The sequence below is a fragment of the Globicephala melas genome, chromosome 19 (genome assembly GCF_963455315.2).
Source record: "Globicephala melas chromosome 19, mGloMel1.2, whole genome shotgun sequence".
NCBI lineage: Eukaryota > Metazoa > Chordata > Mammalia > Artiodactyla > Delphinidae > Globicephala > Globicephala melas.
This window is the reverse complement of record NC_083332.1, coordinates 18,271,896-18,343,984: the sequence shown is the minus strand read 5'-3', so window position 1 is coordinate 18,343,984 and position 72,089 is coordinate 18,271,896. Positions and strand designations below refer to the sequence as shown.

General features: G+C 39.9%; 1 protein-coding gene across 3 annotated transcripts; it reads left to right on the top strand.

The window, feature by feature from the left end:
* The first annotated feature begins 20,213 nt into the window (after nucleotides 1–20,213).
* Nucleotides 20,214–68,185, top strand: ZNF507 (zinc finger protein 507). 3 transcript variants are annotated; one of them, XM_060289271.2, is made up of 8 exons: nucleotides 20,214–20,365; nucleotides 21,818–21,911; nucleotides 27,762–29,896; nucleotides 31,524–31,641; nucleotides 35,262–35,376; nucleotides 63,193–63,327; nucleotides 63,464–63,594; nucleotides 67,558–68,185. In XM_060289271.2, exons 3-8 carry the CDS (start codon nucleotides 27,764–27,766, stop codon nucleotides 67,680–67,682), a joined length of 2,757 nt encoding a protein of 918 aa, XP_060145254.1. In that variant the 5' UTR covers nucleotides 20,214–20,365; nucleotides 21,818–21,911; nucleotides 27,762–27,763; the 3' UTR covers nucleotides 67,683–68,185. The 3 variants fall into 3 exon arrangements, with proteins under 3 accessions (XP_060145254.1, XP_060145253.1, XP_030730361.1); XM_060289270.2 differs by having other exon boundaries at nucleotides 63,464–63,590; nucleotides 67,558–68,184; XM_030874501.2 differs by having other exon boundaries at nucleotides 63,464–67,701.
* Nucleotides 68,186–72,089: the final 3,904 nt, after the last annotated feature.

The window sequence follows — 72,089 nt, the reverse complement described above, 5'->3', positions numbered from 1 at the left end:
CAGTATGATACTGGCACAAAAACAGAGATATAGATCAATGGAACAGGATAGAAAGCCCAGAGATAAACCCACACACATATGGTCAGCTTATTTTTGGTAAAGGAGGCAAGAACATACAATGGAGAAAAGACAGCCTCTTCAATAAATGATGCTGGGAAAACTGGACAGCTACATATAAAAGAATGAAATTAGAACACTTCCTAACACCATACACAGAAATAAACTCAAAATGGATAGAAGACCTAAATCTAAGGCCAGACACTATCAAACTCTTAGAGGAAAACATAGGCAGAACACTCTATGACAAATCACAGCAAGATCCTTTTTGACCCACCTCTAGAGGAATAGAAATAAAAACAAAAATAAACAAATTGGACCTAATGAAACTTAAAACTTTTGCACAGCAAAGGAAACCATAAACCAGGCGAGAAGACAACCCTCAGAATGGGAGAAAATATTTGCAAATGAAGCAATTGACAAAGGATTAATCTCCAAAATATACAAGCAGCTCATGTAGCTCAATATCAAAAAAAACAAACAACCCAATCCAAAAATGGGCAGAAGACCTAAATAGACATTTCTCCAAAGAAGATATACAGATTGCCAACAAACACATGAAAGGATGCGCAACATCATTAATCATTAGAGAAATGCAAATCAAAACTACAATGAGATATCACCTCACACCAGTCAGAATGGCCATCATCAAAAAATCTACAAACAATAAATGCTGGAGAGGGTGTGGTGAAAAGGGTACCCTCTTGCACTGTTGGTGGGAAAGTGAATTGATACAGCCACTATGGAGAACAGTATGGAGGTTCCTTAAAAGACTAAAAATAGAACTACCGTATGACCCAGCAATCCCACTACTGGGCATATACACTGAGAAAACCATAATTCAAAAAGAGTCATGTACCCCAGTGTTCATTGCAGCTCTATTTACAATAGCCAGGACATGGAAACAACCTAAGTGTCCATCAACAGATGAATGGATAAAGATGATGTGGGAGATATGTACAATGGAATGTTACTCAGTCATAAAAAGAAATGAAATTGATTTATTTGTAGTGAGGTGGATGGATCTAGAGTCTGTCATACAGAGTGAAGTAAGTCAGAAAGAGAAAAACAAATACCGTATGCTGACACATATATATGGAATCTAAAAGAAAAATGGTTCTGATGAACCTAGGGGCAGGACAGGAATAAAGACACAGACGTAGAGAATAGACTTGAGGACATGGGGAGGGGGAAGAGTAAGCTGGGACGAAGTGAGAGAGTGGCATTGACATATATACACTACCAAATGTAAAACAGACAACTAGTGGGAAGCAGCTGCTTAGCACAGGGAGATCAGCTCTGTGCTTTGTGACCACCTAGAGGGGTGGGATAGGGCAGGTGGTAGGGAGATGTAAGAAAGAGGCAGGGGATATGTGGATATATGTAAGCACATAGCTGATTCACTTTGTTATACAGCAGAAACTAACACAACATTGTAAAACAATTATACTCCAATAAAGATGTTAAAAAAAAAAAGGTTTGGGTGGCAATAACATGGTTTTGACTCATGATGAGAATGAAAGGCTTTCTTAGCTTAGAGGAGAAGTCAGGAAAGAATGTGAGCACACACATATGGACATGTGTTTGTGAGTGTTATGTGCATAAGTGTACATGAGTGTGTGTGTCTGAGTATGTGTGTGGGTGCAAGAGACACTCCCTCAAAGTACCAGAAGCCAAACTGTCCGTTGATTTTCTTTTTTTTTTTAAATAAATTTATTTACTTTATGTATTTATTTTTGACTGTGTTGGGCCTTTGTTGCTGCACATGGGCTTGCTCTAGTTGTGGTGCGCAGGCTTCTCATAGCAGTGGCTTCTCTTGTTGTGGAGCTCGGGCTCTAGGCGCATGGGCTTCAGTAGTTGTGGCATGAGGGCTCAGTAGTTATGGCTCGCAGGCTCTAGAGCACAGGCCCAGCTGTTGTAGCACATGGGCTTAGTTGCTCTGCGGCACGTGGGATCTTCCCGGACCAGGGCTGGAACCCATGACCCCTGCATTGACAGGAGGATTCTTAACCACTGCGCCACCAGGGAAGCCCTCCATTGGTTTTCTGACAAGTTGTATGGTCCCTCTCAACTACCCAAAACAGAAAGATGACCGTAAGCAGACAAATACTGTCAGGAGGCTTGGGAAGTGTACACCAGGCCACCCTAAGCATCTGATTCAACGCACATTGGCAACCGATCACAGTGGAACTTCTGCTCCTGGCCCTGTGGCCCTGTAGGCCAAGGCCAGAAGTTGCAAGGCTCATTGGTTTTACACCAACATGGGCACATTGAAAGGTTGTGCCCTGGAGAGCCACGGATTGCTTTTACGTGTTTTGTGATCTAAACTTTGTGGTCTAATATTTCAAGCAAATACAGTCACTTTCCAAAAGAGGGTATTTCTCCTGTGCCTCTCTCAAAGAACCCAGTGTGAGAAAGCCACGTGGGACTTTTGTTTGGTGATGTGTTTGTGACATGCTTCCGTAACAAGTAAATAAGCTTTATCAAGGCAATATGTGGCTTTGTGGCAACTGACAGACAAAAGTTGCTCTAGAATCCAATACAGACAGAGGATTGGGTTATAGCCAAACTCTCAGCTCCAAGAGGGTGAAACACATATCAGCACACAAAGGAGCAGGCAGAAGGCAGGTCCATTCTGAACTATATAAAGACATGCAGTTATTAGTGCAATTCACAGAACTTGTCTTGTTAGACCATCTTACACAAACATTTTCCAACATATTCAATCAGCCCCCTCAAATTGACACTGTCACCAAAATTCAATCAATACTTCTTGTGAGAGAGGAATAGTATCTTATCTAATAATCAACTTATCTGAGATTCACAATGCTGGTTGCCATTACAAAAAGGCATTTCTCTATTATTTACATTTAACTATACATTACTTTGACCTTTGTATCAGTTGCATTGAGATAAAATGTGAGCTTCTAATTTAATTTTGTTTTGGATTTCCTTTGACATATCTATTTATGCCAATTGCCCAGGAGGAAAAGACCATCAGTAATAATAACAGTTATGGAAAATACTTATTAAGCACTTCTACCATGCAGACTCTGGGCTCGAGCCATCACCGAGATTGTCTACTTTAATCTTCGGGCAAATCTACAAGGGAGCCGTGATTGATATTTCCATTTTAGGGCTGATGAACCGAGGCTGAGACATTAAATGTCTTATTCCCAGGATTGACCCAGGCAGTCTGGCTTGAGAGGTCTGCTCCTAACCACTGCGTGACTCCACTTCTTAGTGGTATGAATCATCCCAAAAGGAGATGCCCAAGACTCCTTTACACTCTGAGTTAGCAAAGAATCAGAGGGCCATGCAGATGCCATGCAACTAATAGATGACCCAGGCTCTGAATAAGGTCCAAGTCACTTCTGTTTACTGTTCTCTGTGCTTCAGGTTCCTTCTGTCTAAGATGCTTGCCCCTCCCCTAGGATTATCATCCAAGAGATGGAGTAGCAGTCCATTACATTCTTCAGACAAAAGGCATTTTCTGAGTGAGATAAAAGGGAAGGAAAGGAACACGTGGATATGTATGGCATGTGGATGAAGAGTGCCTGTGTGAAAAATCCCAGCTCATCATCTATTAACTGATAAGTGTCCTGATAGGGGTCAATTCTCTGCACCTCTGTTTCTTCATCTGTAATACAGGGATGGTCATAATGCCTCTGCAACATGAGGTTAGGGAGAGGGTTATAAGAAACAGCTCATGGAAAGCACTCACCACACGCCTGGTACAGAGTATGTGTTCAGTTCTGTTATGTGAGCCATGATCACCTGCCATGACCCCCACCACTACACCCTACATGGCGCACGCTCTGAGGAGTTGTTTATACACCTTCCTTCTCCACTGCACTGTGAGTCCCTCGGGGCCTGAGTTGTGTTCATTCATCTTAGGATCTCCAACTGTCAACACAGTTCCCAGCCCATAGCTGGCACTCGTGGATGTCTGCTAAGTGAGTGAACCATTGCATATATGCACTTACTCCAAGGCCAGCTCACTGAACGGACAAAAGAACTGAAGCTCAGAGATGCCAAGCCACTAACTGAGACCACAGAACTTGATGGTGGCAGAGCTGGAAGGGGGATCCAAGCTTCTCGACTTCCAGTCCAATGTCTTCACATTACAGCAGAGTGCCTTAACTTTGCATTTTCTGAAAAACGTTTAATCAAGACCAAGGCCAAAATGATAACCAGAACATCATTAATATTATCAACCTAGGGACACGTTCAGAATCCATTTTTCCAACTTCCTATAACTTACATGTTAGCAATCCATCACATAAAATGCAAAAAAAAAGTTGCAAAAATATAGGCCTAAACATTTTTAGTGTCTTGCATCTTAAGTAATTACACAGCAATACTATGATAATCTAATAGCAATCGACAAGACAAAAATGCATAGTAATCATGTATTGTACCTGATATAAGCAATATTACATCACCTAATACCCTGCCTTTTACCACAACTATTTCATTACTTGGAAGCTCCCTGGTAATGAATATGCTATTAAGCAGGGTTTTTTTAATTTGCGTGTTTCTCTTAGAGATTCTTCGATAAATTTTTCAGACTTCCTTCATAAATAAGTTTCATTATTCCTCATTATTTTAAAAAAAAACACATTCTCCTTCCCTGAAAGGATACCAGATATTAGATGACCCTCCTATATAAAATCATAAATGGAAAAGGACCAGACAACCTTCAGGAAAATAAGTTATCAGACAATAGGACACTAAATGCAGTTGGCATATATAAGGCATTATGGTATAGTTAAAAGTCTGCAAAAAGAATATTTTACAATGTAAAGAATCAAAAGAGAATTTAGTTTTACTACAGCACAAGACAAATCCCAGCTTTTGTACAATTTATCACCAATTTCTTCATTTTGTTGTTTTAAACATGCTTTTAAGACATACTGGATAACTAGTAAAAATTGTATACAATGCAAATGACATTTCATATAAGTTTTATTGACTTAATGCTCTGATAATAAAATTATAACAATCAGTGTTATTCTGATTTATTGCAATTTTTACTTTCACTTTGTAATGGACTTGGTGCCTCACAGAATTGAATGTAATGTTGCTGCCACCTCAAGGTCACTCACTGAAAATGAGACGGTTCACTTCGGTCTAATGCACTAAAGCACGTAAGTAACTGAGGGCTTTATGAATGAAAATATCACATTGTGGTCACGTCACAGTAAATCTAAACTTTTATTTGCAATGAAACAATGGGTTTTATATTCAATTTGCAATGAAAACATACTCCAGTAATGCTAGGACGGCACAGTGAGTTACCAGGTCTGTGAGAAGAAAGGCTCTTATATCACAGTCCAGGGGAAGAAACGTCAATCCATCAAACTAAAGAGCCATCTGTGCATAACTGGCATATTGACAGGGCATAATCCAGATACAGTGGTTTCTTTAGAAAAAGAAACAGTCCCTGAGTTTATTTTTCTTTCATAAAGCTCACTTGGCTCTTTTCCTCTCCTTCTTAAATCTTTCCCAGTTGGTGACCTCTCTGAACCTGACTCTCTTCCAAATGGATTTATCGAAACTACCCTTAACACGAACGAACAGTTTACAGAGAAGGAAATGGCAAGGAGCCGACTCACTCAAAGAGTTACATGTTTTGCCTAACAGATTGTCAAAGATCAACTTTTGATCCCACTGGTTTGGCAAGGTGGTACTGTAAATTAGAAAAGAGGGAAATGTGGTGATATTTTTCAAATTTTAAAATGCATATACCCTCTGACCAGCAATCTCATATCTAAAGATTTGTTTTTCAGATATATACATACAAGTGCACCAAATGTCTGTACAGGGAAATTTATTACAGCCAAAGATTGGAAACAAACTAAATGTCCATCAACAGAAGACTTGTAAATTACAGTAAGTGCACAAAATGGAATACTGTGCAGCCTTTGAAATCAACAAGGCAGCTTTCTACGAACCAATATGGCACAATCTCCAAGATCATGTGGGGAAGTAGGGAAAAAAAAGCAATGTGCAAAACAGTGTATATAGTATGCTTTGTATGTATGTATTTGCATAGAATCTCTTTGCAAAAATTACAATAAACCATTAACAATGGTTCCTTTGTAGAAGAACTGGGGGACTAGCAATCTAGGTGGGGGAGACAGTTTTCCCTGTATACCCACTTTTGTCTTGAATTTTATACTGTATGTATGTGTTAACTACTTGAAATGTGTAAATAAAAATAAAGCATTAGACTGTAATTCAAGGGGAAAGCCAAAATTATGAAGAAGAGATTAATAAGTTCCTGAGGGGGGAAGGGAGGAGGGACAGAGGAGGAAGGGTAGTCAAGGGAAGGTGCTAGAGGCACACCTCCCCCTGGATGCTTCCTCTGCTCTGATCCAGCCTGAGCTTGTATTTCTTTTCTGGTCTCCACATTCCTTTCATTCTCCTCTGACTCCTTCCCTCGCTGTCAATTCTCATTTCAATTCCTCTGCAACTCCTTGTGTTCTGTCTCTCTCTCTAGGGACCCTCAATCCCCACAGTCCCCAGTGTGAGGAGGACGAGAGCCAGCCCTCCTGTTCCTGGTGCCAGCACGTGGCCAGGCTAGCCAGGGACACGCCGAGTGCACTCTGGACATACACAGCATGGCGGTGGACGGCCCCATCGGCCATCGGCCATCTGCCCTAGACTGGAACTCAAAGTTCAGCAGAGGTGGTGTGCATTTCGCTTCTTCTCTAAGCCTAGATACCACAAGGATGACCACTAGATCTGCCCACTGAACAGCACTAGCCAGGATGCAGAAAAACGCATTTGGAACAGAATCTAGAAACCTGGAGCTATTCGCAGTTTGGGAGAAGGCGATGGGTGAGCAGTCCTCCCACCATTTCTCAGAAATGGACCAGGGTCACCGGGCACTCATTGGCTGCCTGTGTGGACTACCTCAGTAGGGGTGGTGAGGGGCACCCAGCAGAGAGAAAAGGGAGGTGAAGAAAGGAAATGGATGCTTCCAGCTGCCCATCTTCATTGGTTTACTGGATTTCATTTGACTTTCCGTTTTCCCTTTTATTAAAACAAATCTCTTGCAATTTTTATAGCTCCTTTCAATGACACATCATTAACAGCGAAGCCAAAATTTTGTTTGACATTGCTTAATAGTTCAAATTCCATCAAACATCCACCAAAATACTAAGCCACGGATAGGCAGCATTTTAAAAGCACATGCATTTTGAAACTTTTGAAAACTGTAAAGCACTACAGAATTTAAAGAATCTTTCATTCAATAAAAAAATTTTAATAAAAAAAATTAAAAATGGGAAATAAAAGCACATGCATTTCCCACTGAACCCACACTTGGGCTGGTTAGTTTCCTCTTGGTTATTAATTTGAAATGTTACGGCTGAAAAGATTGAGTGTTCCTGCACTGACCCAGGGAATTTTACAAACTTTGTCCATTTGGAAAACAGACACCATCATTTTTATTATATTTGGAGGTCATGGAAAAAGTCAGAGGCAAAACAATAAACTGGGACTATTTAGTCTTAGAGGGATACCTTTGTAGATTTCTGACGTATGTAAACTCCTCTCCCTTTTTCTCATAGAAAGGCACCAAGGGAAGTTAACGTGCTAAGCCCTGCCTCACCATGTGAGGGGGACCCCCCAGAAAGGAGGGTGGTGCAGAAACTGGGCACACGGCAGGACTGCTGAGTCCCTGCCTCTGCTCTCCGGGCCCCTCGGTCGCACAACCTCACTGATCTTCCCATTCCCTAAGATCCTTCCAGCCTTAAAATCCTATGACATTCATTCTGAGATAAACAGTGAAGGAAGAGAAAGAAGGTAAAAATGGGGAGCAACGAAAATGGAGCTTGGAAAACTTAAATCAAGCCTTGCACCTAGCCAGAGTCAGGCAATAAGCTTCCATTGTCTTTCCTCCCCCCACCCAGGGTTTTACACAGATATAAGTTAAGATAGATTATATTACGGAGTACTTCTGCCCCCAGGTCCCTTCTTCTACCTTCTGTGTAATTACCTGCAATCATCCCAAACATATAAATAGACACATTTAAAAATACCCCCACCTCGTTAGGTGTTCCCAACTTGGTTTTGAAATGGCACCCTAGAAATCCAAGATCTCCTGAAACACTAGGCCTGCCACGAGTTGAGGAGGAAAAGGGCCAGATCGGGTCTCTGAGGTAGTGGCTGGAGCCTCAGAAATCCAAGCCCTTAACCAAACAAGCCAACAGGGTGGCTGCAGAATAATGGCCCACGGGAGAAGGGAAAGGCCCCTAAGGACAGAACTTGGGGCTGGGGGAAGGAATTCTCTAGAAGAGAGGCACTGAAGACAAGGACTCCATGGTGAGGTTCTGATCTCGTCAGCAGGGATGTTGAGGTGAGGCTCGCCGTGAATGATACCCGTGATCACAGATCTGATGGGTGGTCTCCCGCTAACTACATCCCAGCATTGTACAAAAGGGGGCTGGGCAGGATTAATTACTACAACTGTTGACGTTATAGAGTTTCAAAGATTTTTATTTTGCATTTAAAAGATTTACAGGAAATCCCCAAGCAGTTAAGGCAAGGGGCTGAGCTTGTCTCTCAGCTGGCTTGAAGCCAATCATTCGGAGGGTAACTTTAATTCCTGGGATAGGAGTCATACAGTCAGGAAGCAGCCCTGACCCCTGTAAGGTCAGTGTCGTGGCCAACTACCCCGGGCTCAATTTAGAGACATAACTATGGCAACAACTGTGCCCAATCGGTTATTAGAGGAGATTTATTGACGGATATGCTTGAATAGCAGAGCCATTAATTGCAATTACCAGACAAGACACTTTGTTCATCTCGGGGAACTAGATGCCAAAATGCCCTAACAACTTTAAAATCCCATTTGCTCTTGAGCTCCCGGCTGGCCTCACTGCACCTGCCTCAGCTTCCCAGTACTGGGAGGGAGAGGAGAAGGGGTTCAGCTTGACCTGGCACCAGCCGCAGAAAATGGCAAGTGCTGGGCTATGGGGCACAAGCTACAGGAACCTCACAGAGTCCCAACACCCTTCATAGCAGTGAGGGAGGAATAAGCAGCACTTCTCCTGCTGGTGCCCCTTCTCTGGGTCCCACCAACAGAATAGAGAAATGCCTTCCTCCTTCACTCCCCTGGTCCCTGCCCATCATTTTCTTCAAGACTCTCTGGGTCGCCTCTTGGCCTTCCTGTGCCTGGTGTAGCTCAGCCCAGGCTCTGTCCACCTTGTGGTCCCCCGAGCCTGAAACAATCAATTCCCAGATTTCATCCTTCTGGTCTACCTCCAGGCAGCCTCTCCTGAACACTCCATTTCTCTACAACAGCGACTGACTCTCACCTCCTCCTGTACTTTCTAACCTCTCATTTGCTCTTGTTTCTTCATAGATTGTAGTCATGCTATTTATTGGTCTGCCTGTTTACATGTTTATTTCTATCTTCCCTCACTAGATTCTAAGGTCCACGAGGGCAGAGATTTGGTCTGTTCTTTCCACCGCAGTATTCCTCGTGCCTAGAATAACACCTGGCATACAGTAGGTGCTCAAGAAATATTTGTTGACTGAATAAATGGATTCGGTACATTCTGCAATTGTGCTTAAAGGGCTCTTCTCTCTCCAACTAGGTCATAACTTTCCTGAAAGCAGGGATGCTCCCTATAGCATCTTATTTAGCACTGCACATACCTTAGGTGCTTTAAAACAAAGCAAGTGGATGAGAGAGGTTGCAAACCACAAATTCTATCCGTGCATTGAAACAGGCAAAAGCACACCTCCCTCCACTTCTCATGGAAGAATAATAGCTAAGGCTGAAATATGCTTTCTACAGGGGCATGCTCGAAGCACTCTCTAGAGTATTCAGTCATAAAACCCACATGATACGACCGACTGTGAGATCTGGAATGTTATTCTCTGCATGTTAAAGGCAAGGAATTAGGATACAATGAAGCAAAATGATGTGCCCAAGATTATACAGCTAGTGAGTGATAGAGCCAGGAAATAAACCCAGGCATGGCCCAGAATCTGTGCCCTTAACCTCTATGATTGCCATTTTTCTTGACTTAGAAATCTAGGATAAATACAAAAACAATTAGAAAATGCCCCAAGGAAAGCCTTTGGGCACTAACACTACGTCCCCTTGAGTTTACTCCTATTTTTTTTCAAAGTAGATTATAAGCAACAAATCTCTGCTCCAAATTAAGATGTTGCCTGATCATCTTTCCCTTATAAATAAAACATCAAGACTATATCTACCTGAGCTTAGTGAGGCAAAGGATTTTTAGAAAATTCTTTCTAAGAGAGAGTGGAATGTATTATAGTTCTTCCCTAGAGCTGTGAGAATGCAACTCCCATTCTTGGACTCTGCCTGGGTTTGGATCACAAGAATTCTCAGCTAACATAGATGAACTTCATCAATGCAAAACTGGCCACACCAGGTGCCTCTTTATTCTACAGCATCTCAGTGTTAATGAGCAGCAGGACCTTTGATCACTGAGGCTACTCAAGTAATTGGAATTTTCTGTACTCAACACTGAGACCCCATGAGGTGAAGTATTCATTTAAATCAAATTTTCCTCAGTGGGTCTTAGAACTCACAGAAATTTAACCCATATTGTCTATCATCTAGTTCTCTATTTTGCACAACCAAATGGAGTGCTATAGACTGAATATAATGTTCCCCCAACATTCATATGCTGAAACCTATCCCCAGTTTGATGGTATTTGGAGGTGGGATTCTTGGGAGGTATTTAGATTATGTGGGTGGAACCCTCGTGAATGGAATTAGTGCTCTTATAAAAGAGACCCCAGAGAGCTCCCTCGACCCTTCTGCAGTGTGAGGACACAGCAAGAAGATGGCTGTCTATGAACCAGGAAGTGGGTGCTCACTAGATACCGAATCTGTTGGCACCTTGATCTTTGACCTCCCAGCGTCTAGAACTGTGAGAAACCAATCTCTATTGTTTATAAGTCCCCAGTCTATGATTTTCTGTGGTAATAGCCTGGATGGACTAAATCAGAGTGATTTGATATTGGACTGATGAATCTGAAGCACTACAAGAATCTCAGTCACTCAAGATAAACTCCACCATATTTATCATTCATTCATTCATTCATTCATTCAACGTTTGTTTCTTCATCAGCATCTACTAGTGCCAGGCACTACACTAACACAACATGTTGGCTGACATCACAATATCCGCCGTTTATGAAGGGCGGTTGACATGGATGCAATAACCATACAGATAAACTACAGCGATGGCAAGAGCTGTGACCAAAGGGCACAAGGCTCTAAGAAAGCGTAAAGGGATTTAACCTGGTCGTGAAAGTCAGGGAAGGACTCCCTGAGAAGACAGTACTTTGCTGAGACCTAAGGAAGAGTAAGAGATAATCACGTGGAGAGGAGTGGGAAGAGGTAGGAGAACCCCAGGCTCGGTGCAGCTGGGAAACAAAAAAAAACACACCTAAAGGTGGGCGGTTGTGATGGGGTCGATGCTGGGGCAGTGGCCAGGGACATCAGGCCAGACATCGAAGGCTGGGTAAAGGTCTGGATCTTTATTAGAAGCGTTGGAGATTTTTAAGCACCACCAGAAAGGGAAAGATTTGAGGATTATTTGGAAGGTGAAACTGATGCATCAGTTCTGTACACTCAGCTTGCTATGGCAGAAAACTGGACAAAGGGAGAAAAGGAAAGGTCAACAGCAAGGGTTGGAACAAAAGGATTTCCAGGCCCATCTTAAGATAATCGAAAAGTTAAACGATCAGGGTGTGCATTCCCAGAGTGGTACACCTGGGCCAGGTCTCCCAACACTCAGCTCATTCTGTACAGTTCTGCAAACCAGAAACGAGCCTCACAGCTTGATAACGCTGAGGGTCAACTCAAACTCACCAATGGAGATGAGTCCTATTTTGCATTGCTCTCACTAGAACATAAAAAAAAAAAATTCTATAATTCTTGTGCTGCTACCGACATCATTATGCATCAGTATAACAGAGTACTAATTTTAATCTGCACAAAAATCAGAGAATTTTCATGCTGTGAGGAAACTTAAACATAATCTGAATATTTGTGAATTTTTTCAGTATGTTCATAGATGTTTTCATGTATAATTTATTTCCTATTAACATGTATGTTTGGTGTCCTCTAAATAAACTATGTTTTTCATGGACTTAACCCAGGTATATTGCCTTTGGGGCCCCTATCAATCCCACCTGAACCCCATGGGACACACACACACACACACACACACACACACACACACACACAATGCGCACATGCACATAGATAAGACTGTACCCAGAAGATGCTCAGTCACCACTGTTAGTTGACTATCTGACAACAGACCAAAAGCTCCCTCCAAGTCTGACAGTCAAAGCCGCAAAGTCAAGAGAATGGTCCATTTAAAAGAATCTGGTAAAATCATGGGGTAGAGAAGAGGTGAACAGTCAGACTCCCTCCACTGGCTCATCAAAGAATGGAAAAACCTGGAAGGAGCTAGAACCTTGGTCCCAGCCCTTCTCCATGCAGGGAAGACAGTTCTGTCACCCATAGGAAGAGTGGTTGAGGCTCAAACAGGAGAGCTGAGAAGGATGCCATATCGCTGGTTAAAAAGTCAGGGGGGAAACGAGTATATTCAGCAAACTGAGAAGTGCAGCAATTTTAGAAGGAAAGTCTCTTTCTTAGATGACAGCAGAAGTTACTTCCAGCTTTTTCCTTACTTTGATCCATCAGTGTTGCCCTGGCCACCGACCAAGTTCACATGGTCCAGACATTTTAAGTGGAATCAATGTGTTAGCACCCCTATTTTTCAAAACGTAGAGGACATATATCTAAGATTAAACCTGTACAAACCAACCCCTAGATGTCATTGTTGCTGCTAAAATATCAAATCTTGAGTCTTTGAAATTCTAAATCTGAAGAGATAGCAGTGTTAATCTGAATAAACCACTTAAATAATGCAAATTCAATTCACTTTCAATTTTTCAAAGCCAAGTCCAAAGTCTTCTGGACTTCTTAACCAAAATGTAACTAAATCTTAGGGTGTTAGCACGCATTCTGATGCCAAAAAAATCCACGTTTAGGAAAAATAGGCTGGAAACGCACATAGTCATATGTAACGTGACTAACTGGGCTCACATCAAATTCCACGACTGATGAGCTGATTGTAGCATAGCTGGGTGATCCTGGCCTCTTCTTTTCCGTGTGTCCTCTGACTTCTGTGCTTGCCTCTGCCATTGGTGTTGGAGCCCAGAGCTGTCTGTCCTTCCCACCCAGGGCACACTGAAATAACAGAGGTGCTCACTGGCTCTCCACTGCACACCCTAGTTCCAATCAGCCTCAAATGCTACTTGTTCTCTGATCACAGTCTCACCTCCATCTCTTCCTTCCATTTCATACCATTCCAGTCTGAACCTTTGCAATAATAATACTTGTTGTTTATCGAACGGGCATATCAGTGCTTCCTATACATTATGTCCTTTAAATTTTTCAGTAGCCCTGCAAGATAGGTATCACTATCCCCATTTTACAGATGAAGTAGCAGAGGTACAGAGAGGTTAAGTACCTTGCCCCAGATCACACAGCCAGTGAGTGCTAATAGGTTTTGAAGCTCAGGGTGAGACCCAGTCCACAGCCTGGATTCTTAGAGCCTCTCTGAAGTCAACTCCCAGGTCCCTAACCGGACACCGTCTTTATTCTCTCTCCCAAGCCCCAGCTCTCAGTCAAATTGCTGCGATTCCCCAAAATGGCTTTCAAGTAGCTCCTCAAATAAAGCCCAGATCTGGGAGCATGTCTGCTGAATGAAATCACTTCTTCATTCAGTCAACGAGTGTTTACTGAGTGTAACTGCATTCGGCGCCCTATTCTAGGCCAGGGGGAATATTGATGCACAAAACTGCCAAGCTCCCTGGGCTCTTGGAGCTCATTCTCTGCCAGGGTAGACAGTTGCTGAGGCAGGGATTACACACGTAATTAATGACTGCAGAGCCGAGTCCACAAAGATGTGTGAAACAAGATAAGCAGAGCCCCTAACACAGGGCCCTACACCACGAGGGCCCCCAGTAGATGCCTGCTGCCTGTCTCTGCTCGGCCAGCCTCAGACCCAGTGTGCCTTTCAGGGCAAAGCTCTCCCTACTCCCCACTCCAAGCCCTCCATGCCAGGCAGAAGTATCTTCACAATCCAGACAAATGCCTTGTGTTCACTCTCACCGCACACTTCCGTTCATGTTGGTCCATATTCTTCCACATACCAAGCTGATTTATTCAAGACCTTAGCTCAGGCTTCTCCCCTCCCATCAGCTGGGCACAGGGTTCTCCCTCCATGGGGCCCAGAGGTGTGCGCTGAGGGAGAGGCGCTAGTGTAAGAGGAGTAGAAGACATGGGAGCCTGGCCACCTGCTCATGAAGCTCACATGTGCCCTGCAGCAGCCCCACGCATGCCTGATTCTGGATATACCACTTCCATCTCACAACAGACCTCAGCTGGATCCTCCCAATCTTATGTCTTGCTGGAGCCAGTGAAGACTAGTTTCGGCCTCATGACCAGAAAAGGCATGACAATTACAGTACAGACCGTCTCTGGGTGTCATATGCATTTTCCCTTCCCTTTCTCACTCATGTCTCTTTCTCAATGAAAGAAACACCCCAGAAGATCAAACAATGTTCCTCATGCCTGGTCTTCCATAGTATATGAAGAGCTCAGACTGGAGGACCTTAGAAGGTAGTCTACTTACTGTCTGTGGTTATCCATTTACTGATGTCTTAAGGAAGCAAGAGGTGGAACTCCCAGCCGGCTGATGATGATGCTAGCAGCTTCTCCTAGTCTATCACCTCAAGAGGAGCTGTCAAAATAACAAACGACACATTTGGAGGTCACAGGATTACCCTTTAGCCAGGCCCTCTTGGTTTGATTAGCAGTTACTTTTCCTCTTAGTGTTTTTCTTCATCTTCTCCTCCTTTTTTCATTTTCTTCCTCTGCCCCTCTCATCAATAAAGGTCACTGCGTTAAGGAAACCGTTTCTGTGAGAAGAATTTAACGGTACCCTATTAGAATCACACTGTCTTGTTCAGAAGCAGGTGGTATTACCTGTCAACAGGATTTTGGACATAGCAAATAGCTGACACCCAACTCAGCTGAGGCTCCTGGATAGATAAAGTGGCCCAAGGAGACAGCCCTCTGGCGGCCTCAAAATCTCATTTTCATTGCCCTAGTAGAAAAGAGACTGACTTTATTGACAAAGACGACTGAAAATTGCTTGAGCGCTCCAATAACCCGTCTGTGTTGAAGCAGAGAGACAGTCTGGCGGAGACCAGCTCCCTGCTCCCCCGTGCAGCTCTGCCCAGCCCTGAGTCTGTGGCACATGCAGACCAGACTGAAGGGAGCCTGCTGACACCCTCACGGGCAGCCCCACTCCACCTCCACACCCAGCCTGCTGGTGCCTTTCCTGGACCCCAACCATAAATCAACATGAATTCAGGACAGCTCTGCCAGAAAGCAAACTCTTAGACTGATTCAGGGACCCAGGGGTCAGGCCTGAGTTAGCTGGAGAAGGCAAATGTCCTGCTTCCCACTGGAGTGTTCTGTGGCTTGACTGCACATCCCAGGTAGGCCACTAGATGTCACCACCATTGATTCTTGTCCTTACTCCCAGGTGCTGGTATAAGACAGAGTCCAGGGACCAAGGGAACTCTACAGAATTCCATCACCGCCAGGACTGCAGGGCTGCTTTAGGTCCTCTGACAGTCTGAGCTCCTCGAGGGCCTCTCCTAAACCAATTAGCAGCTCAGACCCAAAACAGCTGAGCTGAAAGTTAAGCAAACCTCAACTCTGAGAATAGACGCCCCTGCTCTTTCTCCAATTCTTCCTGGTCACTATCAGTTGTGTATCCTTCTAGTTTATTCTGGCCCTCAATAAGAAACAAATTAATATGTGTGCCTCGTAGTACCAGAGATTTTAGATGTCAATGTGCTGCTGAAATGATGTAGGTCTGTGGCTTTTAGCAGAGAATGAATGACAAATGGATAATTTATGATGATTCTTGAGGCCTGAACTATAATTATGAAGTATTTCTAGGTGTACATTCAGATGCAAAGTGTAAGGAACCTAGCGCTAATATTAATTTATTACTGACAGCAGTATATATAATAATATATCATGTCTTTTAATCTTACATTCCTTCTAACTTACATCAAGCAATCTTTTCATTCATTAATAAAATCAAGCCTTGCCATTATTCTTAATGATGAAGTCCCCTTTTGAACCCAGAGGACTCCTATAATTAAACTCTGTACTTCCATGTACCAGACATTTGAAGCTAAAAAAAGAGGATAAATTGAACTTCTTGTCTTACAGGCAGGATGAAAACGTCAGAAAGATGCAGCCTACCTGCCCACAGTCCCACAGGAGCTAAATAGAAAGTCAGGAAAAATTTTTGTGTTTATCTTCTCCACTCACACCACCACATCCTTTTCTTTTCCCCTTTTAGTCCCCTGCCTTCTCTGACCCTTCCACAATCTTTCCTTTCTTGTGTTTTTTTTTTAATTGAAGTATAGTTGATTTACAACGTCATGTTAGTCTCAGGTGTACAGCACAGTGATTCAGTTATACATATATACATACATATATTCTTTTTCAGATTCTTTTCCCTTATAAGTTATTACAAAATATTGAGTATAGTTTGCTGTGCTATACAGTAGGTCCTTGATGGTTATCTACTTTATATATAGTAGTGAGTATATGTTAATCCCATCCTCCTGATTTATCTCTCCCCTCCCCCCTTCTTCTTTGGGAACTATAAATTTGTTTTCTATGTCTGTGGGTGTATTAATCTTTCCTTTTTTGAGGCAGTATATCCAAAGAATATTTTTTAAAGGTCACGATAAAAATTACAACTAAAAGAAATGCAGGCTAACATGTCTCCTCCAATTCTCTGTGCTGTGCCAAAAACCTACATGATTAATCCCTTCAAAAGAAATCTAACCTAATCCTATTACACCAAAGACGAGGTGTCCTTCATGAGTATCATGTCCGGGAACAAGTTGGTCTTCTCCACAAGTTTCAACTGGTTAATGTCTCATTCAGTTTATAACCAGTCATTGCCTTGGCAACTTATTCACTGCACTGTACTGAATGTTCCCCAAATTTAAACAGTGTTATGGTTTAAGTTGTCAAGCACACACCATGGATTATCAGGCAACCTGGTCACTTTAGAAGATACAGACCCTTGACACTTGTAGAAGTGAAACCTTTAAGCTCATCAGCTAATTACTGATCCCAAAATAGAATAATGAGATGTGTGGAGATAAGCATTCAGTTATCTGGGTCATCTCTCATCTGGAGACAAAATCTGATTCCACTGAGTAGGTACTAGATAACTGAGTAAGCAAGTTTCCTATCTATAATGCTAAATCTTAATATGATTGGTTAATTAAATCATGACAAATGACATTCTGTGGCAAGTGGAAGGTGCTTGAAAGAGATTCGGTGAGATATCCACAAGTTCAGTGGAACTATACCTGAACGTCTTTGTATTCCCCTGACCTAAAAACGTTTACTGCAATTTTCTGGAGACCTTCTGTGTAGGAAAGAGAAATACTGAAGTTTTGCTCCACTGGCTTTTTGAAGTTGCCTAGGTTTTTCTATTGGATTCTGTGTCTTATACCTTCTCTGTCTTCAGGTTTTTGTATTGGATTCTGTGTCTTATACCTTCTCTGTCTTCAGGAATGAAGGTCTTAATTCTTTTATTAACATTCCTATCTGCCTGTAATGGTTTCTTCTTATTGATTCTGTCTCTTCCAGTTACTTCAGTGTAGGGAAGAGGAGTGTCAGTCAGCAGTGGTTATGTCGTGGTGAGTAACAAACAGCTCCAAAACCTCAGTGAGGTTTATATATATTCATTGTGGGTCAACTAGGGGCTCAGCTCATCACCACCACTCTATAATGTGGGCTGACAGGGTGGCCACCATTTCAAACACTGCTGGTTATCAAGCCAGCAGGGAAAGGGCACTCTGGAGGGCACTGCCCTGGCAAATAACCGTTCCAGGATGGAAGTGGCACCCCTCACTTCTTCACACAATTCATTAGCCAACACCAGTCAGAGGCCACACCTCTGAGCCAGGAAGAGTGCCAGGAAGTTCTGTCTAACCTTGTGCTGGAAGAGGTACATTGCAAAATAGCTGGTGAATATTAGAAAAGACAACCACAGGAAGTTCAAACAGAGATATACTTAACCTCTCACTTGTTTTAGAATTCCCTTATTTTCCCTAGATTATAGTTTCTCCACTTTGTTTTTGCACTGTGCTCTGGTAAAATAATTCTCTGATTCCTGTTCTGTCAACTTTCATATACATGGACATTACAGTTAAGACAGTACTAAAGAAAAGCCTCTCTTCAGGTTGCTTTAAACAAGGATTGTTTGTGTCAGTAGCTCAAGAAGAAAAAAGAAATTTGCACATTAATTGTTTGTTCTCACATTCTTCCTTTTATGTACTTCTGGTTTTCCTCACCTTTTTTCCTTCCACCCTTCCATGCTAGTCTCCTGCTCAGTCTTTTTTATTGAAAAAAATTATTCAACCCTTTATTTTTCCTTCTTCTTAGCTATTTGGTCCAATTGGCAAATAATTCTGTGGAATAGCAGAATTCTAAATTTGCTGGTTTCTCAACCCCCCAACTTCAGGTGAATTTGTATCCTGAGATATTTACTGTATCTCAGGAATTACTGACCTCTCTGAACAATGACAAGGTTTTGTTGGATCTTTCTCCCACTTGATAATTGAGAGTCCAGCCTGCTGCAAAGGTCTCTAAGTACACCTGGAAGTCCCCAAGAGATACAGACATAACTCATTTTATTGTGCTTCATTTTTCTTTTTAATGAACTTTGCAGATATTGCATTTTTTGCAAATTGAAGGTTTGTGACAACCCTGCATCAAGCCAGTCTATCAGTGCCATTTTTTTCAACAGCATTTGCTCATTTCATGTCTCTGCATCCCATTTTGGTAGTTCTCAAAATATTTCAAACCTTTTCATTATTATTATGTTTGTTATAGTGACCTATGACCTTTGATGCTATTATTGCAAAAAGATTATGAATGTGAAGGCTCAGATGATGGTTAGCATATTTTAGCAATGAAGTATTTTTTGATTAAGGCATGTATGCTGTTTTTTAGACATAATGGTATTACACACTTAATTACAGTAGGGTGTAAACAAAACTTTTATATGCACTGGGTAACCAATTGATGTCAAATTCATGTGACTCGCTTTATGGCAGTGGTCGAGAACCTAATCCACAATCTCTCCCAGGTATGCCCCTATCTCAATGAACAAGTCCATTACTATGACTGGAATCTTCAGTTTTACTCCCTTCCTACTGTTCACGGCCCACATGCTCAGTCCGGATCCAAGCACCCTGCTGTGTAGTTCTCAATACACCAAACCTGTCCAGCATTCCTGAAGTTGGGTGGAACGCTTAACTAACATTGCATTTTACTCTGTCAGCAGTGGGATGGAAACAGGACTGCTTATAAAGCTGGCAGGTATGTCATAAAACAGATCCAAATGACCAACACCATGGTGCCCTCAGAGGACTGAGCTTGTGCTACCAGGTGAAGCAAGCTATCAAGTCTGGTCCTACAACTCTCAGGATGAGTTCTTTCCCTCAAAATCCTCAATCTCTCCAGCAAACAGATTTCCCAGGGCCAGCTCTGCCCCTCACCAGGCACACTTGAAGTCCAGCCATGAACCTAGGTAGCACCTCTACATTTTAGCCAAGAACCCCACAAAAAAGTATAGCCCAACCAAAAGCTGTAACAAATTCAGAAGCATAGGGCTGTAAAGAATGTCAACGCCCACTGCTGAGAGCCAATGAGGGAAAGCAAACCTAGCCCACAGCAGGTTTGGGCGACGTGGGGAGACTCCAAAGTGAGCACTCACTGACTTCTAGACCCAACGACCACTCAGAAGGCCACGCTTGGGCCGTGGGAGCCCGACAACCCGCGCCTTAAGCTCACCCAGGAGCCAGGGATTGCAGTGAGCTGGCAGGGTATCCTCTTTGCGCCCGCCCAGCCGGCGTCCCGGGATGCCCATGGGCGGGGCCTGAGCATCGCCCCGCCCCCTCCGCCCGCCACTCGGGTCACCTGACCTGCCCGCGGCTCACGTGATCCGTCCCAAGCGCCGCCATTTTGGAGCTCCGGATGAGGAGGGAAAAGCTGGGGGAAAGAGGGAAAAGAGCAGGGAGAGAGGTGGGCGAGGACGAGGGTGAGGGCACGGCCGGGCTCCTGGCCGGCCAAAGGAGGCTCGCGGAAGCAGCAGCCGCCGCCCGACCGCAGGTACCGCGCCCCGGGGCCGCCCCTCCGCCCGCTGTTAGCGCCGCCGCCGACCATGTGCGTCCTCCCCTCAGGCCTCTACCGGCGCCGGCTTCCTCCTCAGCCGGCAGACACCCGCCCGATGCTGGCCACATGCCCCAGTTTCCTTGTCCCTTTTCAGTCCTCTGTGCCGCGCACGGCAAGGCCTGTGGAGACCCCGGGCTTGCCCTGCACCTTGGGGGTTGGGGGGGAACCTGCCGCTGCCCGCGTACTCTCACCAGCCTGGCCCGCAAGCAGGCCCGCCGGGTGTCGCTTCCCTCCCCTTTGCACGTGTGCAACAGCTTAGGCCTTTTGGGATGGAGCGAACGACGGTGTCCTCACCGCGTCTGTTGATTACTTTTCTCAACCCGCATCTCCCAAGCCACTGCTTGGTGTAGGAAAAGCTAGTACACAGACGCCGTTCTGGTGTTCTGCACCTATTTCGAACCTCCTCCCTGAAGTGGTCTCCCCAGAGATCACGGAGATCATTGGGAAAAGCTCCCACCGTGTAAGACCTGGGGGCATCCGTAGTGAATGGTTTGTGTGTGGAAGGCCTGGATGATTAATTAGGCAGAGGCCACCATCCCACCCCGTAGGCGATCTTTTTAGTACTGCAGTGGGCTGTAATTTGCTGCCAGTCTGCATCTCTCCTATCCGGCAATTACTGGATTTATCAGTAATTGAATTTGTTCTTTGAGTTTGTACTTTCTTCAGTACTCTGCTCTGATTCAGTGTATGGGTTGCATTACTGATTAAAAGAGAAAGCCTGGCCCTTCTTTACTTCACTAACTCGTTTAAAATTAATTTCAGGGGAAAGCCAAATACGTGCTTTCTGCCCTGGCAGTAAACTATTTACTTAACCATAATCGATAAAGTTGCATTCTAGGTGAAATGAATACCATTCTTTGATCTTTTAGATTCATTCTAGGTAGTATAAGAAACAGTAGGAAAGAAATGTAGGACCAGGGCAGGAAAGTGCCTTAGAAGATACATAGGTCAGTCCACTGTGTTTTATCTTTCATGATGCCGTTCAGTTGTAGAATTGCTGGAAGTTTGCAGTCACCCTTTAGATTGTAGTTCTGGTTAAGATTAAAATGGCAATATACAATTTATTGTTTCTTATTTATTAGAAAGTGTTATCAGAAAAACCAATAGTATTTTGAGTTAATTAGATAAATTCTGAGCTAAAACATAAAATGCACAATTATTGGAGAAGTTTCCAGAGCTATTTTTTCTAACTGGTGCAAAATCCTGAAATCTGCTTGTTAGGTAAATTATGTAAATTTGCGTCACGTAATGGGTTGCGTGGACATTCCTCTGAATTTCTTTTTGACATGCAATATTGGGCAATTTTTCACTGCCAGAAAAAAAATCATTACTTTGTTTCACCAAGAAAGAGAAATGTTTGATACTATGTACTTTCGTTCTTGGCCACAGCTGGATTTTGAAGATCGATCCAGGGGACTGTATTAATTTCGGGAATTGATTTGAAAGACACAGGCTCTGCCACTTAACAGCCATGTAACCTTGGGTAAGTCACTTAAACTGCACTGAGTGTTTCCTTATTTGTAGAGTTGTGTAACACCCACCTAGCCTGTCCCAAAGACTTAATGAAGCTCAAACATACATGTTTGATACTGCCTAGCTGTAAGAGGCTGTTGCTCTTTTCATTATTTATACTTTATACATTTTTTTGTTCACACTGAGAATTAAGAGGAAAATTGGTGTATTAAGAAAGGATGGATTTAGAATCAGATAGGCTTGGATTCCAGTTCTTAAACTAGCTATTACTTTGCATCTGTGAACCTCAGATTCCTTATCTGCAAATAAAGAGGCCAGTATTACCAGGAATTTCATGAGTAGTACACAGAATCTACACTGGCACGACTCTCTGGTCTGTGAGCACCTCAAGGGCAAGGGTTCCCTCTTACTTATTTTGGTAGTCTCCTGCACATTGCTGGGCACGTTATAGGTGCTCAGTAAATGTTAAATCTGAATATTGGTTAACATTAGTTAGACCTTGTGTCTTAATTGCAGCTGCGAAATTCAAATATTCTCTCAGGCTAGATGCCAGCTAAGAAATTTTATACTATGAAATTCATATACTTTGATATTTGCACTTGGTTTTTTCTTGGTGGGCAATTAATAATTAAGCTAAGGAGATTTTAATTCAAGTAAATTACAGCTGATGTTAGTAAGGTAAATCTATAAATAACGTGTAAGCAGTTTCAAGGTAACTTTTTATAGACAGTTTATAGGACAGGAACATGAAAGTTCATCCAGCACAACTCTTGTTTTACATCTGTAGAATGTAAAATGCTCAGAAACAGTGACTTGCCTAAGGTCACACAGCTGAGGTTCCTCTAGGAGAGGGACCCATGAGCTATGTCCCCTGCCTTCTTTTGGCTGGAGCAAAATGAACATTTTATATTTTACAATTACGATAATACGGAAGAACGAGGAATTGGCCGTTACTTCTATAACACAATTTTTTTCTAATTGGAAAGAACAAATTCTTAGTCTGAAAGAAAAGGTTCTTTATATAACATACTGAACTGTCTTTGTACGTTCACAGAAAATTACGGCCTTTCTCTAGTTCTACCCAAGCCCCCATGAATTGTTCAACTTGATTTTACATATGATAACCATACTGCTATAACTGAAAGGAACTAATTAGATGTACAAATAAACCAAATAGCAAATTGTAAGGAAATAAAGACAACTGAAATAATTTGGCTCTATTTTTGGGAAAGACATTAATTATAAGCTTTTGCCTATGGGAGTCCGTTGTTTAGGGAAGACTTGAGACTCAGTGGAGAAGGCTGTAGAACTTTTCTGGCTTGGGATACAACTTTTGTTGTTGTTGTTTTTGTTTATTTATTTATAACAATTTGATATATTTGGTCGAATGTTATGTCTAAAGATTCCAAACGAGAAAACCCGTGTTTTGCTGATGCCTGTAGTCTTTCCTCATCCTAGTAAACCTTATTGTTCAGCCATACTGATCTTCTCACTAATCCCTAGATAGCATGCTTATTCTCGCTTCTGAAAATCTGATGTTACAGCTGCTTTCTTGTCAGCAAATTCCAAGAAAGCAAAGTGGCACTCTCAGATGAGGATAATTCAGAGAGGATGTATTTACAAAGATACTTATAAAGGTGTAGGATTTGTATAGGCAAACCACGGGGATAATTCTGTCACCTGGAGCTAGCGGCACCAGGAGAAGGGAGAGTCCTGTAGAATAGCCTGCCTGGAGAGAATGGCCTTTTGTTGAGGAACACAGCCACTTCAAGGTGACCTAGAGGGAGGAAACCAGGGAAATGAATGTCTTGATCTCCCTTTGCTGCCTTCTTATCTCCTGTCATGGCTCCCCATTGGCATAACTCAACCAGAGGGCGTGGGAGCCTAATGATATAATCCCTCCTGGGATAGACAGCAGAGTGGAAAAGAGGAGACAGCCCAGAGGGGCAAACGGGTGACGTCCAGCATGCTCTTCTTTTGGAATACAGTGTGCATCTTACCTCTTCAAAAAGCCTTTTCTTCCCTCCCTAGACCAAAATGAGCTCTTCAGTCTCTGTTAGGATTTGGTCATTGGATGTTGCCTTCTGACTATTTCACCTTGTGTACAGCTGGGTTATTTTAAAGGTGTTAATTCTTTTTAACTTCTAAATATGTTAGTCTTATCCATTTAACTTAGTTTTAAACTCTGTGAGTATTATAAATTTAAAAATTTTTCAATTCTTCTTGGTACTTGGCTTGGTGCCTTGTACAAAATGTTTTTTTTAATAAATTTATTTGGGCTTCCCTGGTGGTGCAGTGGTTGAGAGTCCGCCTGCCGATGCAGGGGACACGGGTTCGTGCCCTAGTCCGGGAAGGTCCCACATGCCGCAGAGCGGCTGGGCCTGTGAGCCATGGCCGCTGAGCCTGCGCATCCGGAGCCTGTGCTCCGCAATGGGAGAGGCCACAACAGTGAAAGGATCGCATACCGCAAAAAAAATAATAATAATTAATAAATAAATAAATAAATTTATTTGTTTATTTTTGGCTGCGTTGGTTCTTCGTTGATGCACGGGGGCATTCTCTAGTTGCAGCGAGCGGGGGCTACTCTTCATTGCGGTGCACAGACTTCTCATCGCGGTGACTTCTCTTGTTGTGGAGCATGGGCTCTAGGCACACGAGCTTCAGTAGTTGTGGCATGCAGACTCAGCAGTTGTGGCTCGTGGGCTCTAGAGCACGGGCTCAGTAGCTGTGGCACACGGGCTTAGTTGCTCTGCAGCATGTGGGATCTTCCCGGACCAGGGATCAAACCCATGTCCCCTGCATTGGCAGGCAGATTCTTAACCACTGTGCCACAAGGGAAGTCCTTTAACTTTTTATTTTTAAAAATTTTAAACATTTACACAAGTAGAAAGAATAATATAATGAACTCCTAGATGCTCATGATTCCAGCTAGAAAATTTGCTGTTCTTATTTTATATCCTCAACCTGTTCACTCGCCCCCACTCCCCCTTGGTAATTTTTTTTTTTTTTTTTAGGTTTCATTCACCTTGATCTCTTCTTGGAGGTCATGGATAGTATGCAGATTATCATAATCCAGGTTGTCGGCAATCTTGAGCCACTAGGATTGAATCTGTACTCCTTATTTTTATCTCTTTTATTATTCAAATTTTACTTCACAACATGTAATCCCATATGTATTCAACACACACACACATACACGTACACGCACATTGGTGGCCTAAGTGAAATTTTGGTGAAAAATTTGAGTTGGCCAATATTCAACTTAACTTCCTCTCTGTGTATACTTTATTATGAGCTGTTTATCTAACCTTTTTTAACAAAGCCTTTTGTTTTAATGAGACTTGTGCATCGACTTTGCCATGTGGACCCCAAATGCTTTTTCAGGTGTTTCTTGATGTATTTTATGTTGTCATATCTGTTTTATAGGTGCCATTTCCGTACTTATCCTCAAATGTATGCAGCCTCTAAAATGAGATACTTACATAAATGTTCAGGGAAAATTGGAGCATCTGCTGCAGATTTCCATTAGCTCTTAATGCCTGAGCAGACACAGCTTTAAAATCTGAATGTTTTGTCAGATTCTTTTGTATTAGTCTTTTTCTTGAGATAAGATGAACTCCTCTTCTTCATTTTGCTTTCTTTTTAAGGTACACACTGAAATATCCACGGGGAGCAAATTTGCACTGCTCTGACTCCCTCCTATTATGTCATTAAATAGAAGAAGGATAATGAGTCACCTTTGTAACCCTGTGGGTGTGCAAAGTCTGTTGAGCAAATATTCACTGGTTAACCTCCAGATTATCAGTCAGCCTACGTGGATGTCACATTTCATGGGAAGGAGACCTTCCATCTATAGTAGTGCACCAAATCTTATGTAAGAAATTAAATGTTCAGGGATTCCTATTAGCTATTAAATATTTAAGAAATTTGCATTTAACAATTGAATTGAGAGAAATAAAACCTTAAGTGAATGACCCTAGAGGGAAATCAGTAATCACAAGAAGAGCCAAAGCTTCCCTTGGCCTAAAAATGTGGAATTCTTGGGCAGTAAGGTGACTTATGAAGTCACAAAGGGTTTTTCTAAAGAAACAAATTGTTTCCCCCACTGGTCCCTTCTTTAGTAACTTAAGGTTGAGTGTAGAGATTTAAAAACATTTCTGTTCTTCCTACTTGAGAAAGGTATAAAGGAGCTAGTCTTTTGAGGTAATGCCCTCAGGTTGTTTAGGGGAGACAGTGGCTAAAGGGCCACTGGCCTTGGGGAGCTGGCATAGCCGTCATTGTTGTAATGGCTGTGGAATGCATTCCCTGCTGGGAGTGCAGCTACTAGTGGAAGAGAAAAAAGCTGATCGCACAGAGCAGGGTATCAGGACAGAGGGAAGAAGTAGTACTAAAGAAGCTGAGAGTAAAATGTTTACCTTTTTGCATGACGTGGATCTGGGTATAGAAAAGTTAGTGTGCCACAAAGAGTAGAAAATAAGAGAGGAAAATCCATAACTGCTGTCAGTTGATGTGGGAGAACTGGGCCTGCAGCTGGTCAGAGCACTGGTGAGGTCTTGCAGGAGTTTAGGTATGATCTTGGCAGTGGCTAAAGGGCCCCTATATGTTGATTCAGCCGTTTGAGGGAAGAGGAGCCAGGATTCGCCTCCTGAAGAGAATTCAGAGCCTGTGACTGAGGTTTAAGAACAGTACGATCTTTGGTCTGTAGCTAGTGCCACTAGAAATTTAGCTGGCATTTATTGAATGTTGTGAGTAAGATTCCAGAATGCACCTAAAATGTGGAAAAACAAAACTTGTTGCTGGAAAAAAGTCTGAACTTAAAAATGTGATCCAGGTCAACAAATTAATCTCACTTTAAGCCAAAGGAAATGTTTGAAATGAAAGTAGTGCCAGGAAATAGAGTGTTCAAGATTTAGGCTGAAAGATAAGCATTTTATGTTAATGACTTCCTCGGCCATAACACATTACTACAACCTACAGATAACCTGTACGAAATGACTTTTTTAAGGCCTCTGTGCTTTTTTAGACCTATAACACGACTAGGATATCAATTTTTTCCTTCTCCGATACCCCTTTCCCTTTCAGAAAAAAAAAATGTATGTGTGTATGAGTAATAGTTGACCACTAATATGACCTCTAGAAAAAACCACAGCATAGTTTGTGGTTTATCTTCAGGAAAATAAATCAAAGGAAGTAAAAGAAGGAACTGGATCATTGCTTTTATTTAGTTTCATTTGCATAATACTTCTCAAAATACACTGTTCCCTTTACGATAGGTTACATGCCCATATTTTCACAATTCCAAAGATCTAGGGAGAAAAAACAAACAAACATGCTTTTAGTAATAAAACCACAATTATATTTGGTGCAAGAAGTTGGCTCCCAAGAATTGTATCAGTCATGTGTTGGCTTTACAGAATAGAATTTCATAATAACTTGAGGTGATTCCACATGCCCTGGGAATGGCTGTATTCCTTTGATAATGGAATAGCAGTCTTTTTTTTTTTTTTTTTTCCTGGCATTGTGCAAAAGAGAAGGAGTACTGATTAGGTCCAGCTAGATGTCTAGGGGAAAGAAAGTGGAGAAAAAAGGAGATGTAGATTGTTAAAAGTCATTTCCAAAGAAAGAAATGAAGGATGGAAACACCTCAATCATCAGTCTTGATAGGGGACAACATTCCAAAGAAAAATTGTAAGCAATTTAAGTCTCTGTTGAGGATAGCCAGGTGTATTGATATGGAACTCCCAGGTTAGAAAATACTTAGATTAGCTTAAATTTAAGAGTAGTTTAGATTTCCTGAATTATATGCCTGTAATGATACTGTAACCTGGTGATTCTTTCTGTCATATATTCTCCTTTTTAGATATGGAAGAAAGCAGCAGTGTCGCCATGTTGGTGCCAGGTATCGGGAAACAGGAAGCTATGTTGACTGCCAAAACTGTCATCAGTTCATCACTGGAAGTTGATGAAAAAAGAAAAGCTAAAACAGATCCATTAATCCATGTTATTCAGAAGTTAAGCAAGATAGTGGAACATGAAAAGTCACAAAAATGTCTTTTAATTGGCAAAAAACGGTCACGTTCAAGTGCTGCAACACACTCTCTTGAAAGTCAAGAATCTTGTGAGATTCCAGCTAAAGTAACCCAGTCACCTGCTGCTGATAATAGAAGGGCTGAGATGTCACAAATACATTTTACCCCTGACTCTCTTGCCCAGAACGATGGGAAGGCTATGTCTTACCAGTGTAGCCTTTGTAAGTTTCTGTCATCATCTTTTTCTGTGTTAAAAGATCATATCAAGCAGCACGGTCAGCAGAATGAAGTGATACTAATGTGCGCAGAGTGCCATATTACATCTAAAAGCCAAGAGGAACTTGAAGCTCATGTGGTAAATGACCATGAAAACGATGCCAACAGTCACACTCAATCCAAAGCCCAGCAATGCGTAAGCCCCACCAACTCTTTGTGTCAGAGAACCTCAGGAAGAAATAATGAAACCATTCCTGACATCCCAGTCAGTGTGGACAGCCCACAGACTCATACCATCCAAACGGCATCTGTGGCAGAAATGGGTAGGAGGAAGTGGTATGCCTATGAACAGTATGGCATGTATCGATGCTTGTTTTGTAGTTACACTTGTGGCCAGCAGAGAATGTTGAAAACACATGCTTGGAAACATGCTGGGGAGGTTGATTGCTCCTATCCAATATTTGAAAATGAAAATGAGCCCCTAGGCTTGCTGGATTCTTCAGTGGCCGCTGCACCTGGTGGGGTCCACGCAGTAGTCATTGCAATTGGAGACAATGAACTGAGTATCCACAACGGGCCGACAGTACAAGTGCAGATTTGCAGCTCAGAGTCATTATCATCTTCGTCTCCTTTAGAACAGAGTGTGGAAGGGGGTGTTCATCTAAGTCAGTCAGTTACCCTTGACCCTAATGAGGAAGAAATGCTGGAGGTGATTTCGGACGCAGAGGAGAACCTGGTTGCTGATAGCCTACTTTCATCAGCACAGAAAATCATTAGCAGTAGCCCAAATAAAAAAGGTCATGTTAATGTGATAGTGGAGCGTCTGCCAAGTGCTGAAGAGACTCTTTCGCAGAAACATTTCCTCATGAATGCTGAAATTGAAGAGGGGAAAACCTTGAGCCAGACAGAAGCCAAGATTGGATGTGAAGGAAGAGATGAAGTCTATCATGCTGATAAATGCACTGTCGATATTGGGGGGCTGATCATAGGCTGGAGCAATACAGAGAAGAAAGACAGTGAGTTAATAAATAAAGGACTGACTACTGATGAGAATGCCCCACCAGGCCGAAGAAGGACAAATTCTGAGTCTCTCAGACTACACTCATTAGCTGCAGAAGCCCTGGTCACCATGCCTATAAGAGCTGCAGAGCTAACACGAGCCAACCTTGGGCACTACGGGAATATAAAGCTTTTAGATCCAGACACTGGACAAAGGCAAGTAGATGGTACATTGGCAACGTATTCTAAAATGATGTCACCACTTAAAAGCTCTTCGGAGGGATTGACTAGTTTCAACCAAAGCAACTCTACCTTAGTAGCACTCCCAGAGGGTAGGCAGGAATTGTCAGATGGGCAAGTTAAGACAGGCATCAGCATGTCCTTACTCACCGTGATTGAAAAATTAAGGGAAAGGACAGACCAAAACGCTTCCGATGATGACATTTTGAAAGAATTGCAGGATAATGCCCAGTGCCAACCCAGCAGTGATACAAGTTTGTCAGGAAGCAATGTCGTGGAGTATATCCCAAACGCTGACCGGCCCTACCGCTGCCGCCTGTGTCACTACGCCAGCGGTAACAAGGGCTACATCAAGCAGCACCTGCGAGTCCATCGACAGAGACAGCCCTATCAGTGTCCTATCTGTGAGCACATAGCTGACAACAGCAAAGACCTGGAGAGCCATATGATCAACCACTGTAAAACAAGAATATACCAGTGCAAGCAGTGTGAAGAATCCTTCCATTATAAGGTAAGCATTGGTTCATGAAATCATTCGGAGAACCTTAGAATTTTAGAGCATGGAGGGAGCTTTGTAGATACAGTCCACCCACCTCATTTTATAGGTAAGGAAACTGAGCCCCAGAAAAGTTTGGTAATCTGCCCATGGGATCCCAACTAATTAATATTAAAGTTGGGACTGAAGTCTGGGTCGTCTGGTGTAGGACTTTTTCCCCCTGCCTGCCGCCTCCTTAACAGGCCCTGTGTTTATTGGTTTAGTGTTTCCAAGTGTATATCTTTCTTAAAGTGTGTTGATTTTAAAGTGCAAGGGAATTACAAGGGATGTACAGTGGAGGAATATTGTACACTCATTTGACTTACACAAATTTAACCCTATGTGATCGATGCAAAAAAATACCTATTTTTCATCTTACGTGGCCCCAAAATGCAAGTCATTCACTTCAGCTGCTACACAACCAACCAACAGTGATTTATATCCTTGCACAAGCAAAAATGGACTGTATGGGACTTAATGAAAGACAACACAGTGGAAATAGAGCCATGTATGTTATATTTTATGGGAAGTTTACAGTACCTTCAAGTACCATGATTTTCATTTTAAGTGCTACCTAAAACCAGCAACCAGTATGAAAATACTGTTTTTGTAAAGGCAACTTGTGTTCATTGAATCATTGGTTTAGAACTTTTCTTCAATATGCCAGTTGACTGTTTGCAGGGGAAAAAAGTGTATTGTAAAGGGCTAACTGGGATGTCGACTTCTTTCTCAGATTAGCCAGAGTTGGGGTCCAGCTGGTAGTAAACAGGTAAGCAGGAATTAAAAAGCCTTTGAGTCTGAGATTCACTGCCTCTTGGATTGCTCTCATGAAATTCTGAAATGGCCTCTGGCCACTGGACAAGTAGCCGTTCAAATGGGCTGCAAAGGCAAGTTCCAGGAGCTGCTTTTGCTGCTGCACTCTTTTTTTTTTTTTTTTTGCAGTACGCGGGCCTCTCACTGTTGTGGCCTCTCCCGTTGTGGAGCACAGGCTCCAGACACGCAGGCTCAGCGGCTATGGCTCACGGGCCCAGCCGCCCTGCGGCATGTGGGATCTTCCTGGACTGGGGCAGGCGGACTCTCAACCACTGCACCACCAGGGAAGCCCGCTGCTGCACTCTTGATTCATGGGGGTGGGCGTAAGGGGGAAGATGTCCTTGGAGTCGCAGTTCCAACTAAGTCTCTTACAAATTTCGTTGATATTTAAAGGCAGAAATCAGCTGAAGTGCAGAAGTTAACTGATTGGATTTATTTTTGTGAAAGTACTGAGTTATTCTGAACACTCTGCTCTTTCCTCTAGGCTCACCAGTGTTTCAGGAAGCATACACATGCCATGCATAAGCACTCCCTAAGACAGTGGTGGCTTCCTTTCAGAGAATGTGAAAAGAGGAACTGCCTTTTTGATAAGATTGTGTTTTCCTTAGTGTATTTCTTTCCATAAGCTGTCAAATGTTTCAAGTAATCTTTTAACACGTTCGATTTTTAAATATTGGTAGCGTGTTCTAGGTACTAGGCGACGAAAGCAGTTAACTCCTTCTACAGCCTCCTAGTAACTGTGTAAATATGTTTATTAAAAATTAAATATTAATTTCTCTCAATTTTTTAGAGTCAACTGAGGAACCATGAGAGAGAGCAACACAGTCTTCCAGATACCTTGTCAATAGCAACTTCTAATGAGTCAAGAATTTCCAGTGATAAAACTGATGGAAAATGTGTTCAGGAAGGTATCTGCATTTTTTTGTATAGACGATATTGATTAGCACATGAAGTAAAAAATGCCCTTCGTTGTCATGTGGGTTATTTTCAGGACTAAAGCTCCATCTATATGCCTCTATTTTTAAACTGTGTGAGTGAATTTTATCTCTGAGTACTAAATGAAGTACTGTATTAGTAAGTACTCAGCCTCAACTGTATAGGTAGATATACTCTGCAATGTATGCTGTCCTATAAGAGCCAAGTACAGCAGAAACCCTGAGATGACATGCCAGCAAGCCAGGGAAGCTGCAGCACAGAAAGAAAGCCTCCTTTCCTTTCTCAGTACCAGCTGACCCACTGAGAACGTAGCTTTTGCAGATGGTAGGCCCCCACCTCAATCTTTAACTGAGGCTTCCTGCTGTGATCTTATTCTTATCCAAGTGTAACTGCCAGATTTCATCTGCATTATTTAAAAAAACAACACAGGCTGTTTTTATGTACTGGTTAGGTATCAGTCAGCCGAGTTTCTGCTAATAGGAATATTAGAATCAAAAGATTTAATTAGAGTTCCATGAAAAGGCGGATGCCACATCCGGAGAATTAAAGTGTAATAAGCTGTGCTTCCTTGCATCATCTCACTTAAATTGATATACTTTAAATGTCTCAAGTGTAGTACATAGTGTTTATGGGAAGTAAAATATACTGGAGTGACTTTCCTTTTTAGATTTCCTAAGAATTAAAGTTAGGAACAACTGCAGAGTAAAGTGTTTTACCATAATGTTTCATTAAACTGACCCCAGAAAGCAAAACTGGTTCTAGAATGTTTCTGAAAGAACTAATTTTGATACCGCTGCAGCACCAAAATTCCCTTGTCAAACAGATGTCATCCCTGTAAAACTATCCAAAACAAAAGGAGTTTATGACATAGCATCTGTTCCTGCCATAGATGGCTGAGCTAAAACTGTTTTGTTTCCTTTTTACAAAATAGCCCTAAATGCCTCCTTTTATTTTAATTCATTATGTTTCCATATCCCCTTTAAAGGAGACATTAAAACATTTGATATCTTTGGGCCATAAATCCCTAATGAAGGAATAAAGTAAGTACTACTCACTCAGTGGCCCCAACTGTGGTTACTACCAGTGGTAGAATATGTCTTTTCTAGCACCATCTCTAAAAACAATAATTTTAAACTGGCCAAATGGGTTAACAAATTAAAATGCACAATTTGAATTAAAAATATTGAAATGTCAGCTCAAAATTAAAATAACCAATTTGAGCTTCATGGCATTAGCGTCTATCCACCACATTCCATTTTGCAGCCTCTCTTCTTTGTGGCACATGCTCTGTTTCTTAGGGCTACACGTATGGATTTTAAGTTGCTTGCCATGCCTCTCCTCCCCACCCCCACACCTCCACTTGGCTCTATTTGCTGTTCTCTATCGTGGTAGTGTAACAATTCAGACGGCTGATAACCTCCAGCATACTTACATCTATACTGATACTTTATTGATTCGGTATTAGATTTCTCAAAATCTAGTTTTCAGGCCAAAGAACAAGTTTCTAGCCTACAAAGAAGATAAAAATAATTCATGTTTATCAAAACTTTTTTAACCCTTTAATAAACTAATTAAACAAGAGGGGAGATGCATGCTTCTGTGGCTTCCAGTCTTCATCCATCACAATAGCACTGATAACTTGTGGCACGTTTTTGACTTAGAGATCCAATGTAATAGTACCTCAGACATTTGCTCTGCCAGAAGGCGTGGAGTGCCCATCTTGAGCTGGATACTGTGCTAGGTGCTTGGAGTGCGGTGGAGGTGTCACTGCCTTCGAGGTACCCAGCCCAGTGAGGAACCCAAAACTGTACTGACAGGTATGTCAGCAAACACCACAGGTGCTCTGAGAGCTCTGGGCAAAGCACTTTCATATGATGTTTCTTCATGAAATTTAATTAAATTGTTCTTTATTGTAAATCTGTAATTTGCCAAGTCCTGGGGATTCTGTGTAAGCAAAACAGGCAGATCCCTACCCTCAGAGAGTCTCCAGCTAGTGATGGGTCAGACTTGACCCAGACATGCAGGTAACGTACAGACTGCGGTGAAGGAGGAGTACAACATGCTCCTGGGCTTACCAAACCATGCTGGGAGGTTCCAGTATTTCCATTTTGTAGATGAATAAACTGAGTCCTTAAGAGGTGAAATAATTTGCCCATGATCACATTGGTACTAAGTGGCAGAGCAGAGACTAAGCCCAAGTTTTTGAAATTTAAATCCAATATTCTTTCCATTGGAAACAGTTGCTTGAAGTAGCACAGGCTCTCATTCTGTGCTATATTAAGTTTTTCCATCTGTCATTTTTATTAGTTGTCATTGATCTGTAATATTTCTCACACAAAACCATTATCCAATATTTCACACTTCATTTTTTCAGAGTTTGTTTTTTTTTTAACTGTATCTGGAGCAGTGCCACTTATCAAGTCCAAGTTTTTAACCTACCAATTAAGAGCAATACTTAGATTATAATTATGATTAGTGTGTGTATTAATGTTACAGATTTATACCAGGAAATCAGGACATTTTGTTCTGCCTGGCAAAAATAGTTACTAGCAAAAGAAATCTTAATTTTAGAAAGCTTAAATTTAACCTAAGGATTTTCTTTGTTTTGCTAAAATTTCCATGTGGGTTTTCTTTTGTATCACCACTTTTACTTTTATGCAGTGTGTGCTGTGTTCTACCTAAGCTTTCTTCCTGTCGTGTCTTGTTCTTCAGCTTCTATGCTTGCTTTGTTTCTGAATATAAAGCAGTCAGGCTATGAATAGGCTGTGGACTTTGTGGTGACAGAAGCGTAAATAAATCACTGAGTATCTTCAGGAACAGTTTCCTATGACCAACTCATTCTGCTTGTATTGCCTCAAGCTTACCCTGATTTGAATTCCCCAGCCCTGTTGTTGCAGAGTGAGTTTAGTGACAAGGCCTGTTCCCATGGATCCATGTTTCCTGGATTTCGGAGAGCTGCACATTCATGTTAGTCCTTGTAAGCTGTCAGTTTACTAGGTATAATTATACTACATTAAATAGCACTTAATACTTTGCCATTGCTTTCCCTTCTGTTGTTGCTTTGATAGCTGACAGTTATAAACAAAGGAAACCTACAGAGTGAAAAAGCTTTGGGCTTTTTATATTGAGTTTGTTAGATATGCTTTGTAGCCATACTTTATAATGTTGTATTATAGTATTACAGCTTGTTGGCAAATCAATGTTTCCTTAAGACAATATATCCAATATTGATTAGACTAACACCTTTCAAATTAACAGTGTATCTCTGGTTAATTCACCTGTTACACAATCAGCAGGGCAGCTGGCATCAGGTTCATTATATTTTAGAATTTTGTACAAGGTTATGTAGAAGCTAACCCAATGTATCTATGTTTACAGATCAGATGATATTCACTTTATATCCACTGATAGTGCAGATGTAGGAGAACCTGTAAAGCTACATTCAAACTTGTTAACTTTATTAAACAGTGAGAAAGCCTTCATTGAAATGTTAGTACTGTGTGGTATACATACTCATTTACAGTGGAATGTAAATGCTGTCATTTTAATCTAATCAAAGCACGTCACTAAAACTGTGAAATACTTTGTCCAGGGAATAAGTCGTCGGTCCAGAAACAGTATAGATGTGATGTATGCGATTATACAAGTACAACGTACGTTGGTGTCAGAAACCACAGACGAATCCATAATTCTGATAAGCCTTATAGGTAAGTGTGATGATCCTAGAGTTTTAATACTTGTGTTACAATACTCTATATTAAAGAAAAAAGTAGAAGTAATTAAAAATTCATAGCAGTTGTTTAAACATAGGTTAAGCACGAAGAAACTTTCACTTCCTGGTTTCATGAGTATTGCTTACTTTGTTAAAGAATATGAATTTTAAGCTTGAGTCTTAGGATGATAGGCTTTTTTTGTTTTTTTTTTTTTTGCGGTACGCGGGCCTCTCACTGTTGCGGCCTCTCGTTGCGGAGCACAGGCTCCAGATGCGCAGGCTCAGCAGCCATGGCTCACGGGCCCCGCCGCTCCACGGCCTGTGGGATCTTCCCGGACCGGGGCACGAACCCGTGTCCCTTGCATCGGCAGGCAGACTCTCAACCACTGCGCCACCAGGGAAGCCCTAGGCTTATTTTTGACTAGATTTTGTCTAGTTGCAATATAAGAAGATGTCTATATCCGTCAGTTTCATGTGGGTATAAACTCATAGCAGTTTTCAGTGCTTAGAGTACATTTCAATAATTTGGCAGTTAAGTACTCAATATTCCAGCAAAAGATTCTTAAAACTTAAAAGTAATAAAATTCCCTATGAAAGATTCTGTTTTTGAAAATAAATCTATCGTGTAGAGTAAGGTCATTTAATTTAATTTTGTCACTTGATTTTTTACAAAAGCCAATTCTAATACGTATTCAGAAAATATAGGCATTCTCAGTTGATCAAGATAGGCTGATAAATAGAAATAATTACTTCTTAAATAAACTTTGCCCCTTGAGAATAAACTGCTTGTTGTTTAAGTATAGTAAAGATGCAGATATTTTTGCATAGTTTGTCCAGCTGTCACAGAGCAATTTGTTCTACTTGCAGCTGTGAGGGAACATCAAGCTTCCACTCAGAGTTAAGCCAGTCACCATAACCAATAGTGAGTGCTAGGCAGTGGCATGAGCTCTTTTAACCCCTTAACAAAACTTGATTCGTGTTTTAACACTCTCCCCAGGTTTTATAGGTATGACACAGGTCACTGTGGGAAAGTTACTGTATTAATATGTAAATGAAAACCTGACAGACTATGCCTTAAAATGCCATTGTTTGATCCCATAGTGTGGCTCTCTCTCTATATATATGTATACGGTTTTAAATATTTAATACACACTTAATTCGCTAACCAGCAGACTTATTTATAATCACTTTGCAGGCAGTGTATCTCTTTGCAAAAAGTTTTGTAGCTCCATGGAAGCTGTTTGATGTTGTGTCATTGTCTCTATTTTTATTTCAAATATTTTTAAAACTGGGATTGCTAAGAAAGATTTTTCCCCTATTATTAAGGCCATTAACCATTATTAACAATAGCTCAATGCCATACATTGTAGATGAAGCATGCTAGGTAGTATTTAACATGTATCATTTACACTAGGAAATATTTAGGAGAGCGTGATGGAAATGGAGGACACTAGTTCATCTGATATGAGGAGAAAGCCTTGTCTTTATATTTCAGGTGTCTGTTCTTAAATTTAATGACATACCATGTAATCCAGGCAAGAATAAGATAACATTCTCTGGGTCTAGAACTAGACTGTTCGTTGAAATTCACTGAGAAATATTTATTGAGCAAATATTATGTTCCAGGGGCTGTGTTAGACTCTTAGACTGTTGTCACAATAAAAAGGTATCATCCCATCCTGATGGTGGCCCAGATTTCACAGAGGACAAAAAGGAAAAAAAAGGTATCATCCCTGCCATCTTGAAGCTTTAGGCAATGAACAAGTAAACTCTCAAATATACAATTATGATAGATTTATGAAGGAGGTTAATGATTGATTCTGGTTCTGTAGAAGAGAGTTTCACATCCACCTGAATAGATTAGTCTTAAGCTAAAAGACTCATTTTGATAGCTTTTGCTATTTTAGGGATTATGTTTTCTCATGTTCTTAAAATACTCACACTCATAGGATTGGTTGCAAGTTGTCCTAGGGACTTCCTTCCAATGGGCAACATCCTGTGAGAATCTTCTTCCTGTTACATCAGAGAAGTCTCAGTATGTTATTTTCCAGATTTGTTCACACTGTCTCACTGGATTTGGCCTGAGTGCCTTAGAAAAAATGTTGTCATACCAACCCCTCCATGTAATTATTACCTTTCACGTAAGACTTATTTTCCAACTTTCGAATCTTGTGACTCTTCTTTTAACCTTCTTTAAATACTTTAAATACTTATCCTTCTTTGTCTTCGTGGGATTTGCCGTCTACAGAGCATTATGGATTAACATGTTCTATTCCAGTATGTTTCTGGGACTTTCTCTTCATTGTCACATACTGTTTGCCTTAAGCTTAGCTAGGAAGCACAGCCTTCTTGATATCTAATTTAATCACAGTAGTTTTTCTGGCTTATTTCATTTGTGCTTCACTCAGTTCTGCTGCCTAGTACACTTATGGTCAGAGTTGAGACTTGTTTTCTCAGGGTGCCTACCCTGTGCATTTCTCATTCCCTACTTTTTGTAAAGAAACGTGCTCACAAGTAGCAGTGATAAATTTCTTACAGAGTGAGAGTGCATCGCTACACCACATGTAGTCTTTGCATGAGGGCAGAACAGGTTGATTGTGTGTGTTTAATGTGCCTGTTATGTGCCTGTTTCTGCAGTGTTGATAACTATTCTTTTCTCTTGCCTTTGCTTTTATGTTGCCATACTGGTCCTTCACTGAGCCCATTCGTGTGATCTGGGCAGTATAGCTTCATGTATCAGAGCCCTGGCTCTGGGAGCACATAGTCCTGGGACTGAATCTGAGCTCTCTGACTTATGGCATTTGTCCCCTTGGGCAAACTATCTCACTTCTCTATGCTTGGCCTTGTCATTTCTAAAATGAGGATAATTAAGACATCTGCTTTACAGGACTGTTGTAAGGACTAAATTAAATACCATATGTAAGATCCTGGCACATCATAAGCACCCCATAAATGGTAGCTGTCTAATAGTTATTGGGCCCAGTTTTTATCCTTACCCCTTCTCACTGATTCATTGTCTAACCATACACACAAAAAAACGTTGACCTCTCATCATTTGGGAAACAGAGTAATTCTGTTCGTGGACAGGAAGCTTATTAGTTTTTTTTTTGTTTGTTTGTTTTAACAAGAGAGATGCTGTACCCAGGCAGAAATACTGTCACAGCTGAGGTCCCCATGCTGTGTTAACTGCCTTGGAGGCGACTCTGTCTTGGGGAGCACTCGTGCTCTAGTCTCAGCCTGGACCATACACCACCTCTGCCCAACCGGGTGACCCTGGGGATGTTATTCTAAGCTAACCCTCCTTTCCCATATGAACCTGGTGAGAATATTGCTCAGCTCATAAATTTTGGGGAGGATTGAATGAGATTATATGTATTAAGCACCGATCATGTTACTTGGAGCATTGAAGGGCCTGGTTCCTTTCTTCTGCTCATCAAGTCATGAGGTCATCTCAGAAACCCTGTCCTCATTGCAGAAGGAAGAGAGCTGTTTTTCATTCCCATGTTAGGACAGGGAAAGATGAAAAAAGCATCATCCCATCCCAGTCCTACCAAATGCAGCAGACTTTGTTTTTCAGTGCTTTATTAAGGAACATTCTGAGTAAACCACATACCAGTTATTGTTATACTTGATATTTATAACACTGACCCCAAAAGTTACTAAAAGGTCCATTCAGAATTTTCAGGTATTGGATTGTCTTCAGTTTAGTTTAATATTGCAGTACTAGAGTTCCCCCTGCTTTCCTTCCCCCAATACCACCTTTGTGAATGACTGGCTAGAGATGGAGATGGGACAACAAAACGTCTTCCTCAGGTTCCCAAGTTTCCTCCTGACTATGTGGCATTGAACCCATTTTCCCTTAGAAACATAACTGTATTGGTACTTAGGTTCCAAAACTACATGGCAAGGCGGAGGGTAGGAGGGACAACATGGCAGAGGGAAGTACATGGTCTTTGGACTGAAGTACTCAGTACACTCCCTGGCACATAGTAGGTACTCAGTAAATGACTGGTAATTATGTGTATACCTCAGTTTTTTTAATCTATAAAATGGCTCTGGTTGTATAAGTTTATCATATTTTGAAAATAAATATGTAGTAATATTCTTCCTTAAGTAGAAGAGCTACCCAGATATGTATGTTGATTTTTTAATACAAATCCTATTTTAATACCCAGCCCCAAAATACCCAATATTTCCTTAAATGTTTCAAAAGTATCCTTTTAGAGTTATTTTGTTTATATTAGGAGGTCTAAACATTGCATTTGATTGATAAGTCTCTGTCTCTTTAAAATTTTGAAATACACTTTATAACTTACGGCAGTATATATCATGAAAATTGCGTAAGTTAAAAACATACAGTTTGATGCATAAATTAAAAGCATACAGCTTGATGAATGGTCACAAAGTAAACCCATCCTTGTAACTCCTCAGACCAGGAAATGAACCATTGCCAACTCCTCAGCAGCACCCTCTTCTTGGCCCTTCCACTCACTAACTTCCCCCTATTCCCCACCAGGTGATCACCATCTTGACTTCTAACATCATAAATTAGTTTTGCCTGTTTGTGAACTTAATATAAATGAAACCATACAGTACATATTCTTTTATGTCTACCTTCTTTTTTTTTATGAATTTACTTTATTTTTGGCTACATTGGGTCTTCATTGATGCGTGCAGGCTCTCTCTAGTTGCGGTGAGCAGGGGCTACTCATTGCGGTGGCTTCTCTTTTGGCGGAGCACGGGTTCTAGGCGAGTGGGCTTCAGTAGTTGTGGCACGTGTGCTCAGTAGTTGTGGCTTGCGGGCTTCAGTAGTTGCTGCATGTGGGCTCAGTAGTTGTAGCGCATGGGCTTAGTTGCTCTGTGACATGTGGGATCTTCCCAGACCAGGGATTGAACCCGTGTCCCCCGCATTGGCAGGCGGATTCTTAACCACTGCTCTACCAAGCAAGTCCCTATTTCTAGCTTCTTTCACTCAACATCATTGTGTGTAATCAGTGTAGAATTAATGCATTCCTTTTTATTACTGTATAGTATTCCGTTGTAAGATTATACCACAATTTATTTTTTTATTGTACTACTGATGGATATTTGGATTATTGCCAGATGTTCCCCCATTGTGAGTAACACCATTTTGAATACTCTTTTACATATGTTTTGGTGCATATATGAAATGGTTCCTTTTCCATTGGTTTATACCTAGGAGTGTAATATGTGGGTAGTGAGGGTGTGCTATGTTCAGGTTTGGTGGATATTGTCAACAGTTATCCAAAATGGTTATACCAGTTTACAGTGGTTGTACCAGTTCATACCCTCATCAACACTTTGTATTATCAGTCTTGAATTTTGATCATTCTGGTAGGTGTGTATGTTGTTGTGGTTCTCATTTGCATTTCCTGATGATTTATGACGTTGAGCATCTTTTCATTTGTTAATTGCACATTTCTTTATTGGGTGGTCTGCCTTTTACTGACTGATTTGCAGCAGTTCTTTATGTGTTCTGAATACAAGTTTTTTTGTCTATTATGTATATGGCACATATCTTCTAAACTGTGGCTTGCCTTTCTACTCTCAGTGGTGTCTTTTGAAGAACACAGATTTCTAGTTTTAATGTAATCGAATTTATTAATCTTTTTCTTTGTAGTTAGGGCTTCCATGTCTTTATACTCTGAAGTTGATGCTGATTTTTCTGAATAGCCTTGTGAGTAAGGTAGACGATGAAGGGAGGGGTAAAAATGTGTGCTTATAAAATAATGACCCTGATTTTCAGGGATTCACATCAACTGGGTCAAAAAACCTGTGTGCTTATGTGTTAATGACCCTGATTTTCTAATATGACACAAAAAGTAAAAGAAAAATCTTAAAAAAAAATCCAGGGACTTCCCTGGTGGTCCAGTGGTTAAGACTCTGCCTTCCAGTGCAGGGGGTGTGGGTTCGAGCCCTGGTCGGGGAACTAAGATCCCACGTGCCTCGCAGCCAAAAAACCAAAACATAAAACAGAAGCAATATTGTAACAGATTCAATAAAGACTTTAAAAAATGGTCCACATCAAAAGAAAAAAAAAATCCAGAAAGGTTTTAAGCAATGGAAATGACATTTGGAATGACAGGGTTGCCTCCTGTGTGTGGTCAGTCATTGTAAAAAGTCTGGTCTTTATGTAAATATAAACATATTACAAACAGTAATAATAATAGCTAACTTGTTTTTAGAACATTTTTCATGGACCAGGCAATGTGCTAAGTACTCAATATGTGTCAGCTCACTTAATCCTCATGACAGCCCAGTACTTAGGAATATTACTACCCCAGTGTTGTAGATACGGAAACAGAGGCTGGAAGGACTGAACAATTTTCCATGGTCTCAGAAGTGGCAGAGCCAGGGCTTGAACCCTTGCTCCTGTCAGCTATGCCGTTCTGCGTGTACCTGCTTGGCCAGAGAGAACTCTTCGTGAGCCGTACTGCTGCTGCATACCAAACCACCTCCAACTTAGTGGTGTGGAACAACAGCTCTTTTATTTTGCTCAGGGATTCTGTGCGTCAGGAATTCAGAAAGGGCACTATAGGGGTGGCTTGTGTCTGCTCTGTGAGGTCTGGGGCTCGGGAGGGAAGGCTTGAAGGCTGGAGGTGACTGAGACGGCTGAGGTTGCAGGCATCTGAAGGCTCCCTCACCAGTCTGGGGGTTGATGCTGGCTGTCAACTGGGGCCTCAGCTGGAACACGTACATGATTTCTCCACGTGGACTTTCCAGATGTGCTAGTTCCAAAAGTGAATGCTTAGGTAAGAAGTAGACAAAAGCTGTATTACCTTTTATGACCTACCCTTGGAAGCCACATACCATCACTTCCACCATACTTGCAGACTTCTTAAATCTCTTTTAATCTGAAGACATGTTGAATCGTTAGTCAGTTGTGTTGGCTTGGGGAAAATCTCAAGTCTTTGAAAAACTTCAGTTTGTTTTAAGGAAAACAGTTTAGCTGATAGTTTAATTTGGAGGGAAAATATATGTTTTGTTTGGAAGGAATGAACTAAAGGAGTTTGTTTTTCTCAGTGGCATAAAGAGTTCTTGGGTTCATCACAAAATTTGAAATGGCTACTTCTCTGGGCCTTAGTTATTTATTCCTTTAAAAGCATAGAAAACTAATTGAATGTGGTAAGACAAACCCTATTGCAAAATTTCTCCTGCAGTCTTTTCATGTATGTTCAAGTCACACCTCGAATATTGCAGGACATCCGCATTCTGCTTTCCTCTGCCTAACCTCTCAAGACAGTTCCTAATTGAATCAGACCTGGAGTAATGTCCAAGTAAGGCCCCAGGCAAAGGAAATAGGGTAGTTTAACCACATCCTTATCTCTGTGGGGTTCTGGGACTAAAGTAACTGACCCTTTATCGATGGGAGAAAGCCTGTAGAAAAATTCAGTCCGTTTTTTAGCCAGATTGAGAAACCTTGGGTTTTCCAATGTCAGATGTTTTCCACACCACCAAGCAACTCAATTCTCAGCAGATATTAGCTGAGTGTTCTGCAAATTTAATTCAATTCTGACACTTTTCTACCTGGAGATAGTATCAGATCCCACCAGTTAAGGGCCCAGTCCCACAAGACTGCCGTTACTTCAGATGCCAATCACAAGTCTATGTTGTTACCTGTGCTTCTGACTGGCTGACTGTAAATCAGGTTTTAAATCAACTGTAAATGAGGTTCTCGTGACTCCCTCCTCAGGTTTGATTAATTTGCTGGAGAGGATATTATAAAGGATACAGATGTACAGCTGGATGAAGACGTACAGAGGGCAAACTCTGTGGAGAGGTGGAACTTCCATGCCCTCTCTGGACATGCCACTCTGCCAGCCCTTCCATGTGTTCACCAACCCGGAAGCTCTCTGAACCATCCTTTAGGTTTTTATGGAGACTTCATTACATAAGCACCATTGATTAAATCATTGGCCTTGATGGCTGAACTTAATCTCCAGTCTCTCCTCTGGACTGAAAGTTCCTACCCTCTAATCACATGGTTGGTTCCTCTGGCAGTCAGCCCCAATCCTTAGTTTACCTAGGAGCTTTCCAAAAGTCACCTCATTAACATAACGAAAGACTTCACTGCTCTCATTACTTAGGTGATTCCAAGGGTTATAGGAGCCCTGTGCCAAGAACTGGGACTAAGACTAAATACATATTATTATAAATCACAATATCACAGGTTTCTACATTGACTTTCTGTTCTTTTTCTGACTGAACAAAACACGTGGTCATGGAAATTACACCTTCATAAAAGAATATAGATAATAAAAAAGTAAACTATAATTTCAGAAAATGAGTGCAGCGAAGTGAATAGAACAAGATAGTAGTATAATAGTGGTTCTAATTTTTTTTTAACGAAGAGAATTTGGTTTGCTCCATGGAATTGTATAGGAAAAGTGGAGAAGGAATGAAAATGTGAAAATAATATTTTAGCCAACGGAAATATATTCTAAGGGAGAAAAAATATATTTTAAGCCACCTTTACGTAACTTCGAAGTTGAGGTTCTCTTATAGTATCCCTTCTCTAATCAGTTAAAAATCATTTTAGTAAATGCTTACCCTTATCAGATTGTTCCTACTTTTTTTTTTCATACTTAGATCTTTTAATGAATATTCACCATTATAAGTGTCCCTTCAGAATAACCTTTGTACCAGGCTAAGGTAGGTACTCATAGAATTAGGACTTAGTTGTTCAGCACACTGCTCTTGCTTTATCTCTCCTTTCCTCTCCTTAAAAAAAAAATTTTAAGGACTTCATGTTAAGGGATATTGATTAACAGCAAATTTTACAGAAATAAGTCTTTGTCCAACAAAATGAGAGAGAGAAACTTGGAAAGTAAAAAGCTTCATCTATATGCATTGTTTACTTAGGAAAGCTAATGAAAGTGGTAGATTCTAGGTTAGCTCATAGATTACATTGAATTGTTAGAAAAGATCATTTCTGACCATGCATAATATTTCACTGTAAATTTTAGCTTTTCTCAAACTTTAAGGTGTACTTGTCCTCCACACACTATTCTAAAAATAATTTGAGTGTTTACTTCTGGAATATGTGATTCACTACTTCTATAAATATCCATTATTTATTTATTTTAATTTTTATTTTTGGCCATGCCACACAGCTTGTGGGATCTTAGTTCCCCAACCAGGATTGAACCCGTGCCCCCTGCAGTGGAAAGCGCAGAGTCCTAACCACTGGACCACCAGGGAATTCCCTCCATTATTAATTTAAATGTGCTTATTTCATCATACCTGGTGTCTCCCTAATGTAGTAAATGCTGACAGGTCAAAAGCCTTAAAAATGGCAATGTCCCACAGTTCAGGAACCTTCTTACCTCTCGGAAAGTAAGAGGGGCAATCAATATGGGGCACACAGGGAGTTTCAAAGGTATACTGGTAGTATTCTATATCTTAACTATGAGTGTTCATTTTTTCTTTATTATTCTTAAAGATTATGGGGGTTGGGGGGATGGACTTTATCCTACAGAATAATCAGCAATAGATATAGAACATAATTGTTACAAGATTGTTTATAATGTTTAAAAGATCAAAAACATTCTCTGTACTAATAGTAGAACGATTAAGTGATGACACTTCCATAGAGTGGAACATTAAACCCCATTGAAAATTTATAACTTTTAACTTGAGAAAGTACTATGGAACATTGTCAAAAATAGGATTAAAAATCTGTAGTATTTTCCACTTTTGCTTCAGATCTATGTATGTACCTTAAAAAGACTGGGAAATTATGCAAGTGATTCTTTAGAATCTGTACTTAACTTGCCTGTATATTTTTTGTATAAGGGATATAGATTATATAATCAGGGAAATGTTTAAATAAAGACCGCATTTGCTGACCAGGTGAGTTAGGACAGAAATTGGCTTAGCAATTTTATCTAAACATCCAAAAGCAGGGGCTCCCGTTTTAGACAATATACCAAAGTAGATAAAGTGAACAGCTCTCCCAATGACAATAACTAAAATGCTAGGTAAATATTTAAAACAGTGTTTATATGTATAGTTCATCTATCAGGGAAACTGAGAAACTGCAGAGGTAAAAATCAAAGTAAAGCAGGTAGCCTGTGAGGTAAATGAGCTATACCTATTAACATGAATGAATCTCAGAAACATTGAGCCAAGACAAAGAAGTCACACAAGAATACATAAAGTGTGATTCTATTTATATGCTCAAAAATATGTGAATAAACAATATGTTAGGGATACATATAGGTAAAACTAAGAAAAAGTAAACAAATCATATAATACAAAATTCAGAGAAGTGATGCCTCTTTTGAGGAGGAACAGGTATGAGATGTTGAAGGAACCCACAAAGAGCTCTTCAGAGGTAATGTTCTCCCTTAAGCAAGTATTATGAACCCAGTGTTTATCATTTTTTTAAATTGCATATACACCTTATACCACTCTTACATGTTTCACCAAAAATCATTTTTTCAGTCATAAATGTAAAGTATTACAAATTCTGTGGGACAAATGCTGATAAGGAAATGAAGTTAAGTACGTGGATTTTGTGGGTAGTTCAGTTTCTTGTTTGAGGTTTTGATTGGGTAATACATATGTGCACAGATGAACTTTAGAATCAGCTTGTCATAGTTTCCTCTTAAAATAATTCTGTTGCTGTTTGTATTGGGATCATGTTAAGCTTCTAGATTAATTTAGAAAGAATTAACAACTTTATACAAACAAGGTATGGGCTTTTCCATTTTTTCAGGTCATCTATTCTGTCCCTTTAAAGTTTTTTCCATGTATATTATTGTGTACATTTCCTGTTTTGCCTGTGTGTATATCCACACACACATATATGTGTGTATTAAGTACACAGATAGTCCTCGGTTTGTGCAATAGCATGGGACTTTAAAAATGACCGTGCAAGCTGGAACCATGCAAAGCCATCTTAATTAATGGTGAAAATTACAATTGTTCGATTACCTTTAAACATTTTTCTTAAAACATTAAAAACTCTTTTCTGTCAGTTATATAGGGAAATTAAAAATACTAAAAGTAATATTAACCTAGTACACTGTAACTTAAAACTTAGAAACATTGAGAATTAAAGTGTTTTATTTCTTGTAAGAAACTTCTCAAGAGTAGTTTGCGCGGTGCTTGCCTTCTCATTGTAGGCCTTACAGCATGGGGTGAGCAGCTTTTCTGTGCATTGGCCAGTTGTCATACTCCTTTCTAAGTATGGATCAACTTTCAAAGACATTTTATCCTTTGCTCTTTAAATATCATGAAACATCTCCGAGAGTTTCTGTAATATGAAATTTTTCACTGGCATAACCTCCCTGGGGAATAACTTTCCTTATTTATGTCGTTAAGTTCATCTTCATGGAGATCCTCTGGCTGCATATCCCGAGTTTCTTCAGTGGTGGCAGTGTCAGCATTCCTGTGGTCAGCTATTTGTTCTCTAACTCCATTTACATTTGAGTCTAATTTTACTTCCAGTGTTACCACTTTTCTGTTTCTTGCTCTATGTACTTCCATTTTGTTGGCCAGTTCTCTCTTTTGGATTATCCATTTTTGTAAAATGTTACATGGGTTTATCACTGGGATACAAGGAGGCAACGTAACTACATACTTTGCTGTCTGTGAGTGAATTAATAGAAGTGAGTGACTAATCACTGACAGACTTTGAAAGAAACGACATAATTAGTCACTGATCATAAAGCACCTTTGTTTTCGTAGTGGACCAAAGAGTTCCGGTGAAGTTTGTACTCTACAGTTACTCACAGTTAATGTACTATGAAATTTGAACAGTGTTGTTAGGAGACTCATTTAACTAAGCCATAGTAACCAAAATCCATGCATATCAGAACCATACACAGCAAGGACTGCCTACATACACACAAGCACACACATACACACATACTTATTGCTAGGCTTATTCCTATGTATTTTTTTTTTTTTCCATTGCTCTTATAACTTGGATCTTTTTCTTCCTTTCCTAGCTTTCAGTATTGTTACTTGGGAAAGCTGTTGATCTATACAGGATGTTAGCTTTACATGCTTATTGAATTATCTTATTACTTGTAAAAATTTTTAATTCCTGTTGGATTGCCAGGTATATAATTGTATTATCTGCAAATAATTTTCTCAACCTTTCCTTTATGATATTTGTACCTCTTCTTTTATTACCTAATTGTACTGACTAGTAGCTCCACAACACTTAAGTAATAGTGGGGATAGTGACCATCCTTATTTTGTTCTTGGGCTTAATGGGAATGATTCTGGTGTTTCCTCATTAAACTTTATACTAGTTTTGGGGTTGAAAGAGATATATTTTTGAAGATAGATAGATAATTTGTAGAATTATTCACCTACTGTATTTTGGTGAGAAATTTTATTGAGTGTTAACTGGGTTTAACTGTTGTCAGCCTGATCCAAGTACCTCCTAAAATGTGGTAGGGAACACAGCTGTACCCATGAAGTATATTTGCAAAAAAAAAATAGAAGTGAAAAAAGCTAACCCTGAATCTAATGAAACCTCTACATCAGTAGTTCTCACCAGGTGAGACATTTGGCAGTGTCTGGAGACATTATTGGTTGTCGCAACAGGGAGAGAAGGTGCTAGTAGCCAGTGATGCTGCTAAAAACATCCTACAATGCCCAGAGCAGCCCCCACAATAAAGAATTATCTAGCCCAATGTCAAGTGCTAAGGTTTAGAACCCTTTTCTAGATCTCACTACCAGTTTACAAAAACTGGGGGGAATACAGGAACATAACACTAACAGAAAGTAATTAGTGCAGTTCATAATATGAGAAATTCTAGAAGGCAGATGACCTGGTTTCTTCAACATATGAATGGCATGAGGGGGATGGGGGAAAGGAAGAAGAATTATTACAGATTAAAAGAGACTTAAGATATATGCCAACCAAATGCAATATAGTACTACACCATTTTATATGAGGGACTTGAGCATCTCAGATTTCGGTATCTGTGGGAGGTCTTGGAACCAGTTCCCTGCAGATACCCAGGGACAGCTGTGTAGATCTTGTTTGGATCCTCATTCAAGTAACACATTTCTGCAAAAATCAGGGAAATTTAAGTTGGGGGAATACATGAAACAAGACTGGCAGAATGTCGATAATTATTGGAGCAGGGTGGTGGAGATTCATTATTCTTTCCTACTTTAGTTTTTTGCTTAAAGATTTCCATAATAAAACGTTTTGTTAAGATGGATACTGAATTTCTTTAGATTAACTTTCAGTGACAACAGTGAAAATATGACTTTTCTCTTCTGATCCTTTCAAATAGTGAATTATAATAATACTTTTCCTAATATTAAATTCTCTGTATCCCTAAAGTAAGTGTCCCTTCTTCATGGTATTATTATTGTTTTAATGTACTGGAAGATTCTGTTTGCCAGCATTTTGTATCTGCATTGGTAGTCATAAGTGAGATTGATGTGTAGTTTTCTTTTTTCTGTTGCCCTTGCCAAATTTTAGTATCAGTGTTATTCTAACTTCATAAAAAGACTTTGAAAGCCTTTTTTAACTCTGGAACTTTTAAAGGTTCAAGCTAATTTAAATACAAAGAAGCTGGCTACTCTATTGACTTCAGCCACTGGAATGGTAGGCCTTTAGAAAAAAAAAATTGGTTATCTCATTTCTTTTTCTTCTTTCTCTGTTTCCTAAAAGAATGAACATATACTGGTGCAAACATCACAGCTTATGGGCTGTGTTCTCAATGACTTTTTTTTTTTTTGGCCACACCACGTGGCATGCAGGATCTTAGTTCCCTGACCAGGGATCAAACCCTGCAGTGGAAGCGTGGAGTCTTAACCAGTGGACCGCCAGGGAAGTCCCAACTGTCAACTCTTTTTAATAGGCTATTTTTTAGAGGCAATTTAGGTTCATTGCAGTATTGAGCAGAAGTACAAAGATTTCCTATATACTCTCTGCCCCACATCCATAACCTCCCCCATTATCAGCATTCCCCACCAGAGTAGGCCATTTGTTAGAATTGATGAGCCAATATTGACACATCATTATCATCCTAAGTCTGTAGTTTATATTAGGGTTCACTCTTGGTGCTGTACACTATATGCATTTGAACAAATTTATAATGACCTGTATCCACCATTACAGTATTATAGTATCATACAGAGTAGTTTCACTGCCCTAAAAATCCCCTGAATCCCACCTATTCATTCCCCCTCAGTGGCCCAAACCCTGGTGACCACTGATCTTTTACTGATCCCATGGATGTGTAGAGTCACACCTTCAACTTTGTCCTTCTCCTTCAATATTGTGTTGGCTATTCTGAATCTTTTGCCTATCCATATAAACTTTAGAATCGGTTTGTCAGTATCCACAAAATAACTTGCTGGGATTTTTATTGGAATCGTATTGAATCTATAGATCAAGTTGGGAAGAACTGACATCTTGACAATATTAAGTCTTCCTATCCATGAATATAGAATCTCTCCACATTTATAGTTCTTTGATTTATCAGGGTTTTGTAGTTTTCCTCATATAGACGTTGTACATATTTTATTAGTTTTATACCCAAGTACTTCGTTTTCAGGACTGCTAATGTAAATGGTATTATGTTTTAATTTCAAATACCACTTGTTCATGGCTGGAATATAGGAAAGCAATTGACTTCTGTATATTAAGCTTGTGTCCTGCAACCTTGCTATAATCGCTTATTAGTTCCAGGAGTGTTTTGGTGTATTCTTTCAGATTTTCTGCATAGACAGTCATATCATCTGTGAACAAAAAAGTGTATATATATTTAGCTAAGACTTCAGTTATGATGTTGAAAAGGAATGGTGAGGGAGGACATCTGTGCTTCGTTCCTGAACTTACCAGGAAAGCTTCTAGTTTCTTATCAAGTATGATGTTACCTATAGATTTACTGCAGATATTCTTTGTCCATTTGAGGAAATTCCCCTCTGTTCCTAGTTTGCTGAGAGTTTCTATCATGAACGAGTGTTGGATTTTGTCAGATGCTTTTTCTGCTTCTGTTGATGTGTTTAGTATGTTTTTTCTTTACCTGTTAATGTGATGATTTATGTTGATTGATTTTCAAATGTTGAACCAGCATACCTGGGATAAATTACACTTGGTTATGGTATATAATTCTTTTTATGAATTGTTGGATTCAATTTACTGAGATTTTGTTAAGGATTTTGCATCTATGCTCATGAAAGCTATTGGGCTATAGGTTTTTCTTTTTTTTCTTGTAATGTCTTTGTGTAGTTTTGGTATTAGAGTAATCCTGGCCTCATAGAATGAGTTAGGAAGTATTCCCTCTGCTCCTATATTCTGAAAGAAATTGTAGAGAATTGGTATAATTTATTCCTAAATGTCTGGTAGATTTCACCAGGGAACCCATCTGGATCTGGAACTTCCTGTTTTGGACCTGATTCAATTTCTTTAATAGATCCAGCCCTCTTCAGATTGTCTGTTTTTTCTTGTGTGAGTTTTGGCAGATTGTGTCTTTCAAGGAATTGGTCCATTTCATGTAGGTTATCAAATTTGTGGGCGCAGACTTGTTCATATTATTCCTTGATTATCCTTTTAGTGTCTGTGGGGTTTATAGTGATGTCCCCACTTTCATTTCTGGTACTAGTAATTTTTGTCCCTCTTTTTTCTTAAGTATCCTGTTTACTTTCTGGCTTATTGATTTTATTGTTCTTTTCAAAGAACCAGATTTTGATTTTGTTGATATTCTCTATTGATTTCCTGATTTCAATTTCATTGATTTCTGCTCTAATTTTTATTATTTCTTTTCTTCTACTGACTTAGGATTTAATTTGCTCTTTTTTTCTAGTTTACCAAAGTGGAGACTTAGATGATTGATTTTAGATCTTCTTTTCTAATACATGCATTTAATGCTATAAATTTCTCTCCAAGAAGAGAGAAAAGTACTGCTTTTACTGCATCCCACACATTTGGATAAGTTGTATTTTCATTAGTTTAAAATATTGTAAATTTTTTTGTGTGATTTCTTCCTTGACCCATGTGTTATGTATAAGTGTGTTGTTTAATCTCCAAATATTTTGAGATTCTCCAATTATCCTTCCGTTATGGATTTCTAGTTTCATTTTGGTCTGAGAGCAAACACTACATGATTTCTATTCTTTTAAATCTGTTAAGGTGTGTTTTTTGGCCCAGAATGAGGTCTATCTTGGTGAATATTTCATGTGTGTTTGAGAAGAATGTGTATTTTGCTGTTGTTGAATGAAGTAGTCTGTAGATGTCTATTATATCCAACTGATTGATGGGGGTGAGTTCAGCTATGTCCTTACTGATTTTTCTGCCTGCTGGATCTGTCCATTCCTGATAGAGGGGTGTTTACTACTCCAAATACAATAGTAGTTCATTTATTTCTCCTTGCAGTTTTGTCAGTTTTTTGCCTTACATATTTTTACACTCTGTTGTTAGACACATTCATGCTAAGGATCATTATGCCTTCTTGGAGAAATGACTCCTTTGTCATTATGTAATGCACCTTTTTTCCCCTGATAACTTCCCTTACTCTCAAGTCTGCTCTGTCTGAAATGAATATAGCTATTCCTGCTTTCTTTTGAAGAGTGTTAATTTGGTATATCTATGTCAGTCCATTTACTTTTCATTGATAACGTGTCTTTATAAAGTGGGTTTCTTATAGACAACATATAGTTGTGTCTTGTTCTTTATTCACTCTGACAATCTCCATCTTTTAATTGGTGTATTAAGACCATTGACGTTTAAAATGATGATTGATAGTTGAATTTATAGCTACCATATTTATTACTGTTTTCTATTTGTTTTCTGTTGTTCTTTGTTCTATTTTTTTTTTTTTACTCTTTTTCTGCCTTTTGTGGTTTTCACTGAGCATGTTATATGATTCCATTCTCTCCTTTCTTAGCATATCAGGTATACTTCATTTTTTACTTTTTATTAATGGTTTCCCTAGCATTTGGCACATACATTTAAAGCTAATCAAAATCCACCTTCAAGTAACAATATACTGGCTTCATGGGTAGTCCAGGTACATTATAATAAAATAACCTAATTCTTCTCTTCCATCCCTTGCATCACTTCTTTCATTCATTTCACTTATACATAAGCGTGTGTGTGTGTGCGTGCGCACATACATAATCATACATAAGCATACATAATCGGATACATTGTTGCCATTATTATTTTGAACAAACTGTTATCTCTCAGATCAATTAAAAATAAGGACTTCCCTGGTGGTCCGGTGGTTAAGACTTCACCTTCCAATGCAAGGGGTGCGGGTTCAATCCCTGGTTGGGGAGCTAAGATCCCACATGCCTCCTGGCTAAAAAACCAAAACATAAAACAGAAGCAATATTGTAACAAATTCAATAAAGACTTTAAAAATGGCCCACATTTAAAAAAAAAAATCTGAAAGAAATGCGAGAGAGGAGCTTCAAGATGACAGAAGAGTAAGATGGGAGATCACCTTCCTCCCCACAAATACATCAGAAATACATCTACATGTGGAACAACCCCTAGAGAACACCTACTGAACACTGGCAGACGACCTCAGACCTCCCAAAAGGCAAGAAACTCCCCACGTACCTGGGTGGAGTAAAAGGAAAAGGAAAAAACAGAGACAAAAGAATAGGGATGGGACCTGCACCAGTGTGAGGGAGCCGTGAAGGAGGAAAGGTTTCCACACACTAGGAATCCCCTTCGCAGGCAGAGACTGTGGGTGGCGGACGCAGGAAGCTTCAGAGCCACGGAGGAGAGCACAGCAACGGGTGCGGAGGGCAAAGCAGAAACATTCCCGCACAGAGGATCAGTGCCGGCCAGCTCTCACCAGCCCGAGAGGCTTGTCTGCTCACCCGCCAGGACGGGTGGGGGCTGTGAGCTGAGGCTCCGGCTTCAGAGGTCGGATCCCAGGGAGAGGACTGGGATTGGCTGCGTGAACACAGCCTGAAGGGGGCTGGTGCGCCACAGCTAGCCAGAAGGGAGTCTGGGAAAAGGTCTGGAGCTGTCGAAGAGGCAAGAGACTTTCTTGCCTCTTTGTTTCCTGGTGCGCGACGAGAGGGGATTAGGAGCGCCACTTAAACGAGCTCGAGACGGGGGCGAGCTGTGGCTATCAGCGCGGACCCCAGAGACGGGCATGAGACAGTAAAGCTGCCGCTGCAGCCACCAAGAAGCCTGCGTGCAAGCACAGGTCACTATCCACACCTCCCCTCCCGGGAGGCTGTTGCAGCCTGCTGCTGCCAGGGTCCCATGATCCAGGGACAACTTCCCCAGGAGAACACCTGGTGCCTCAGGCTGTTGCAACGTCAGGCTGGCCTCTGCTGCCACAGGCTCGCCCCGTACTCCATACCCCTCTCTCCCCCCAGCCTTGAGTGAGCCAGAGCCCCCAAATCAGCTGCTCCTTTAACACCATCCTCTCTGAGCGGGAACAGATGCCCTCAGGTGACCTACACACAGAGACGGGGCCAAATCGAAAGCGGAACCCCAGGAGCTGTGCGAACAAAGAAGAGAAAGGGAAATCTCTCCCAGCAGCCTCAGGAGCAGCGGATTAAATCTCCACAATCAATTTGATATACCCTGCATCTGTGGAATACCTGAATAGACAACGAATCATCCCAAATTGAGGCAGTGGACTTTGGGAGCAATGATATATTTTTTTTTCCCTTTTTCTCTTTTTGTGAGTGTGTATGTGTATGCTTCTGTATGTGATTTTGTCTGTATAGCTTTGCTTTTACCATTTGTCGTACGGTTCTGTCTGTCCAGTTCTTTTGTTTGTTTGTTTGTTTTCTACTTTTTACTGCTTGTCATCATTGGTGAATTTGTGTTTTGGTTTGGTTGCTCTCCTCTTTCTTTCATTTTTCTTATTTTTAAATTTTTAATTATTTTTTATTTTAATAACTATTTTATTTTATTTTATTCTGTCTTTTTTTTCTCCCTTTTATTCTGAGCCGTGTGGATGACAGGGTCTTGGTGCTCCGGCCAGGTGTCAGGGCTGTGCCTCTGAGGCAGGAGAGCCAAGTTCAGGACATTGGTCCACCAGAGACCTCCCAGCTCCACATGATGTCAGCCGGCGAAAATCTCCCAGAGATCTCCATCTCAACGCCAAGACCCAGCTCCACTCAGTGACCAGCAAGCTACAGTGCTGGATACCTTATGCCAAACAACCAGCAAGACAGGAACACAGCCCCACCCATTAGCAGAGAGGTTCCCTAAAATCATAATAAGGTTACAGACACCCCAAAACACACCACCAGACACAGACCTGCCCACCAGAAAGACAAGATCCAGCCTCATCCACCAGAACACAGGCACTAGTCCCTTCCACCAGGAAGCCTACACAACCCACTGAACCAACCTTAGCCACTGGGGGCAGACTCCAAAAACAACGGGAACTACGAACCTGAAGCCTGCGAAAAGGAGACCCCAAACACAGTAAGTTAAGCAAAATGAGAAGATGGAGAAACACACAGCAGATGAAGGAGCAAGGTAAAAACCCACCAGACCTAACAAATGAAGAGGAAATAGTCTACCTCAAAAAGAATTCAGAATAATGATAGTAAAGATGATCCAAAATCTTGGAAATACAATGGAGAAAATACAAGAAACGTTTAACTAGGACCTAGAAGAACTAAAGAGCAAACAAACAATGATGAACAGCGCAATAAATTAAATTAAAAATTCTCTAGAAGGCATCAGTAGCAGAATAACTGAGGCAGAAGAATGGATAAGTGACCTGGAAGATAAAATAGTGGAAATAACTACTGCAGAGCAGAATAAGGAAAAAAGAATGAAAAGAACTGAGGATAGTCTCAGACACCTCTGGGACAACATTAAATGCACCAACATTTGAATTATAGGGGTCCCAGAAAAAGAAGAGAAGAAAGGGACTGAGAAAATATTTGAAGAGATTATAGTTGAAAACTTCCTTAATATGGGAAAGGAAATAGTTAATCAAGTCCAGGAAGCACAGAGTCCCATACAGGATAAATCCAAGGAGAAACACGCCAAGGCACATATTAGTCAAACTATCAAAAATTAAACACAAAGAAAAAAATATTAAAAGCAGCAAGGGCAAAACAACAAATAACATACAAGGGAATCCCCATAAGGTTAACAGCTGATCTTTCAGCAGAAACTCTGCAAGCTAGAAGGGAGTGGCAGAACATATTTAAAGTGATGAAAGGGAAAAAAACTTACAACCAAGATTATTCTACCCAGCAAGGATCTCATTTAGATTTGACGGAGAAATGAAAACCTTTACAGACAACCAAAGCTAAGAATTCAGCACCACCAAACCAACTTTACAGCAAATACTAAAGGAACTTCTCTAGGTAGGAAACACAAGAGAAGGAAAAGACCTACAATAACAAACCCAAAACAATTAAGAAAATGGTAATAGGAACATACATATTGATAATTAGCTTAAATGTAAATGGATTAAATGCTCCAGCCAAAAGACACAGACTGGCTGAATGGATACAAAAACAAGACCCGTATATATGCTGTCTACAAGAGACCCACTTCAGACCTAGGGAAACATGCAGACTGAAAGTGAGGAGATGGAAAAAGATATTCCATGCAAATGGAAATCAAAGCTGGAGGGGCTTCCCTGGTGACGCAGTGGTTGAGAGTCCGCCTGCCAATGCAGGGGACAGAGGTTCGTGGCCCGGTCCGGGAAGATCCCACAGGCCGCGGAGCGGCTAGGCCCGTGAGCCATGGCCTCTAAGCCTGCGCGTCTGTAGCCTGTGCTCCGCAATGGGAGAGGCCACAACAGTGAGAGGCCCGTGAACCGCAAAAAAAAAAGAAAGCTGGAGGAGCACTTCTCATATCAGACAAAATAGACTTTAAAACAAAGACTATTACAGGAGACAAAGAAGGACACTACATAATGATCAAGGGATCAATCCATGAAGAAGATACAACAATTGTAAACATTTATGCACCCAACATAGGAGCACCTCAATACATAAGGCAAATGCTAAGAGCCATAAAAGGGGAAATCGACAGTAACACAGTCAGTAGTAGGGGACTCTAACAGCCCACTTACACCAATGGACAGATCATCCAAAATGAAAGTAAATAAGGAAACACAAGCTTTAAATGATACATTAAACAAGATGGACTTAATTAATATTTATAGGACATTCAATCCAAAAACAACAGAATATACTTTCTTCTCAAGTGCTCGTGGAACATTCTCCAAGATAGATCATATCTTGGGTCACAAATCAAGCCTTGGTAAATTTAAGAAAATTGAAATCGTATCAAGTATCTTTTCCGGTCACAATGCTATGAGACTGGATATCAATTACAGGAAAAAAATCTGTAAACAATACAAACAATACAGATACACGGAGGCTAAATAATACACTATGTAATAACCAAGAGATCACTGAAGAGATCAAAGAGGAAATCAAAAAATACCTATAAACAAATGACAATGGAGACACAACAACCCAAAACCTATGGGATGCAGCAAAAGCAGTCCTAAGAGGGAAGTTTACAGCAATACAATCCTACCTTAAAAAACAAGAAACATCTCAAATAAACAACCTATCCTTACACCTAAAGCAATTAGAGAAAGAAGAACAAAAAAACCCCAAAGTTAGCAGAAGGAAAGAAATCATAAATATCAGATCAGAAATAAATGAAAAAGAAATGAAGGAAACAATAGCAAAGATCAATAAAACTAAACGCTGGTTCTTTGAGAAGATAAACAAAATTGATAAACCATTAGCCAGACTCAGCAAGAAAAAAAGGGAGAAGACTCAAATCAATAGAATTAGAAATGAAAATGGAGAAGTAAAAACTGACACTGCAGAAATACAAAGGATCATGAGAGATTACTACAAGCAACTATATGCCAATAAAATGGACAACCTAGAAGAAGTGGACAAATTCTTAGAAAAGCACAACCTTCCAAGACTGAATCAGGAAGAAATAGAAAATATAAACAGACCAATCACAAGCACTGAAATTGAAACTGTAATTAAAAATCTTCCAACAAACCAAAGCCCGGGACCAGATGGCTTCACAGGCGAATTCTATCAAACATTTAGAGAAGAGCTTACACCTATCCTTCTCAAACTCTTCCAAAATATAGCAGAGGGAGGAACACTCCCAAACTCATTCTACGAGGCCACCATCACCCTGATAGCAAAACCAGACAAAGATGTCACAAAGAAAGAAAACTACAGGCCAATATCACTGATGAACATAGATGCAAAAATCCTCAACGATACTAGCAAAGAGAATCCAACAGCACATTAAAAGGACCCTACACCATGATCAAGTGGGGTTTATCCCAAGAATGCAAGAATTCTTCAGTATACTCAAATCAATCAATGTGATACACCATATTAACAAATTGAAGAATAAAAACCATATGATCATCTCAATAGATGCAGAAAAAGCTTCCGACAAAATTCAACACCCATTTATGATAAAAACCCTCCAGAGAGTAGGCATAGAGGGAACTTACCTCAGCATAATAAATGCCATATACGATAAACCCATAGCCAACATCGTCCTCAGTGGTGAAAAACTGAAACCATTTCCACTAAGATAAGGAACAAGACAAGGTTGCCCACTCTCACCACTGTTATTCAACATTGTTTTGGAAGTTTTAGCCACAGCAGGCAGAGGAGAAAAAGAAATAAAAGCAATGCAAATCAGAAAAGAAATAAAGCAGTCACCGTTTGCAGATGACATGATACTATACATAGACAATCCTAAAGATGCTACCAGAAAACTACTAGAGGTAATCAGTGCATTTGCTAAAGTAGCAGGATACAAAATTAATGCACAGAAATCTCTGGCATTCCTATACACTAATGATGAAAAATCTGAAAGTGAAATTAAGGAAACACTCCCATTTACCACTGCAACAAAAAGAATGAAATACCTAGGAATAAACCTACCAAAGGAGACAAAAGACCTGTATGCAGAAAACTATAAGACACTGATGAAAGAAATTAAAGATGATACCAGTAGGTGGAGAGGTATACCATGATCTTGAATTGGAAGAATCAACATTGTGAAAATGACTATACTACCCAAATTAATCTACAGATTCAATGCAGTCCCTCTCAGACTACCACTGGCATTATTCACAGAACTAGGACAAAAAAATTCACAATTTGTATGGAAACACAAAAGATCCTGAATTGCCAAAGCAATCTTGAGAAAGAAAAATGGAGCTGGAGGAATCAGGCTCCCTGACTTCAGACTATACTACAAAGCTACAGTAATCGAGACAGTATGGTACTGGCACCAAAACAGAAATATAGCTCAATGGAAGAGGATAGAAAGCCCAGAGATAAACCCATGCACATATGGTCACCTTATCTTTGATAAAGGAGGCAAGAATATACAATGGAGAAAAGACAGCCTCTTTAATAAGTGGTGCTGGGAAAACTGGACAGCTACATGTGAAAGAATGAAATTAGAACACTCCCTAACACCATACACAAAAATAAACTCAAACTGGATTAAAGACCTAAAGGTAAGGCCAGACACTATCAAACTCTTAGAGGAAAATATAGGCAGAACACCCTATGACATAAATCACAGTAAGATCCTTCTTGACCCACCTCTTAGAGAAATGGAAATAAAAACAAAAATAAACAAATGGGACCTAATGAAACTTCAAAGTTTTTGCACAGCAAAGAAAACTATAAGCAAGACAAAAAGACAACCCTCAGAATGGGAGAAAATATTTGCAAATGAAGCAACTGACAAGGGATTAATCTCCAAAATTTACAAGCAGCTCAGTGCAACTCAACATCACAAAAACAAACAACCCAATCAAAAAAATGGGCAGAAGACTGAAATAGACATTTCTCCAGAGAAGATATACACATTGCCAACAAACACATGAAAGAATGCTCAACATCACTAATCATCAGAGAAATGCAAATCAAAACTACATTGAGGTATCACCTCACACCAGTCAGAATGGCCATCATCAAAAAGTCTACAAACAGTAAATGCTGGAGAGGGTGTAGAGAAAAAGGCACCCTCTTGCAGTGTTGGTGGGAATGTAAATTGATACAGCCACTATGGAGAACAGTATGGAGGTTCCTTAAAAAACTAAAAATAGAATTACCGTATGACCCAGCAATCCCACTACTGGACATATACCCTGAGCAAACCATAATTCAAAAAGAGTCATGTACCACAGTGTTCATTGCAGCTCTGTTTACAATAGTCAGGACATGGAACCAGCCTAAGTGTCCATCGACAGATGAATGGATAAAGAAGATGTGGCACATATATGCAGTGGAATATTAGTCATAAAAAGAAACGAAATTGCGTTATTTGTAATGAGGTGGATGGACCTAGAGTCTGTCTTACAGAGCGAAGTAAGTCCGAAAGAGAAAAACAAAGACCATATGCTAACACATATATGTGGAATCTTTAAGAAATAAATAAATAATGGTCATGAAGAACCTAGGGCCAGGATGGCAGTAAAGATGCAGACCTACTAGAGAATGGACTTGAGGACACGGGGAGGGGGAAGGGTAAGCTGGGACAAAGTGAGAGAGTGGCATGGACATATATACACTACCAAATGTAAAATAGATAGCTAGTGCGAAGCAGCCACATAGCACAGGGAGATCAGCTCCGTGCTTTGTGACCACCTAGAGGGGTGGGATAGGGAGGGTGGAAGGGAGGGAGATGCAAGAGGGAAGAGATACAGGCATATATGTATATGTATAGCTGATTCACTTTGGTATAAAGCAGAAACTAACATACCATTGTAAAACAATTATACTCCAATAAAGATGTTAAAATAAACTGTATTAATAAATATAAATAAAAGCTTTTATTTTATTCTTCTTATACCTTATCTGATGTTTTTCCTTTGTGTGGATCCAAGTTTCTTTTTTTTTAATTAATTGATTTGTTTATTTATTTTTGGCTGCGTTGGGTCTTCATTGCTGCGTGCGGACCTTCACTAGTTGTGCAAGTGGGGGCCGCTCTTCGTTGCAGTATGTGGGCTTCTCGTTGCAGTGGCTTCTCCGTTGCCGAGCATGGGCTGGAGGTGTGCGGGCTTCAGTAGTTGTGGCTCACGGGCTTAGTTGCTCTGTGGCATGTGGGATCTTCCTGGACCAGAGATCAAACCCATGTCCCCTGCATTGGCAGGCGGATTCTTAACCACTGCGCCACTAAGGAAGCCCCCTAGTTTCTTGATCTATATCATTTACCTTCTCTCTAAAGAACTTCTTTAACATTACTTACAAGACAGATCTATTAGCAACAAATTTCAATTTTTGTTTGAGGTGGTCTTTATTTCTGCTGTTTTATTTATGTATTTATTTATTTGGTTGTGCCAGGTGTTAGTTGCAGCATGTGGGCTCCTTGTTGCAGCGTGCAGACTCTTAATTGTGTCCTGCATGTGGAATCTAGTCATTATTGTTTAAAGTATTTCTTCTGTTCCTTTCTCTCTTCTTCTAGTATTCCCATTACACATAGATTACACCTTTTGTAATTGTCCCTTTTTTGGTTGTATATTCTTTTCTGTTTTTTCCAGTCGTTTTTTTTGTTTGCTTTCTAGTCTTGGAGGTTTCTATCTATTGAGATATCCTCAAGCTTAGAGATTCTTTCCTCAGATGTATCCAGTTCACTAATAGGCCCCATGATAGGCACTCTTCATTTCTGTTATGTATTTTTTATCTCTTTTTGGTTCTGGTCTCTTTTGATTTCTTTTTGGTTCTTTCTTAGAATTTCCATCTCTCTGCTTTCATTGCTCATCTGTTTTCCCAGGCTGTGTATTTTATTCATTGGAGTTCTTAGGATATTAATTGCAATTGTTTTAAATCACCAGTCTGATAATTCCATCATCCTGCTATATCTGACTCTTGTTTCTTTGCTTGCTGTGTCTCTTCAGCTTTGGTTTTTGCCTTTTAGTATGTCTTGTAATTTTTTCTTGATAGTCAGGCATGGTATACTGGGTAAAAGGTACTGCTGTAGATAGGCCTTTAGAAATGTGGTTGTTAAAAGTGGGGGGAGAGGAAATGTTCTGTAGTCCATAACTAGGTCTCAGTTTTTTAGTAAGCCTGTGTCTCTGGGCTGTGAACTGTACTTTGCAATCCCCTCCCTCCCCAACCCTTGGTAGACAAGATAGCTGGAGTGGGCTGGAGTTGGGTATTTCCTTCCCTCCAGTCAGATATGCTCTGATAAAACTCCAGTAGGTTAGGCTCTGGTTAAATGATTTCTCCTGAGAATAGACCTTGCTAAGAACAGAATGTTCTGGGACTTTTGTGACGTCCAGCAGTGAAGACTCCGTGCTTCCACTGCAGGGGGCACAGGTTCAATCCCTGGCGGGGGAACTAAGATCCCATATGCTTCGTGGTGTGCCCCCCACCCCCACCAAAACAAACAAACAAACAAAAGAACAGAATTCTCTGGCATATCCCAAAGTGGTTCTTTTACCCCTCTGCTGACTGTCTTGTTGTGAAGAAGAGTTCAGGTAAGTTACCTGATTTTTGTTAAGTTTGTAATTAAATATTTAATAAAAATGTCTTTTTAAAAGTACCTTTTCATTTTCCTAAAAAGATAAACATAATTCTGCTCTTATGTATTTACCTAAATGATGAAAACTTACACTCACACGAAAACCACACATAAATGTTTAATAGAAGCTTTATTCATAATTGCCAAAACTTAGAAGCAGCTAGAAGATGTCCTTCAGTAGAGAAATGGATAAACAAACCAGTACATACATACAATGTAATACTAATTAGCGATAGGTGGGAGAAAAAAGAGCTCTCAAGCCATGAAAAGACATGGAGGAACTTTAAATGTGAATGGAAAAGGGAAAGAAACCAGTCTGAAAAGGCTATATACTGTTTGATTCCAACTATTATGTGACATTCTAGAAAAGGCAAAACTATGGAGACAGTAAAAGAATCAGTGATTCCCAGGGATTGGGGGAAGAGAGGGATGAATAGGTGGAGCACAGAGGATATTTAGGGTTGGGAAATTATTCAGCATGATATTATAATGATAGATTCATGGCATAATGCATTTATTAACATACATAGAAGTGTACAACACAGTGAGCCCTTAATGTAAACTGTAGACTCTAGTTAATAATATATCAATATTGTTTCATCAAGTGTAACAAATATTCCACACTGATGCAAGATGTTAATAATAGGAGGAACTGTATGCAGGGGAGAGAGTGAGTAAACCTTAAACATGCTCTGAAAAATAGTCCGTTACTTTTTTTTAACTACTTCATTCAGTTCAGATTTTACAAAGGATACCCAATTATGTGAAACAACTATTATTTTGAATAGAAACTTTAAGATTATTAATTATTTGTTTTACTTATGAAATCTAAATTGTTGAAGCATTTCAGGACTACTTACATTTTCTGTGAATCTGTAAGTAAGCACAGAGTTCATGTTGAAAATTACTTAATTCTTTCCTGCTTTCTTAAGAAATAGAGCGGTATAGAGTACTGATTTTGTGTATTTGTGTATGTGGGTGTTGTTAAATAATATAGAGCAAAGATTTTTCATATTACTATATTAGAAATCTTTCCAAATACTGTAATAGCTAAAGTAATTTGGGATGTTGTCCTGATTCTTATAAATTCTTTATAATGTAAAATACTTTATTTCATTGATGCTGAGATATCCACCCTAGGACATTTTAGCCTCTGAAATCAGTATGTCTCTTATAATCAGTGGCATCTTAGATTCAGTGAAATGTGATATCTAATAAGTCTTCAGGAGAATAAATTTAATAATTGTTACAGAATCATTGTAATTACTAAAAATGATATGGGATCATCTGATTTACTTCATATCTATCTTTCAGATGCTCTTTGTGTGGGTATGTATGCAGCCATCCTCCTTCTTTGAAGTCTCATATGTGGAAGCACGCCAGTGACCAAAATTATAACTATGAACAAGTAAACAAGGCTATTAATGATGCAATTTCACAAAGTGGCAGGTATTTGATCTTACTGTTATATATAAATAGGTTATTGTTTATAATTATATATGCATTATATATAAAGTTAGGATTAAGTCTACTAGTCTGCATTATAACCAACTCAAGGTTTGATGTGTTTTCTTTTGTTTTTAAGAGTTCAGGGGAAATCCTCCGGAAAGACTGTGTTAAACAGCAGTGAAGAAGGAGCCGATTCTCTCACTGGAAGTTCAGAAAATTTGGTGTCATCCTCAGAGCTGATTTCCCAGGCTCCCAGTGAAGTCGTAGGTACCAACGAGAATGAGAAACTAAACCCTACAAGTAATACCTCATATAGTTTAGAAAAAAACTCCAGTCTGGCCCCTCCTGGCGTGGAGTATTGCGTTTTACTCTTCTGTTGTTGTATTTGTGGTTTTGAGTCTACCAGCAAAGAAAATCTTTTGGATCATATGAAGGAGCATGAGGGTGAAATTGTAAACATCATCCTAAATAAGGACCACAACACAACTCTAAACACAAATTAGGTGGAATAGTTATCTGAAGAGGAAAACAGCAGAAGAGGAAAACAGCAGAAGAGGAATCCTTTAAACCACAGTTTGCCCTTTGTGCTGTCCAGTAACTTACTAGGCACAGAAGAAATAGTTGGTGTGATTTTTGAAGAAATGACAGGTGTGACTTTGGAACGAAATTTGTAATGTAATAAAAGGAATTCCAAATGGATAAGGGGTGATAATATTTAAGCATTTTGAGTGAGGAGAAGTGGGTTGAGGCAGCAAAGATGTACTCTTATAATAACCCTCTGTTACCTGTTAGTTTAAGTGTATTTATTATTAAAAGCTTGTTATAGTGTAGAAATGCAAGCAAAAGAGTTAAGAAAGGGCTTTTCAGGAACTATTCTAAAACTTACTGTTATGAAAGTGTCACAATCTTAAGCAGAGCTTAATTTTCTTCCTTCTCAATTTTGACATGAATGACAACCCTCTTGTGAGAAATGGGAGGCACGTGTCTGAGGGTTTTTTGGTATCAACAATGGAAGGAAAAGATCATTACAGGGCTTTGAGATGATCAACCTAAATCTTTAGCCAGATTGATAGGAACAAATCATATACTCAATCTGAGATATATTACTTTACTCTTTAGAAAGAAAAAAGAAGAGAGACCTCTAAATCCAAATCTAGATTGTAAACAGGCGTTTACAAAGGAAATTATTGTCTTAAATTTACAGTGAATGTCTTGTGGGCAAAGGAGGAAAGAGGTGAATTCCCACCAGCCTCAAACCAAATCTCAAGGTTCATAAAAATGGTGACTGGTTGAGCACAGTGCACTTCTCAGAGGTTCTTTTCAGAGTGTTGATGGAACACTGCAGCTTCTCAATAGTTACATAGGCCTTCTTATCCACTCTTCTAAACTAGACCAAGCTTGTTGTCTAAAAACAACAAAGTAGGAAAAATTGCATTTGCTTATCAGACCTTGGAAGTAGGTTGAACTGTTAAATAAAAAACATTTGTGGGAAGAGGAATGAAATTCAAAAGCCCCTTAAAATGAGTACTACTATTGAGATTTTACTTCCTGGAGCTTTCTATTTAGTTATACTTAGCATAAGAGATACAACCAAATGTGGCTAAAATGTAGTAAAAATTCAGGTTGTTTATAAAACGTTTAATAACAAACAAAAACTATTTGGGTTTCTCCTATCCAGGAAATTGTATTTTATTGGTGTGCAATAGGACACATGGGAAGCCAACTAAAACTTGCCATCAAATAGATGTAATCTTCTCATTAATTACACATTTGTATTACAGTGTATTTCAAAGAGTGAAGAGAGCAGGGTTTTTGGGGTTTGCTTTTGTAGTTCTGATCATTTACGTATGCATTGTTCTGTTAATGTCAGTTCTGCCTACAAGTCAAAAGGCGGCCGGTGCACCACGCGGTGCACCGTCTTCACGGTGCTCTTTATGAACTTGACTCTAACATCTTCTAGAGCTGAGGCTGTGCCTCTCATAAAGCTTAGAAAACATCGAAAACAGAATTTCTTGAATAGGATACTCTATAGGCACATTTTAGGAAAAGAATTCTCTTCCCAAAGTCCAGGTATGAATCGAATGAATTAACATTTTTCAGATAGCATTAGGAACTATTTAAGGGGGGCCAGGTAACCTGAAATACTGTCTGATTTGCGTGTTTTTGTTTTGTTTTGTTTTGTTGCTTTGCTTTTTAAAATCTAATTTGATGATGATATTTGAACAAACAGAGTTGATTGTAACTTTGCAACTCTTTAATTTACGTAGCTTTAGTTTATTTGTGAAAGTTAATCCATTTCTGGTATCTGGTTTTTAAAAGAGAAAATGAATTCATATATACTAAACTATATTCCGCAAATCCACATGCAGTGGGTTTTCTCATTTTCTCCTGTTTTCAGAATTAAAAGTTATATTTCATTTCAAATTCAAAAATAAACTTTTAAATGGTTCCATTATTAACTATATTGTTCCCACTTAGTTTTTTCATTACTGGTAGCTCTGACTCAATGTTTCTTTATAAAAATCTATTATTCTGAAAATTAACAACCTTAGAAGAGTTTTTGTTTTATAAATTTTCCTTGGCTTTAATTTTATATAATCATTTGGAAAATACTAGTAACCAAAAAACATTCCCAAAATTTCAACAGTGTATTTTTAAATTAACTTTCTTCATTTCCTTAAACTACTTCCATTGACTGTTAAATTTGCCATTTGGAATCATGAATTTAAACTTTCCCTAGCTCATGGGAAAAAATTAACCCAGAAGTTCAAAAGTCTTTAAATATTCATCTGCTCCCAGCCTAAAATATCTTCAAAAGCTTTCTCTTGGCCTATAGGAGGAACCATATACCAAGGATGTTGTGTACCTTCCCATTATGGTTTTGAGGCAAGCCTTAAGTTAACCCTCCCCACTAAGAACAATTGAATACGATGAAGACTAAATATGCAATTTTAATTATAGAATAGATATTAAAATAATCAGCAAGAATTCCTTTATAGGAATAACATTTACTGGTACTAGATCTTTTGCCATGTAATGCTCAGTATTTGTTTTCCCCTCTGAACACTTACAATTCTAAGATTTGACAGTGAAAATAGTTTTTAAAACACTTACTGGATAAGGCAAAGGTGGGGAGGGGGAAGATGATGCATTCTGATCATTATAAATAATACTTTTTCAGGGCTCTATCATTTTCTCTCTTTCTCTAATAATCCAGAATATGGTTGGTATCCCCAGTGTTCTAACAGTACTATGCCTATATTCCACTTGACCTGTAGACTTCAAGTTCTGTGTCCAGCCAGTGCAGTGTAGTGACACTGACTGAAGCCTTTATTCTAGATCTTTCATCTATTTGAGGTAGCTATCAGTGGCTTTGTTATTATTTTCTTTGTCTTTTCTCACAAAGCAAATGGTGGGCACCTATGTTTACATTGTATCTTCCTGCAGTGTACTTGGCTTGACAAAGACAAGCAGGCTTCTCTTTTGAGACTTATTATATTTTTAGTTTTCATAGACACTTATTTAATCTTTTTTTATTGTACAGCAAGGTGCTCTAAGTAATATTCTATAAAATATATTTAATAGAGATTTGAGTTTGATATTCATGGACATGAATACATGTATTTTTTTAAGAAATAAGTATTGTGTAACACTATGGCATTGCTTCTATAGCCAAAGTCTAAAAATTTCTGGAACACTGACATGTAAAGACTACAGTTAATTCTGACACTGTATCTTATTAAAATAGGATGATTTGCATTTTGTAAAATTATCCTGCACATCAAGCTGCATGCCTTAATGCCTAAAACTCTAGGATTATTTTCATGGTAGAACAGTTTATCTGTTCAACAAACAGTGAAGCAAGGTCTTAGCGCTACTTTAACTACCTTTGGAAATACTGTACAATGTTAGAATAATTTATTTTGCTTTACAGAAGTTTGTCATGTATTGACTTTAATATTGTATTTTGGTAATAAATTTTTTGTTAAAAACACTTGCCTCTAAGTTTTATTAACAAAAAGTTATATCCATTCTTATTTTGGAAATGTTGATTTAATCACTTAGAAATTTGGATTTAAATAATGAAGAACTTCCCCAGGCTTAAACTAAGGCTTATGATTACCCTTTGGTAACATGTTAAACTATTGATGACTAGCATTAAACTCTGTTACACAAAGGTAATTGAAAAAGCATTTAGATTGTTTTAATCTTTTAAAAAATTCAATCTAGGAACTCTCCTGGTGGCGCAGTGGTTACGAATCCACCTGCCAATGCAGGGGACATGGCTTCAACCCCTGGTCCGGGAAGATCCCACGTGCCTCAGAGCAACTAAGCCCACGTGCCACAACTACTGAACCTGCACTCTAGAGCCAACGAGCCACAACTACTGAGCCCGCGCCTAGAGCCCGTGCTCCACAGCAAGAGAAGCCACTGCTATGAGAAGCCCACAAACCACAACGAAGAGTAGCCCCCGCTCACTGCAACTGGAGAAAGCCCACGCACAGCAATGAAGACCCAACACAGTCAAAAATAAATAAATAAAAAATTTTTTTAAAAAATTCAATCTAATTTTGTAGTTTTTCTCCTTGCTACACAGTTCTTCACTTTATCTTCCAAATCACATCCTTATACGCTTTAAATTCTGATGTATTCAAACTGCTAAAGTAGCTCTCTTAACGGCAGTTAGCATTTTGCACTTGCATTGATCCGTTGCATTGGCAAGTGAAGCTAACATCATCTGACTGTATCATTGGTCTAGTTACACATTTGTGCCCTAGAATCCTGGGCTACCTCGGCTGCGAGTGTCTGAGGCCAAATATTTCTCCCCAAAAGCTTTAACTTGTCCTGTCTCCCCAGGGGCAACATAATTATGTCCTATCTTTTAAGAGCCAAATCCCAAAACCGTCACTAACCTCTGGACAGTTGTAGAAATCTCAGCATGAAAGATCCAGAACATGTGCAGTTTGGTAGCCACCAGCCACATGCGGCTGTTGAGCACTTGCAATATGACTAGGATGCTAAGTGTATAATATACAACAGTTCTGAAGACATCATTTTTTAAAAAAGTATCGCATTAATGTATTTTATATTGGTTGTTGAAATGATATTTGGGATATTTTGGGTTAAATAATATTAAAATTAATTTCACCTGGTTTTCTGTGTAGCTACTATAAAATTTTAAATTGCATATGTGGCTCACATCGTATTTCTGTTGGACAATGGTGGTATAGAAGAAGGATTAGTAAACTGACAGCCCTTGTTTCAAATCTGGCCTGCCATCCATTTTTGTAAATAGTTTTATTGGAACACAGCCACACCCAGTCATTTACATACTGTATATGGCTATTTTTGAGGTACAACAGCAGCACTGAGAAGTTGTTACAAAGACTGTATGCACCACAAAGCCCAAACTATTTACTATCTGCTTAATAGTAAATCGTTTGATAGAGTTTGCTGACCTGTGACCTAGAACAATGGTATGATCTGTGCTTTAAAGCTCCCAGGAAAAAAAAGCTTCTTATAAAGAAAGCCTTATATAGCATTATTTTATAAATATATTATTTCGTCTCCTGTTCTTCTACAGCCCTACCCATAATTTATGACTTAACCTATTTCAACATCTCCACTACTTAAAGCCAAACACAATGTTTAAAATAACAACATAATTAAATAATAAATAATGCCGCTTTTAAAAAGTATTGTTTTCCTCCTGACAACCTTATGGTGCTGATGGTACCCTCTCTGCTTCACCCTTTCTGTGATGTGGTCATGCCACCGGCATATCTAACTGCGGTTGGGAGGTAACCGTGGCAGCTAATCCACTCAACTGCGGTGACCATTGACTTGCATAATCCAGGATATAAAGAAAAGTCTTAGACACACCTCTTTATAATGAATAACTTGTCTGAGTCTAAAATCAGATTCTGGGGTTGGGTGGCGGTTGTAGTTGGCTTTGATGTAGAACTGTTGACTAAATTGGCAGATTAAGAAAAAGTCACAGTATTCGCCTACATAGATTCTTCCGAATCAAGCAGCAAAGATGTAAAATGAACATTTTTGGCCCTATAAATTCTCAGAGTGAGTTTCTGTTTTTAATTGATGCCATACAATAGATAGTATGTTTTGGTTTATATCTTAGAATTCAAATGACTGTAAGATGCTTAAACCATTTCCAGAGTCCTAGATGTGCAGCAAAATCTGGTTTGTGTGTTGTGTTGGGGGACTGTAGACCTCATTTTTCTGGTGGTACATTAATATACTGCATCCAGTTTTCTCATTTAGACCATAAAGTGTTTGTAAGATTATGACATACTTGGTTTTTATCGATTTTTTTTTCCCAATATGAGTAATTCCTGTTTAAATTGTTTGCCTTGCGAAAGTTGATTCTAGTAGATCTTCCTTTGAATTAAAAGTTTAATTTTAGGCATCTAATATAAATTCTTACCATTATAGAACAAAATCATAAGATGTTGGTGTTGTTTTGTTTCCTAACTCAACCACGTTTACACCAGTTGTGTCACTTAATCCAGAGAGTAAAGGCACCATTCAGGAACAGTTTGCAAAACTGAATGTAAGACAGATACTTCCATGATAATGCTGACGTAGATGGGGCCTTGGCTTGAAAAGGACATGATGTGTTAGGTGGACGGAGTTATATTTACACAGATCAGAAAATAATGAATCCTTGACCATGAGCTGATAAAATAGACCTAACTATTTTATCTTTCTAATTTCTCAGCTTTATCCTCTGTTAAAAGGAAAAATTAAGAATAATTGTCCATGTCATTGCCACTGGTATCAGTAATTGTAAAATGTTGAGTTATTAATAAAGTATGTCATCTTAAATATGTACACAATAGAAAATTATGACCTGAAGAGACCCTCAACAAAATAAAACAAGTTATTCATTTTTCAGGTCTTTTATTAGTACCTGATGTTATTTAAAGGCTTAGTGCACATCTCCAGATTTCTGGGTTTTTTCTACTTGTCATTTTATTAATTTTAGTATCCATACTTCAGCAATAATGTGGCTGCATTTTACTGAAACAGACACATCAATCTACATCTTGCTCTTTTTTGTTTATATCTGCAATCCCGTTTAAACTTAGTATTTCCAACCACAAAAGGTGTTAGAAAATTCTGTTTCAGGCTAGTGAGAAAAAGTACAGCAGGATACAGTTCAGATCATAAGCTGTATTTATTTCTGATCTCTACAGCTCACATTCTACAAAAAATAGTTATGCTGGAATAATTAAATAATTGGAGGAAACCAGCGGTTTCCAAGTTATCTTCATTTTCCAAGCCCTTCTCCATATGAAGCATGAGAATACAACTGGTGAGGTCGTGCCTTTCCATAATGCTAAGATTGGAATCCATGCAGGGTATCACCCTGTAGGTTAAAAAACTAAAAATGAGGCCCTTCAGAATCTGTGCCCAGCTGGAGCACCCCTGTGCTCCGTGTGCAAATGCTGATAAAGAGGCTCCAGTGTACTATGTGACACTTTTTAAAACTCATTTTGTAATCACAGGAAAAAAGTGTGGATCTTCCTAACGGGAAAGCGGTCACTGTGTCCCATCTGAAGCAAGGGGAGGACATGGGTGGTGGACGGCCTGCCAGCTGCACACTGAGTGGGTATTTTGCTACCTCAGCTGGTTTGAAATATAGTTTGGCTTTACCTTTTTGAACCTCTTGTAAGTTCAGTTATGTCTTCTATTTTCTGAAATGTGAAATTGATTTTATAATACCAACCTCAGAGAGTTATGTGGACTAAATGAGAAGATCGTCTGTAAGATACCTAGTTGAGTTCTGACAGTTCTGGATGGTGTTGGTTCGAAGCCATGTGACCTTGAGTAAGGCATTCAACCTTTTTTTGAGCCTCAGTTTCTGCATCAGTAAAACAGGTGGTAATACTTAAACCTTGTAGGGTTGTTGTGAAGATCAGCAACCATGTGTATAAAAGGCCTGGCCATCTGTGAGCTCAAACAGTGGTTCCTATCATGGTTTGAGCACTCACTGTGTGTGCTGGGGGCAGGGACGCATTAAACGCCCTTATAAATCATGGTATCAAAGCTACGTGTTACAGCCTTGGAAAGGACTCTAAGAGCCATACTGCTTTGTGTTTTGAGGAAGGATACTCGCAACAAAATATCGTATCTCTTAAAATATACCCAAAAAAGACAAACCTGGTACCTAGAATATTGTATACAATTCATGTCACATCTAAAAAGACAACAGCCTGGGAGAAAGTGTCAGAACATTACCCTGTTACCATCACATTAAGTTCATATAATCATTCTCTCACACCTATAAACCGCCATTAAGGACTATGTGAAAATGGCCCTTTCCCTAAATCAGCTGATGAGCGGGCAGCATTGGCAAAACTTAGGCCCAAGGAGAGAGAATGGTATTTCAAATTGTATACGCTCAGTATAATCAGCCGCTAACTATACAGGATTGAGTGCCATGCACTGGACCATTAGGGAAAGGTAACAGTTCTTGGAAACGGTGAGAAATGGCCTGGCTCTGACCATGCAAAGCTCTCACACGGAACTCAGTCTTCTAACCATCGCACAAGGACTGTTTCACCTGCAGGACTCGGGTGCAGAGCAATCCTAATTCTGAAGCATACCTGCAGTCCAGCCCTAAAGCCAGCCTCTTCATATGGGGTGCTGTCCTGTGGGCCTGGGATGTAGCTCTGCTAGTTTCACCGAGGAGACTTATGACCAGGTCGGAAAACGGCAGAACGGCCAAAGATAAAATC

What these genes read in the sequence shown, in the direction of transcription:
- ZNF507 (XM_030874501.2), top strand. Translation starts at nt 27,764, where the DNA reads ATGGAAGAAAGCAGCAGTGTCGCCATGTTGGTGCCAGGTATCGGGAAA. An exon ending in AAGAATCCTTCCATTATAAG is followed by an intron (nt 29,897 to 31,523) that starts GTAAGCATTGGT and finishes TCAATTTTTTAG; the next exon opens with AGTCAACTGAGGAACCATGA. An exon ending in GCAATTTCACAAAGTGGCAG is followed by an intron (nt 63,328 to 63,463) that starts GTATTTGATCTT and finishes TTTGTTTTTAAG; the next exon opens with AGTTCAGGGGAAATCCTCCG.